At 44.9% G+C, this 70,051-nt stretch overlaps 3 protein-coding genes across 6 annotated transcripts in view; 2 read left to right on the top strand and 1 right to left on the bottom strand.

Moving 5' to 3' along the window:
• Positions 1-13,901: 13,901 nt before the first annotated feature.
• On the top strand, positions 13,902-40,740 carry COG2 (component of oligomeric golgi complex 2). The gene is given in 28 exon segments (XM_030446975.1): positions 13,902-14,036; positions 15,802-15,963; positions 17,563-17,628; positions 18,600-18,680; positions 19,316-19,419; position 20,093; positions 20,525-20,620; positions 20,622-20,633; positions 22,261-22,354; positions 22,357-22,413; positions 22,416-22,438; positions 23,628-23,752; positions 25,020-25,146; positions 26,311-26,454; positions 29,627-29,659; positions 29,661-29,683; positions 31,839-32,000; positions 33,843-33,903; positions 33,905-34,036; positions 34,839-34,912; positions 35,299-35,375; positions 35,378-35,439; positions 37,536-37,675; positions 38,606-38,624; positions 38,626-38,685; positions 38,687-38,740; positions 38,742-38,798; positions 40,403-40,740. Coding segments are annotated over 28 exon segments (2,217 nt in total). The 5' UTR covers positions 13,902-13,964; the 3' UTR covers positions 40,502-40,740.
• A 2,675-nt stretch (positions 40,741-43,415) lies between these two features.
• On the bottom strand, positions 43,416-54,737 carry AGT (angiotensinogen). Of its 4 annotated transcripts, none has more exons than XM_030446974.1 (5): positions 54,574-54,737; positions 51,021-51,837; positions 47,852-48,116; positions 46,799-46,943; positions 43,416-44,604 (listed from the first exon to the last, which is right to left on the bottom strand). In XM_030446974.1, exons 2-5 carry the CDS (start codon positions 51,808-51,810, stop codon positions 44,419-44,421), a joined length of 1,386 nt encoding a protein of 461 aa, XP_030302834.1. In that variant the 5' UTR covers positions 51,811-51,837; positions 54,574-54,737; the 3' UTR covers positions 43,416-44,418. The 4 variants fall into 4 exon arrangements, with proteins under 4 accessions (XP_030302834.1, XP_030302833.1, XP_008500610.1 ...); XM_030446973.1 differs by having other exon boundaries at positions 54,578-54,735; XM_008502388.2 differs by having other exon boundaries at positions 51,021-51,834; positions 54,578-54,637.
• A 14,189-nt stretch (positions 54,738-68,926) lies between these two features.
• Positions 68,927-70,051, top strand: part of CAPN9 (calpain 9) — a 24,154-nt gene continuing 23,029 nt past the window's right edge. The window contains exon 1 of the mRNA XM_008502397.2: positions 68,927-69,124. Within this exon, the coding sequence (XP_008500619.2) occupies positions 68,927-69,124 (198 nt within the window). The remainder of the gene's footprint in view (positions 69,125-70,051) is intronic.

Raw genomic sequence — 70,051 nt, 5'->3', positions numbered from 1 at the left:
CTGAGCGTGACACTTGGAACCTGTGATCTGAGGGATTGTTAGAGAAGAGAAGCAGGTGTGATGATAGCTTTAGTCTATTTATATCTACTCCAAATGTACCTCAACCTTGAAAATTCTCCCAGGCTTTTCCCTCTCTTTTCCAAACAACCTCGTTGAGGCTGGCAACGTGCTCAGCTGGGAATCACTTTCTGGAGCCATGTGAAATCCAGCTCAGGGAACTTCAGGTGGCTACAAAACCCAGCAGGCAACAGAGAGAGATCTAGAGGTACCTGGACAAGTGGAATCAAGCTGTGAAGAATAAGGGAAACAGTCCTGGCAGGTGACTCAGCACTGCCAGAATTTTGAAGGCAACAACTTGGAGCTGGGATTCAGAGTATTGGAGCCTCCTTGCTTTCCCGTCCCATGATTCAGGCAGAAGCTTTGCCTTCCCTTCAGTTCGATCCATCTTCTTCAGCAGGCTCAGAGATCCTGTCACTCTTCCAGGTTCATTTTCCTTGGTTCCTTTCCTTCAAATGCTTCACACAGCTCTCTGGGGCACATTTGCAGCACCTTTGTCACCTTCTTTATCTTTCTTTCTCTGCAAACTCAAATAACCTTTTAAAGAGAAGAACCCAGAGAGCTCTCTCAAAACCACCTGTAAGGGAGGTGTGAAACACTGATCTCAGGCTGAAAAGTGCTCCTGACTTCTCTTAATTTCCCATCAAATGTCTATACTTGGTTCCCTGGGTGCATCTCCAAGGGTTCATCCAACTCCTGGAAAACAGCTCTCATCTATTCTGCCCTTTCACTGTGCTGAAGTGAAACAGGAACTCAAGGAAACAAAAATACAATTTCCCAGCTAGCAGCAGGCATGGGAGCCCCATCAGCAGCTGCCAGAAATGCCTCCCTCACTCTGGGGAGATATTTGTTGCTTTTCAGAAACTGGGTCAGGATGGGCATTGTCCTCTTGGAACAAGTATTTATACATATATATATATATAAAACAAACACTGACTACTTCATCAAGTCCTTTTAATCTCTATAAAGAAATCATATCTTGCCTTCTGTCTTGTCCATGAGAAATTTAAGCTTCTTTGAGCTATTTGTGTTCTTTATTGCACACTGCTCATCCTGCTGTGAGGGGATGGACTTAATGACCAACCAGGTAATTTCTATTGCTTATTTCTTTGCTTCTATCTCAGGAGGGTGCATGCTAAAAATTCATTTTAATAAAAGGAGCTTTCTTAACTTAGTGAATATAATTACACCACTGGTAAAGCACAGATGCATTCTGCTTTTTTAATAAATGACTCATGATTTTGCCTGCCTTGCTTTTCAGATGCTAAATGTGATCCATCATGCAGGGATCTGATTCATAAGAAGCCTGAAGCATAGCTGAGGTCCCTTTGAAGTGTTATAAACTGTCTAAAGGAAAAGCACCAGGAAACTGGTTTACTGAAAATTTCATCTGCAATTACAGATCTTTCTATACCATAGCTGAGGGCAGAGGATCTTTTTTAACAAAGGCACTTGGCTGCACAAGTGTCCTGACAAGAGTAATTAATTAAGTCTACACAGCAGAGGACAAGCAGAAAATGGTGGAATAAAAAAAAAAAATGAGCTTGTGTGTGATCATTTATTGCCATGTGTAAATTAATTGGTGGCTAAGTGAGAATCTGACATAGCTGGCCAAAGGACAGACTAAGGATTGCAAATCAAAGCCTTGGGTTTTTTCCTAGCTCTAACTGTACAGCATTAGACAACAGCAGTGACTCACAGCCTGTACCTTGGGTGTTGTTCAGGTTACCATATGGCTCAGATGTGGTCTCTACACATTTAAAAATTCTTTCAGGGCAGAATAAAAGGATCTCTCCCATTTCCCTGTGATTTCTGGGCAGCTGGCATTATTTCTCACTAGTTCCAACAAGGCTATTGGATGGCTGGGAAGCTGGGATATTTCCTCAGAACATCCACAGATCAGATGTACAGAGCATGACCAGCAGGACCAACACAGAATCCCAGAATTTTCAGGTTGGAAGAGGCCTCCAAGCTCATCCAGTCCAACCTGTGACCAACACCATCATCTAACTCCTAACCCATGTCCCTCAGGACCAGGTGCAGGCCTTTTAGATGTCTCCAGGGATGGTGACTCCAGCAGTGTCCTGGTGTCCTGTATCCACATGTAGCCCTGTGGATAAATCCTTATTTTCTCAGGAGCATCAGCTGACTCCCACATGTGCACACACTCAGTAGAGAAGCACTGAATACCCTAAATGGCTCATGGCAATTATAGAATCATAGAATCATAGAATCCTAGGGGTTAGAAGGGACCTCGAAAGATCATCTAGTCCAACCCCCCCTGCCAGAGCAGGGCCACCTAGAGTACATCACATAGGAACGTGTCCAGGCGGGTTTTGAATGTCTCCAGTGAAGGAGACTCCACGACCCCCCTGGGCAGCCTGTTCCAGGGCTCTGTCACCCTTACAGGAAAAAAATTTTTTCGAATATTCAACTTGAACCTCCTGTGCTCCAATTTACACCCATTACCCCTTGTCCTATCACTGGTCACCACTGAGAAAAGCCTAACTCCATCTCCCTGACACTCACCCCTTACATATTTGAAAACATTGATGAGGTCACCCCTCAGTCTCCTTTTCTCCAAACTAAAGAGACCCAGCTCCCTCAGCCTTTCCTCATAAGGGAGATGTTCCACTCCCTTAATCATCTTAGTAGCTCTGCGCTGGACTCTTTCAAGCACTTCCCTGTCCTTCTTGAACTGAGGGGCCCAGAACTGGACACAATACTCCAGGTGTGGCCTCACCAATGCAGAATAGAGGGGGAGGAGAACCTCTCTTGACCTACTAACCACACCCTTTCTAATGCACCCCAGGATGCCATTGGCCTTCTTGGCCACAAGGGCACATTGCTGGCTCATGGTCATCCTCTTGTCTACCAGGACCCCCAGGTCTCTTTCACCTACACTGCTCTCCAGCAGGTCAGCCCCCAACCTATACTGGGACATTGTGTTGTTCTTCCCCAAATGCAAAAAAATTAGTTGACTCTCATATCTTATTTTTTTTTTCATTTAATTATTCCAATACAGAGCTAGTAAGATTTTCTGAGCAGATGATAAAGGTTGGTTCCTGGTGACTAATCATGCCAAAGCTCAGATACCAGTGAGTTCACTGGAAACCATAGCATGACAAATCTGGGAAAGGAATGACACACACAGTATTTCTGTCAGGAGCTCTTGAAGCTGTCAAGATGTGCAAAGTTTTTTTTTTTCCTAAATATTTGTATGAAGAGTAGAGAGAATTTTCCCCTGGCAGGGAGACAAATTCAAGTCCTCTATCTACAAGTGTATTTTTGGTGATTTCAGGGCAAAGATAACATTTTCTTATAGAGCTGCATCAGAAAGAGGCTTTAAATGACTTCTGAGGACTGAATTTTTATCTTCTGAGAGCACCTATGTGTGATCTGCACAGCACTTGAATTATGGGCTGCCTGAACCTGGGCACGACCTCATGGACATCCCCAACAGAGAGTGCTGAGCAGGCACCACCTAAATTAATGGAAAAACCCAGAGCATTCTCTTTTGAAATCACCTTGCTGCAGCACAGGAGAGGGAGCTTTGTCTGGAGAGATGCCTTGCCAAGGTAATGACAAACAGCAGCTCAGACACCAGCTGGCCTAAAAAACTTGGCCTGCTGAAATCCTTGAGCAGCCCTGGGGTGAAGCAGGGGAGGAGAAGGCTGTTGCCTGGCTGGGAAAGTCACCACTACCCATGGGGCAGTTGTGGTCCAGAGGACAGGTCCTGCTGGGGGTGGGCAGACTGAGAGCCTCACTGTCCCTCTTCTCTGTCAGCTCTGCCAGCAGAGGACAGCTTGACATCACCCCTCAGCTGCTACATGGTCCTCCTTTCCTGATCCTATTTATCTTTGGGGCTGGCTCCCAGCACCTAGCAGCTGGGAGAGGTTGCCAGCATTTCAGGATGCTGCTTCCCACTCCCCTGGGAAGAGCTGAGAGGCAGAGGAAGGGAGGCTGGGAAGCAGAGCTCAGGCTCTTTGACATACAAAAGAGAACTGCAGGGTTGGCAGGGAGGGATCTCAGCAGGAGAAAAGCTTTTTAACTTCTCATTCCCACTTTGTTTCTGATCACTTGGTCTGTTACTGGTCCAAGTGTCAGGGAGGACTTCAGCACAGGAAAGAGGAGGCTGAGATGGAGCCTGATCTCCCTGGTTGCTAAGAGAGGAACCCAATCTGCAGCAGATGGTGTTTATTGTTACTTCCCATCTGTATCAGGATTCAGAACTCTTCTCAGAAGAAAACAATGCAGGCTGACTGTGTCCTGGTAGGAAGGGGCAGAATTAATTCCAGTCAGATAGAGCTTTTCTCAGAGAAGACAGTTTTTCTCTACCTTTGGGTAAGTTTAAACTAAATAGAGTTTAGGATTTTTTACACTGTGATATCACTCTAAGTTTCAAGCCATGAAGAGCCATTTTTTTAAAAACTGGAGGAATGGAGCCAAGCAAAGGTTCCCACATTGCTTCTGCTCAAGAAGGAACTTAAGTGTCAGAGCTGAGATGAAAGTTTCAGCTCTCCAAGGTCCTAGACCAGGACGCAGTCCCCCAAAGGCCAGGACAGTCCCTTAAGCCCACAGATGTCTCTTGTACATTCAGCTCCCACTGACCAGGGTTGCATTTCTTTTTGTTCATAGCAAGAAATTAAATTGTTTTATTGGCACAGCCCATCCAAAGTCCTTAGAGTTTTTCCAAGGTGATCAGTACATTGAACCTCATACAGTCTGCCTGTTTTCTTGGGGTTTTTTTTGTATCCCAATCCATAAAACTCACACCTTCCATGTACCACTATCACTCTCACTTGTGCCTGGGCTTTAGCCAGCACACAAAGATTAAGGTGTCTGCAAATTAGAGAGGAAAAGAGAAATGGAAGGACCTAACAGTGGACAATGCAAAAAATAACAGGATTCAAAACAGAGCCATCAAAATAATAAAGACTGAAAGGATAAATTGATTGATTAGGTGTTAATTTCTAAGAACAAGTTGCTTTTACATATGGTCCAGTCCCCAGACTGCAGTGGTTTATACTCTATTTAGTGTCCCTTTACCTCTTGGACCAGATGATGCTTGAGGTCCCTTCCAACCTGACATTCTATGCTTCTGCTTGGAGGTTCATTTCCTGACTGGCATGCCCTCATTTCCTTCCTGCAGTTTATGTCCTAGAAGAAGAAAAAAACAGAGCCTGGCTATTTTTTTGCCATTTCTGGAAAGCAGGCAGCCCCTGGCAGATGGCTGCCAGTGCACAAGCAGACTGACTGGGTGTGTCAGGAAACTTGTGGCATTCCAGGCAATGGGAATGCATCTGAAGCTGGTGGACCTGACCAAAACCCCTGCCTGGACTGCAGCAGACAGACATCCCTTGCAGGATGGCCGCACAGTTGGTCTGTTCATCCACAGCAAATCTGAAGCAGCTGGGGAATGTCTGGTACCTGGTATATGAGCTGCATAAACAGAAATACCTGTCCAGGATTTCCTGAGCAGAATTCTGGAAGTCCTGCAGACATCTGCAGCAGGTGTTGTAGTCATTGCTCATTTAATGCAGCACTAAATCATTTGGTATGTTGTCTTCTGGAGATTTGGCATGCAAAAGGCACAGCAGCAGTGGCACCTATGTGGGGATGTTGGCCAGAAGATGCTTTGCCATCCTAAAGTACATTTATTGAAACCACAGAATCACAGAAAGTTAGGGATTGGAAGGGACATCAGGAGATCTTCCAGTCCAACCCCCCTGCCAGGGCAGGGTCACCTCATGCAGGTCACCCAGGACACATCCAGGTGGGTGTTGGATGTCTCCAGAGAAGGAGACTCCACAACCTCCCTGGGCAGCCAGGGCCAGGGCTCTGTCACCCTCACAGTGAAAAAGTTTTTCCTTATATTTATGTGGAACCTCCTATGCTCCAGCTTGTACCCATTGCCCCTTGTCCTGTCATTGGATGTAATTGGGAAGATCCTGGCTCCATCCTCCTGACATTCACCCTTTACATATTTATAAACATCCCTGAGCTCCCCCCTCATTCTCCTCCAAGCTGCAGAGCCCCTCAGCTCCCTCAGCCTTTCCTCACCAGGACATGTTCCACTCCCTTCAGCATTCTGGAGGCTCTGTGCTGGACTCTCTCCAGCAGTTCCCTGTCCTTCTGGAACTGAGGGGCCCAGAACTGGACACAATATTCCAGATGTGGCCTCAGCAGGGCAGAGAAGAGGAAGAAGAACCTCTCTTGACTTACTAACCACCCCCCTTCTAATACATCCCAGGATGCCATTGGCCTTCTTCCTTAGATGTGTTTTTTTCCCCTCTTAAATGGTTTATGCACCAATGGCACATCTAAACCTTCTCATTATTTCCTCTGTTGTGCTGTTACCAGGTGCTCTGTGTCTGCAAGTTTTCACTTCTATGCAATAGCCACTGAGACCACAACTCACACATCTTCCCAGGCAGAGTTTCTCTTCCAGCTTGGCTGTGAAAAAAAACCCAAAACCTTTGTGGACTTTGTTCCCCAGAGCCTTGCAACCAAGAATCTGTTTTGCTACCTAAAAAGTCATCAATTTCAACACAACTTGAGACATCCCAACCAGCTCTTACTGCACACTGAGAGAATTTGCTCCCACTTCACATGTTTCTCCTCCAAACCTTGTGTGCTCTTTAAGTCGTTTGTTTTTTACCTCCTGGAAAAAGTGCCCGGGTTTCTGGGTTTCCCTGAACCATGAGTGACATCCAGTGGCTACCAATGCAAGTGCTGGAGGTGCACAAGGGACACCCAAACGTCTTGCACCTCTGACAGAAAGCTATGAGGAAAAGGAGAAAGGTGACAAATCTCTGTTTCCTGCTACATCCTTACTGTGGATTTGATGAAACCTCTCTGGACTTGCAATATACACCTGGAAATAGCTGTGAGATGCTATTGTGCTCCCTGAAGAAACCAAGTGGCTGAAACCATGTCACCTCCCAACAAAACACAGATTGAGGGCACAATGCAAAACAAGGAAACAAACAAACACATAAAACCACGGAAGAATATAAATTAAATACACATAAGAGTTTCACTAGATAGTCTCCCATGGACGTATGTGTTTGATAAGCTAAAAAAAAAGCCTATAGAGAATGAAAGAAAAGCAGCAGCAGTTATCTTCTGGGCAGTCAGAGAACTACAGAACTAAAGAATGGTTTGGGTCAAAAGGAACCTTTGAAGATCATCTGAAGTCTTACACTGTTGCCACAAGCAGGGACATCTTTTACTTAATAAGGCTGCTCAAAGCTCCATCCAACCTGGACTTGGACACTTCCAGTGCTGGACCATTCCCAGCTGCTCTGGGCAATCCATTCTTACATCTCACCACCCTCACTGTAAAAATTTTCTTCCTTATATTCAATCTAAATCTCGCTCTCTCCAACTCCCTGAAAGGAGGTTGGAGCCAGGGGGCGGTTGGGCTCTTTTTCCAGGCAACTCTCAGCAAGACAAGAGGGCACAAAAGGTCTCAAGTTGTGCCAGGGGAGGTTTAGGTTGGAGATGAGAAAGAATTTCTTTCTGGAGAGGGTGATCAGGCATTGGAATGGGCTGCCCAGGGAAGTAGTGGATTCTCCGTGTCTGGAGATATTTCCAAAGAGCCTGGATGTGGCACTGAGTGCCATGGGCTGGGAACCACGGGGGGAGTGGATCAAGGGTTGGACTTGATGAGCTCTGAGGTCCCTTCCAACCCAGCCAATTCTATGATTCTATGATTCTAAATAAACTTTCTTTCAGTTTAAAACCACTGCCCCTTGTCCTGTCACTGCAGAAGCCTCCCTTCATCTGCCTTATAATCCCTCTTCACATTCTGAAAGGCCAAAAGTTTTCCCCAGAGCCTTCTCTTCTTGAGACAGAACAACCCAACCTCTCAGCCTTCATCAGAGAGATGTTCCAACCCTCTGATCATTTTCCTGGCCCTCCTCAGGAACACAGTAATCCTGATGAGAAGCTTAAAAGGCACTTTTGGATCTCCAAGCTTAAAAGGCACTTTTGGATCTCCAAGCAAATATGCTGGGCTGCTGTTCTGATTTTCTTGTCTTAAAGAAAGTAAAAAATTGGAGTTTGTTGTAATAAGGACATCTTCAAAGAAGTAAATAAGTAAATAACTCTACCCTCTGTGTCCTCTCCTGATGGAAGCAAGTCCCTGAATTTTGGGTAAGAGTCTGCTGAAATAGACTCAGTTTTGCTACTTTAGTGCTATCACTGAAGTCAGCTGAAAAGTCAACAATCCAGAAGAGATTTTCAGATGGACTCAAACAATGAGTTCCATTTTGAGAGCTTTCCTTACTTTCATATCCATATATAACCCATCTATGGATCAGAGATATATTCTCTATAGAATGTGTAATGATTATATAGAATTATAGAATCTTAGGGTTGTGTATCTTGGAAGAGATCTCCAAAGATCATCTGGTCCCACCTTTCATGGGACAGGGAGCCCAGATGGGATTATCTGGCACCTTTTCCAATCAAATCCTGAACATCTGCAGCAATGAGGACTCCACAGGTCCCAGGAGTGATTGCTCCAACTGTACAAAATTAAATTCTTATGTCAGGAGATAAATTTACTTATATTGAAGATACAGAATCATTTTTAATATAGTCAGAAAACAATGGCTTTACTGTAGAGTTGGCTTCCAAAAGCCACCATCTGAGGAATCTGCAAATTTCTTTACTTTGTTCATTTAGGGCTTTTCAAGGCTTTTTAAGCTGTAGTTGGATTATTTACACCTTTGGTGCTGTGGTGCCTGAGAGGTCTCAGAGAAATCAGCAGCACTCACCCAGTGACTTCCATCCTCAGGCTGCAACCAGGGACAGAAACTCTTCCACCTTTGTTCATGTGAGCAATTCCATTCCCCAAATAAACCAAACAAAGGCACTCAGTAAGATGGCAATGAGAGGAAATTACTCTTTCCTGAACTATTTTTTTTGCATCTATTGAAAGCAACTAACCAGAACTTTTCTTCCACAAATCTGTCAGACAGACCAGTGATGGAGATAATAATTTTAGGGAGGTAAGATGCTAAAAACAGCACTGGGATATTAGCTTATCTACTACTACCTACATTTCCTGAAGGTTCCTGGTCACTGGAAGCTCTACCACAAATTATATTGTGGTACAGCTGTCCCTGCACATTGCACACTCTCAGACTTTCCCCTTTTAGCATAATTGTGCACAATTCCTTCAGCTTTTTAAACTAACAAAACCAAAGAGGAATCTCATCAATGTGGTGGGAAGTGCCTCCCAATTTGACAGAGAGATCCAGGAAAGGAAGTATTTCCAAAGGAGTGGATTAGTCATTGGCAAACTGCAGGAAAATGATGATAAAATTATGCTAAACATCATCTGTCCCATCATTACACATCCCTTGAAATGTTCTTTATTTGACAATAAGAAGGGATGATGGAATCTTTACATTTCAGCCCCCACTTAAGACCTAAAAGTAGATCTTCTACTCTTTGGCACCTCCATCATCCCTGTTCAGAAAACAGCAATAACACTGTGGAAGACTTTGGGATGCTCTCTCTTCATTCATTTCATGGGTCTATTACTGCTGGAGCATCCAAAAACTGCAGATAAAATAGTGATTAAAGTTTTCCCAAGAATTTATTAACTATCATGACTTTGGGGTGGGGAAAGGATGAGAGGAAAAAGAGTTTAAACTGTGGGGTTTTTTAAGCAAGGGAATCTTGGAATGACAGTGACAAGTTAGGAAAGCAAAGGGGTGGAGAGGCTTGTAATAGAAATGCACAAAAATAGTGGAAGTAAAAAGAGCTTCATTTGACTCTATAAAGTGGGTCATTCCCTCACTGCTCTGCTGGGCTCTTCCACTTGGAAAAATTTCCTTTCCTTTGGGTACCACTGCCCCATGTGATGATGACTGCTCAGGGACAACAATCCAGTAGTCATTCAGGTTGTGAAAACCTTCTGGGGGGGAGTGTGGATCAACTGGAAGGCAGGAGGGCTCTGCAGAGGGACCTGGACAGACTGGAGAGTTGGGATGATCCCAACGGGATGAGGTTCAACACGGCCAAGTGCCGGGTCCTGCACTTTGGCCACAACAACCCCATGGGGAGCTCCAGGCTGGGCACAGAGTGGTTGGAGAGCAGCCAGACAGAGAGGGACCTGGGAGTCTGGATTGACAGGAAGGTGACCATGAGCCAGCAGTGTGCCCAGGTGGCCAAGAAGGCCAATGGCATCCTGGGCTGGCTCAGGAAGAGCGTGGCCAGCAGGTCCAGGGAAGGGATTCTGCCCCTGTGCTCAGCTCTGGGGAGGCCACAGCTTGAGTCCTGTGTCCAGTTCTGGGCCCCTCAGGAAGTTCAGGAAGGAGATTGAGGTGCTGGAGCAGGTCCAGAGAAGAGCAAGGAGGCTGTGAAGGGATCCAGCACAAGTCCTGTGAGGAAGGGCTGAGGGAGCTGGGGGTGTTGAGGCTGGAGAAGAGGAGGCTCAGGGGAGACCTCATCACTCTCTCCAACTCCCTGAAAGGAGGTTGGAGCCAGGGGGGGGTTGGGCTCTTTTCCCAGGCAACTCTCAGCAAGACAAGAGGGCACAAAAGGTCTCAAGTTGTGCCAGGGGAGGTTTAGGTTGGAGATGAGAAAGAATTTCTTTCTGGAGAGGGTGCTCAGGCATTGGAATGGGCTGCCCAGGGAAGTAGTGGATTCTCCGTGTCTGGAGATATTTCCAAAGAGCCTGGATGTGGCACTGAGTGCCATGGGCTGGGAACTGCAGCGGGAGTGGATCAAGGGTTGGACTTGATGATCTCTGAGGTCCCTTCCAACCCAGCCAGTTCTAGGATTCTATGAACAACCCAGGAGTCCTCATTCTGGTTTTAAGTTTCTGAAACTGCCATCCTGCAGTCTCCACTGCCAAATCCTTCAATCCTATGAACTTCATATTTCATTTCCCATGACATCAATAAATACAAAGAGTGGAAAGAGCTCATCAATAAACAAACTCAAGTGGAAGCCTACTTTTTATTTCCTCAAGGAACTTTGCAACTAGAGCTGTTCAAAGAAAACCATAAATGGCAAAAGAAGGTCTTTTTAAAGCAAGATTGGTCTTAGCTAATACACCTAACCTTTTACAAGGAGGTGTAACTCATTTGTTAAGGAGTTAACATTTCTGGTTAGAATTTCTAATTTTTCTATTTCTAAATTGCTGGTTAGAATTTCTATTTCAAACACCCAGCTGATTAAATCAAAAAGACAGCTGAACAGCAGTGTGACTTGGTTCCTATGCCAGAATGTAGACATCTAAATATAAGAACATAAGAAAACCTGTTTGATCTGATCCCAACAGTCATTACTATCACCAAAAAAAAGGAGAAGGAAGGAAGGAGAGGGGAGGAAGGAGAGGGGAGGAAGGAGAGGGGAGGAAGGAGAGGGAGGAAGGAGAGGGGAGGAAGGAGAGGGGAGGAAGGAGAGGGGAGGAAGGAGAGGGGGAGGAAGGAGAGGGGAGAAAGGAGAGGGGAGAAAGGAGAGGGGAGAAAGGAGAGGGGAGAAAGGAGGGAGAAGGAGGGAGGAGGAGGGAGGAGGAGGGAGGAGGAGGGAGAAGGAGGGAGGAGGAGGGAGGAGAAGGGAGGAGGAGGGAGGAGGAGGGAGGAGGAGGGAGAAGAAGAAAAAGCTACAAACCACACCTGCCAACATTAGAGATGTGTCACCTGCATGTGCCCCCCATGCTCAGCACTGAGCTGCTCCTCTCTTCATACTTTCAGAACTCGGGGAATTTCTGACCCACTCCCCCATCAGCTGTGCAGGGATGTCACTGGTGTTACTGGTGTAAGTCACTGGGGGCTGCCAGAGTCTGGTGTGGATGTGCACTTTGGTCCTGCCAAAACCCCAGGTGCCCAGGAGGTCTGAGGGTCTCCAGCCCAGCCCCCCATACCTCACTCAACTCACCTCTCCTCAGGCTCAGGGAATTTTCTCTGCCCTTGTCCATGGAGCAAGCAGCAGATCCAGGGCAGATGTGTCCCTCCAGGTGTTTGGGAAGGGGCTGAGCTCACTCCTGCTCTGAGCTCCCTGAGGGAAAGTGAAATCCATAAATGTGCAGGCAAGAAACTGGATTGTTTGCCACCTGGCAAGGTGGTGAACAGAAATGGAAGTGAGAGCAGGGGAGGTTTTAGAGCTAAATTTACCTTCAGGAAAAAGCTTTAAGTGACCTTGAACCAGAGGGAGGAAGGAAAGGAAGAAGGAAGAAGAAAGAAGGACAAAGGAATGAGGGAAAAGGAAAAAGGAATGAGGGAAAAGGAAAAAGGAATGAGGGAAAAGGAAAAAGGAATGAGGGAAAAGGAAAAAGGAATGAGGGAAAAGGAATGATGAAATGAAAAAGGAAAGGAATGATGAAAGGAATGATGAAAGGAATGATGAAAGGAATGATGAAAGGAATGATGAAAGGAATGATGAAAGGAATGATGAAAGGAAAAAGGAAAGGAAAAAGGAAAGGAAAAAGGAAAGGAAAAAGGAAAGGAAAAAGGAAAGGAAAAAAGGAAAGGAAAAGGAAAGGAAAAAGGAAGAAGGAATAGAAGGAAGAAGGAATAGGAGGAAGAAGGAATAGGAGGAAAAGGAAATAGGAGGAAGAAGGAATAGGAGGAAGAAGGAAAAAGGAAAGGAAGAAAGGAAAAAGGAAAGGAAGAAGGAAAAAGGAAAGGAGAAGGAAAAAGGAAAGGAAGAAGGAAAAAGGAAAGGAAGAAGGAAAGGAAAGGAAAAAGGAAAGGAAGAAGGAAAAGGAAAGGAAGAGGAAAAAGGAAAGGAAGAAGGAAAAAGGAAAAGGAAAGGAAAAAGGAAAGGAAGAAGGAAAAAGGAAAGAAGGAAAAAGGAAAAGAAGGAAAAGGAAAAGAAGGAAAAAGGAAAAGAAGGAAAAGGAAAAGAAGGAAAAAGGAAAAGAAGGAAAAGGAAGAAGGAAAAGGAAGAAGGAAAAGGAAGAAGGAAAGGAAGAAGGAAAAGGAAGAAGGAAAAGGAAGAAGGAAAAATAAGGAAGAAGGAAAAATAAGGAAGAAGGAAAAATAAGGAAGAAGGAAAAATAAGGAAGAAGGAAAAATAAGGAAGAAGGAAAAATAAGGAAGAAGGAAAAATAAGGAAGAAAGGAAGACAGGAAACACCGTAACAGAAGACAGAGCCCGCTGAAAAACAGAATGGAGGAGGGAAATTACATTCTGCCTCAATTCCTGACACTCAGCACCACATGGGCACAAACTGCAATAAATATAAACACAAGGAAAAGCTTTTTTGGCTGTTCAGAGCAGTCATGCCTCGGCACAGCTTGCCCAGAGGAGCCGTGAGGCCTCCAGACCTGGCAGCAGCCATGCCCTGAGGGGAGAGGGCCCGGGGGTGCTGGCTTTGGGTGACCCTCTGAGGGTCCCCTGGAGCCCCCTTCTCTCTAACCCTGGCTCTCCCTCCCCTGGGCCCCTTCCCCTCTCCCCAGCCCTGGTTCTCCCTCCCCTGGTCCCCTTCCCCTCTCCCCAGCCCTGGGCTCTCCATATCCTGGGCCCTGAGCCCTGACAGACGAACCCCCCCACAGCTTCACGGGGGTCACTTTGTACCTGCCAGATGCCCTCTGTGAGGCACCAAGCACCCACCCACCAGCACCACAGCACTCCCGTGACTTCGCACGGCGCCTAGAAACAGAAACCTTCCTCCGAAGAGGCTGAGGAAGACAATTTTAAAGACCGTTTCTGTACACCCCCTCCCCTCCTGTCACGGCCACTCCGGCCGCCATTTTAAAAGCCCCGCGGGGCCGCTTGGAGCCCGCTAGGGGGCGCTGTCGCCAGGCCCGGCGGCCGCTGCGCCTCTCTGGCCTGCTCGCTGGTGCCGCGCTGGCGGCTGGGGGTGAGGGGGGGGGGAAGCGTTGGTGCCGTGGGTTCTGCCGGAACTTTGGGCCGAACCGAACCGAGGCGGGGCTGGTCATGGAGGCGAAAAAGATGAGCCTGCCGCGGGGCCCTGAGAACCTGTGCTTTGATAAGGATGAGTTCATGAAGGTGGGGGTGGAGCTGAGGGTGGGCAGTGTGGGCGCCGGGGGCTGTGAGGAGGGGGGGGGGGGGGAGGAATCCCGAACCTCTCGGGTCGGGATCTTTCGGGTTTTCTGCTGAGTTGAAGCCCCTGGAGGAATGCGGGACGTGTCCCTGAAAGGGGGATCGAGGTGGGCTCGGGACAAGGCCCGGGAGTGACTCCAGGAAGGGAGAGGCTGAGGGGCAGGAGCTGCCGAGGATGGAGGTTGGGAAGTGTTGGAGCAGGTTACAGAATCCTAGAATTGGCTGGGTTGGAAGGGACCTCAGAGATCATCAAGTCCAACCCTTGATCCACTCCCGCTGCAGTTCCCAGCCCATGGCACTCAGTGCCACATCCAGGCTCTTTGGAAAGATCTCCAGACACGGAGAATCCACTACTTCCCTGGGCAGCCCATTCCAATGCCTGATCACCCTCTCCAGAAAGAAATTCCTTCTCATCTCCAACCTAAACCTCCCCTGGCACAACTTGAGACCTTTTGTGCCCTCTTGTCTTGCTGAGAGTTGCCTGGGAAAAGAGCCCAACCCCCCCCTGGCTCCAACCTCCTTTCAGGGAGTTGGAGAGAGTGATGAGGTCTCCCCTGAGCCTCCTCCAGCATCAACACCCCCAGCTCCCTCAGCCCTTCCTCACAGGACTTGTGCTGGATCCCTTCCCAGCCTCCTTGCTCTTCTCTGGACCTGCTCCAGCACCTCAATCTCCTTCCTGAACTTCCTGAGGGGCCCAGAACTGGACACAGGACTCAAGCTGTGGCCTCCCCAGAGCTGAGCACAGGGGCAGGATCCCTTCCCTGCTGGCCACAAATGTCCAGAGAAGAGCAAGGAGGCTGTGAAGGGATCCAGCACAAGTCCTGTGAGGAACGGCTGAGGGAGCTGGGGGTGTTGAGGCTGGAGAAGAGGAGGCTCAGGGGAGACCTCATCACTCTCTCCAACTCCCTGAAAGGAGGTTGGAGCCAGGGGGGGGTTGGGCTCTTTTCCCAGGCAGATATCAGTAGGACCAGAGATGGGCTTAAGCTCTGCCAGGGCAGGGTTAGGTTGGATATTAAGAAGAAATTCTTTCCAGAGAGGGTGATCAGGCATTGGTGCTGTCCAGGGAGGGGGTGGATTCTCCATCCCTGGAGGTTTTTAAGAAGAGACTGGATGTGGCACTGAGTGCCATGGGCTGGGAACCACGGGGGGAGTTGATCACGGGTTGGATCTGATGATCCCAGTCGTCCTTTCCAACACAAATAATTCTGGGATTCTGTGAAGTGGGTGATCTGAGTGTCTCTGTGTGGAGCTGGAGGCTGCAGCTCACCCTCTGGGATCAGCCCCCAGCCCTGCTTCCTCCAAGTCATCCCCCCTGCCTGCTTTAAAGCCAAGCTGCAGATGGATTGATAGGCAGCATTCAGGCCTCAGTGATTAGAGAGCTTGAAGAAGGTCACACTTCATACTGTAGCTTCATTCTGTATTTCAACTTCTGTTTGGGTTTTTAAAGTGTGTGCAGAGAATCTACAACCTTGTGTTTGGGAGAGCTGCTCTTTCAGTGCTCTGACCCACCACATGATGCTTTTCTGAGATTAAAAACCAAGATTTGGGAACACTGAAAACCACTCTCTTAAGCAGCCTTTTTAATTCCCTGGTATTTCTGTTAGTCAGCTCAGTAACAAATGGAATTCTTCACTCTGGAGGTGGCAGGGGGTGTTGTTTTGCTTTGAACTTTCTAGCTACACCCTTACCTCTTTCCTGTTTTGCTTTTCAGCCCGATTTTGATGTTGATCACTTTGTATCAGACTGCAGGAAACGTGTGCAGTTGGAAGAGCTCAGGGAAGATCTGGAGCTCTATTACAAACTCCTGAAAACTGCCATGGTAGAACTCATAAACAAGGACTATGCAGATTTTGTGAATCTCTCAACAAACCTAGTAAGTCTTATTAACCTGGACTGTGTAGTTGAGGCTTCACATCCTTCTGTGGGATCCTTATTTTGGTTTGTTTCTGGTTTGTCTTTTGGCATTATTATATTTAAGACATCTTAAACTGTGACCTGAAACTGAAAGGCTGTTCTTGTAGGATATACCTACTGTGCAGGATTGCTGTTGGTCAGTAGTAAATGTTTTGAGTGTCAGGGTTTAACACTGGCCTGGCAGTTAAACTTAAACAGACACTCTCTGTTAATCTCTCTCTCCTCCTTGATGAAGAAAGGAGAGAGAATAAGGGAGAGAGACTGATGGGTTGGGAACTAAACTACACAGCTTTAATGAAACAGGAATGATAAATAGGAAAAATGACTAAATCTATACAAATATACAGGAAAATGGATCCCCCGCTCCTCCCCCCTTTTCCCCCAGTAACTCTCACGTCACCCCCGAGGCTGCAGGGCAGCCCTGGGAAAGTCCAGGCTGGAATCCTGGGGTCAGCAGCAGTTGGAGCTGGAGGCAGGAACACACAGATATGGGCTGGGATGGATCAGGAGCACAGGCAGAGGAAGGGATGGAATCCTTCCAGGATGCTGGGTGAAGGAAGAGAAGCAGGAAGAGAGGCAGCTAGAGAGGCAGCTAAAGAGGCAGGAAGAGAAGCAAAATCCGGAAAATCCCTCAAATTTATCCTGAGTATGAGGTGTATGGGATGGAATCCTCTGTTTGGTCAATTCTGGCATCTATCTTGTCTGTTCCTCCCCAAAGGAGGCTGCAGGTGGGACCTCTTTATCCTCTTGGATGGTAAAATGTTTTCCTCAGAGCTGAGCAGTGTCCTTGGCTCTGCACACCAGGCTCCAGCAGTAACTATAAACATGGAGTGTTATCAGTCCTAGAAGCACACACTGTCTGAGAAACTTGCTGTTCATTTCAGCAACTACTTAAAGAGACTCAGCTGATAGCAAAAATACAAGACAGAGAATCACCTTTATCCTGGCCCAAACCAGGACATTTGAGTATAAGCTTTTTGTCTTTAAAAAATCAGTTCATTAGGAAGTTTGACTCAAAAAACCATTTAAAAAAAAAAAAAAGCCTGTTAGTAGTTGTGAAATTGAAGGAAACAAAACATTAAAATTGAAAAGCCAGCCTACAAATGAGAACATTTTGAGAGATTCCATTAGGAACCTTGAATCTTTTATGTAGTCACTGTATCTTAAGTCACTATATCTTAAAAAAGCCCCACTACTTGACAGAGAATTTTACTCACTTTCCTGTTAAAATGCCTTGATCCCTGTGTATCCAGTCCTTTTACTCCAGGTTCCAGTTTTTAGGTTCAAAGTGTGAGATTTCACATTTTTATTGGAAGAAAAACTCCCACAGGTCAAAGTTTTCCATCATTCTTGAGCCTGTGTGTGACAAGGAGTCTGAGATCTTTATTCCTCTGTTTCAGGCAACAGATTTGTGCTTTGCTCTTAAACCTGGAGACCATAAGGGAGATAAATAATTTCTCTTTTAAACATCTGTAAAATGATAGGACTTGTCAGTAATTCACATGTGAACTTATAAAAAAAAAAAAAATCATAACTGTTTTTATGGTAATTTCTTTAGGTTGGCATGGACAAGGCCCTGAATCAGCTTTCAGTACCCTTGGGACAATTAAGGGAAGAAGTTATGGTATGCTCAAAGGAAATGTTATACACAGCTTGGTAAAATTCAGCTAAGTTAGGATGTAGAGAATTGTTTTTATTAATGTTAAGAGTTACCATAATAAACTTCTCTTTGAAAACTGGCTTTTTGGAGCAGGAGGAGAGGCATTGTGTTTTCAAGCAGTTCTGCTGGCAGTAAATTGACATTTTCTCTGGTGCATTTAACAAAGAGCTAAAGGATTTCTTCAATTACTTAAAGATTTCTTAAAGGATTTCTTAAATTCCTTAATTTCTTAAATCTTTAAAATTTCTTGCATGGACTAGACAAGCATGAGGTGAAATATTGAGCTGGTTTATTATTTGAATAACTTAAAGATGGCACTAAATAAATCAGATGCGACACTAAGGGGTTTTTTACTCAGCCCTGTGCTGCAACTATGGATCACCCTGCTGGAAGTTGGATGTATTCTGACTTTTTATTCTGCATTCTGACTTTTCCATGGTGATTTTGGTATTTAGTGAAGGGCATTTTTTACTCATCTTGGCAGGTGGTTCAGAGGGAGAGGTTTCCTGCAGAAATCTGCCTTCAAACTATCTTAACCTTGGTACTAAACCAGAAAATAAGATCACAGCATAGAAAAATGTAGATAATGGGAAAATGCTACTTGTAAATCAGATTTCACTTCCATTTCAAGACAAAAAATCATATTTTATTGCTGCTTTCTGAGTGAAAGGTGCTTTGTTCTTGTTAGGGACTAAAAAACCAGTTTGAAATAATACCTGTGGTAGCAGTACTTTCAGAGCAGGTTATGCTTTCTGTTACTTAGTCTTATTTCTTTTTTTTTCTTTTTTTTCTCCTCAGTTAGATGATGTATTTTAACTTTTACTTGTGCTCTATTCTTGTGAATCTGTCTCCTGGTTTTAGATTTTGGAATTCAAGTTTTTTTAAAAGCTTTAGGTGAGAAGCCAGCTTCTCATCCTGCTTCTTCTCTCTCCCAGAGTCTGAAGTCATGCATCAGTGAAGGGATTCAGGCTGTAGATGACAGAATGACCAAACAGGAAGATATCAGAAGGAAAAAGGTACAACAAACAAATTATTGCTTTGCACTGATCCTCAATTATGAAACTTTTGGTTTTGCCTTTAGCTTGAGAATATAAAATTTTGAAAGTTTTAGGCTGCCTGGATGCACACTGCAGGATTTTGTGCAGAATGTTGACTGAAGCTTTGTCAGACTTTGTTTACAGTCTGAAGTTTGTCAAAAATTATTATTTTCTTTTATTTCATCTCCCAGAACCATCTCTGTAGGGTTTGGCTGGCTTTTTTTTAGCTAGTTACTCCTGTTTCTGCTTCTAGTAGTACATAAACTTGCTTATTATTAATATAATTGAAATACAGCTGATAAATTTCTATATGAAGGGCAGGAAATAAAATTTGTCTTTGTGCTTAATTTGATGGAAAAACCAAAAACAACTCTTCTAGATCTGTGACAAACATTGGGACAGTTTATGGACTTACATGAGCAATACTTCAGCTGAGACATGACTTGAGTATTAAGATGGGGAGAGACAAATAAAGCCCAGAAAAAAAAACCAAAAACCAAAACCTAGCCTAAAAACCAAACCAAAACAATACTCAAAACCATCCAAAATGTCTTCAGGGTTGTTATGTAAATTGAGAGTGGGATCAAACATGAAAAATCTTTCTTTAATTACAGATGTGTGTCCTGAGACTTATTCATGTTATTCAGTCTGTTGAGAAGATTGAGAAGATTCTGCATTCCCAGGGCACTAAAGAATTGTCCTCATTAGAGGGAAACAGGTAAAAATATGTAAATGTTCAGGTTTGTTTGTAATTGATGGGACTAAATAAATCTGTCAGGGCCTGGCAATTAAACTGAGTGAGAGATGCTCTCTATTAATCTTCTCTCTCCTCCTTGATAAAGAAAGGAGAGAGAATAAGGGAGAGAGACTGATGGGTTGGAAACTAAACTACACAGCTTTAATGAAACAGGAATGATAAATAGGAAAAATGACTAAATCTATACAAATATACAGGAAAATGGAAACCACATTCCTCCCCCTTTCCCCCAATAACTCTCACGTCAGCACCGAGGCTGCAGGGCAGCCCTGGGAAAGTCCAGGCTGGAATCCTGGGGTCAGCAGCAGTTGGAGCTGGAGGCAGGAACACACAGATATGGGCTGGGATGGATCAGGAGCACAGGCAGAGGAAGGGATGGAATCCTCCCAGGATGCCGGGTGAAGGAAGGGAAGCAGGAAAGGCAGGAAGGGCAGGAGCTGGAAGCTGGAAGCAGGAAATCTGGCTTGGCCCTCGTAATCCCTCAGATTTATCGCTGAGTATGAGGTGTATGGGATGGAATCCTCTGTTTGGGTCCAATTCTGGCATCTCTCTTGTCTGTTCCTCCCCAAAGGAGGCTGCAGGTGGGACCTCTTTATTCCTTCTGGAGGGGTAAATGTTCCTCAGAGCTGAGCAGTGTCCTTGGCTCTGCACACCAGGGCTCCAGCAGTAACTATAAACATCAAGTGTTATCAGTCCTAGAAAGCACACACTGTCTGAGAACTTGCTGTTAATTTCAGCAAGTGCAACTACTCAAAAGAGACTCAGCTAAAAGCAAAAGTACAAGACAGAAAATCCCCTTTATCCTTGCCCAAACCAGGACAATGTCAGGGTATTGGTCGTAGATGAATTTACAAACATTAGTATGTCCCTTCAGAACTGTAAGTCTGGTGGAACATGTGGCTTTATTTAGTATTTTCTCAGTTTTCTGCAAAGTGTTCATTCACAGAATTTGTTTAGATTAAACTGCAAAAAATAAGGGGGAGGGCATTATCTGTCTGCTGCAGGTGAAAGTGAGGTGATTTGAAAGGATCTCACTGTTATTGCCGTTGTATCATCTCTCTTCCAGCCCACTTTAACTGGACAGGTTTTAGAGAGAATTGCCACAGAATTTAATCAACTCCAGTTTCATGCAGTACAAAGCAAAGGAATGCCCCTTTTGGAACAAAGTGAGACCAGTAAGTATAGCTAAAACCCTCTAGCATCAAGCAAAAACCAATGTAATGTTAGAAAAATGCCTGTTTCTGCAGAATTTAATTGAATTAATTTATGGGGGAAATGTCAAGAGGTCATTTTTATGAGGTGACAAGAAGCATTGCTTCTCCTGGGGGTTTATGGGTTTTTTGCTAACATTTTAGGGTAAATTCTTTAGAGTAAGAGCAGGCAATACAACAGATATTTTTGTCTTGGCCTTGTTCTAGAGATTTATGTTGGTTTTGTCAGCTGGAGTGTACAGTAAATATAAATGAAATGTGCTTCAGAGTGGCTGCCTTGAATATTTTTTTGTCTTTTGATGGGATTTGCTGCCTGGGTTGGTAGTTTGATCTCCCTGATATCCTCTTTGTGATAACTCTGCTGTCAAAGATGAATTGACTTTTTTTTTCCTTTTATCCATTCACTGTAAGAGAGAGCAGGTGAAGAGTGGTGCTTAATAATGTGAAGATGGAAATGGGGCAGGGCTGACATTTTTGATGGCTTTTTGGCATCATTTGTCATTTTTTGATGGCTTTTGAGCTGGGGTGTCAGTTCTTAGTTCCTGTTTTTTACCACCTTTGTCTGTGGGCAGTGCAAAATATGTTTCAGCTCAAGACTTCCTTAGCACCCTCTTGATCTCTGGGCACTTTACAAGACTTCTGACTGCTGATTTATCAAACACAGCAACAAAGCTACAAGCAACAGGGTAATATTTATAATTGGGAGGATCTTTACTTCATTTTGTGGCTTCCCTAATGATGTTTGCCAAGTCTTCTGGCCTCTACCTGTTGTTGCTAAGGGTCACCAGATCTCAGCTTTCATGACTGTGGCTGTTTTAAGAATCATTTGGGGATGAATGGGCACAATATGGCATGAAAAAGGCCAAAGGGAAAAAAAAAATCACTTTTAATCACAGCTACCAATTTAATTAATGCATGCTGCTGAACTTGCTTTAAATACAGTTTTAAGGGACCATCTTGGGCCACAAGTATGTCTGGAGGTAGCATAGCAATTAGGTGGATCAGAGTGGAAGAGATGTTGCAAGAGCTGAGGAAAAATGATCTGGAAATGGGAGAATCTGTTCGCTGAAGCAGCTGTTGGCAGAAGCCAGAAGGAATATCATGATTTTTTATTATTTTTTTTTTTCCCAGTTAAACTCAGTGTCTTTGGTTTGCAGTAACGAGACAAAAGTGCTAGGAACACACTTCCATTTTATTTTTGATACGAAGGGGTAAATGTCACAGTTGTTATCCCTGGTAACTTCTGAAGCATTTTTGTGTTATCACAACACACTGGTTCAGGTGAACAAGGAACAATGACTGACCTATTTCTTCAGCTTAGAGGGAGAGACCTCAGGTAAGTTACCATGGAATTACAACATACAGAGGAAGCTAATTGCCTTTTAGCCATATCACAATAAATACTTGATGTAAACACACCACTTAAGCTCGTGTTCCTGCTCACTGAGTGCAGACATTTAGGAATTTATCAAAAATTTGCCCCTTTCAGATGGAATCAGAAAGCCGGATTAGGCATCTCTGGAAGATCTTCAGCAATGACAATCCAGGCTTTGCTTGTGGTTTTAATACTGTGTTTGCTTTCCCTTCCCAGAGGATAGCTGGGATAACATCCATGTTGCAGCAGTCTCTGGAAGGGCTGCTCTTGGAAGGCCTCCAATCTTCCAACGTCGATATCATCCGGCACTGCTCCGCACTTACGCTACAATCGACAAAACACGAGATGCAGAGGCCCTTAGTGGGCAAGTGCTGTGAAACCTTATATAGATGAGGTGAGAGAAATCAAGAATCCCTAAGAAATGAATTTTCTTTCTGCTGGTTCTCTTGGCTGTGCAACTCTTGCTGCTGCCCATCAAATGGTTCCTCAGCTTTTTGTTTTATGTCGCGCTGCTTGTTCGTGTTATTCTTCTGGCCTGAACAGCTTACACCAGGATTTTGTGTCTTTTTGTTGGAGTTAATGATAATGGAATCCCCCCCCAAAAAAAAAGGTTTAGATAGTAACCTCCCACAATACTATAACAGCAAGTCAGTCAGCTGTGCTCAGTTTTTCTCTATGTCAGCATAGCTGCAGTTGCCAGCGGTGGCCAGGCAAGGTCCAAGGAAGTGATCTGCCCCTGTACCAGCAAACTGGTGAGGCCACAGCTTGAGTCCTGTGTCCAGTTCTGGGCCCCCTCATTTAGGAGGAGATTGAGGTGCTGGAGCAGGTCCAAAGGAGGGCAACTGGGCTGGTGAAGGGACTGGAGCACATATCCTATGAGGAGAGGCTGAGGGAGCTGGGGGTTGAGGCTGGAGAAGAGGAGGCTCAGGAGACCTCATCACTCTCTCCAACTCCCTGAAAGGAGGTTGGAGCCAGGGGGGGTTGGGCTCTTTTCCCAGGCAACTCTCAGCAAGACAAGAGGGCACAAAAGGTCTCAAGTTGTGCCAGGGGAGGTTTAGGTTGGAGATGAGAAAGAATTTCTTTCTGGAGAGGGTGATCAGGCATTGGAATGGGCTGCCCAGGGAAGTAGTGGATTCTCCGTGTCTGGAGATATTTCCAAAGAGCCTGGATGTGGCACTGAGTGCCATGGGCTGGGAACTGCAGCGGGAGTGGATCAAGGGTTGGACTTGATGATCTCTGAGGTCCCTTCCAACCCAGCCAATTCTATGATTAGCTTTTGCCACTCACCCATTTTAACTCCACAGACTTTTTCAGGGACAGTGATGCATGCAGTGTGGGGAGCAGACATGGGGGGTAATATTCAAAAGCAAGAAACTCATTTCCATTCTTGTGGCCATTCAGTCTTGCCAGCTAGAGTGCTGCATTAAAGGAAGTAATAATTCCAGCTGGCAAGTTTATACTTGGAAACTATAACCTAAAAAAAGTGACTTAGGCAGTACCTGGGTATAGTTAGGAGTTTTGAGGGAGCATCATGGTATTTCATACTCACTTTTCTAACACCTAACAATGGCTCTGCCTGGCAGGTGATTGTGGAACAGTATGTTCAGTCTCATCCTAATGGCCTTCAGGCTATGTACAACAGGCTGTTGGAGTTTGTTCCTCATCACTGCCGTCTCTTGAGAGAAGTAACAGGAGGAGCTATCTCAAGGTAAGGATCTTGGGGGTTTCTTTCAGTCACAGCAAGGATCATACACTTCTGAAATGCTTTGCAGAATCAGCTTCCATGCACAAACAACTTCTCTGGTCTTCCCTGAAGATTTCTAGTCAAGTTTGATTTCTTCCTCACATCTGTGTTTTTCAAAACAAAGCAGTGAACAAACTTTCTTGGTGCTGCAGCCCAGACCTTCAGAGGAATCCTGTATTTCAGTGGTAGAATTGAGTACTCTTCATAGTACTGTGTGTCAGATACCTTGTATTTTTTTAAATCCACTTCACCCAAAGAAAAGGGCATGGCAAAGCTGCTTAAAAAATGTAATTTCAAAAGTTATTGGATTGTTAAGTGTACATCAGCAAGGTGGGGGTGATCCCCAGAGGTTTTACTGATTTATTGCATGTACTGGAACTACAGGTTTAATTGATTTCCATAGTGCTTCCACTGTCTTCTCTGAAAGTGCTGAATTCCTTTTGCAATTAAATTGCCTGTTTTGAAGCTTAAATAATTCAGGTCTACTGAATTGTATCCATTTATTCATCTGTTTGCAGTCTGGTTAATATAGTAGAGTGCTGCAATTAGCATAACTGCAGATGTAGCCCTTGAGGACTGCAGAATTACTTTTCTAATTAGTCATCCACTGCTGAGCTTTTTATTACTCCTAAGTTTTACTAACATTTCAATTCTTTTAATCTCTCAGCAAATTTTAATCTTTTTTCTTAATAATGGAACATTTTAACTCCGTGCTGTGGTGCACTGAACTAGAATTAAATGCTTGTGTCTCTCCTGCTCTCAATTTATAAGATTTCATAATCAAGGTATCTTGATTTCATAATCTTTTGCTTCAAAGCCCAATATTGTGTGGAAACATAGATTGGAACAATTGTGAAAAAAATCTGCTTCTTTCCATAACTGTTACTTGGAACCTCTTCAAATCTGGTGCTGCTAGAACTGGAAGCACACAAGTAGAGCACAGGAGTTCTCCACTGAAATGTTCTCATTTTCCAGAACACACTTGCAAAATAGATAACTGATAAAATTTTAAAAGACTGAGAGTTATAAAAAAATAACTTCCATTTTTTGAGACCTGGGGGATTTGATGTGAAACCTGGAAAGAGGATTGGTTTAAGGGAATCAGCAGAAGTGTAAAAACACATCATGGCTTTTGTCTGCATTGCAGTGTGTGTCTCTTTAGTTATCCCTTCCCCCTTACACAAGCCTGGTGGGGAGCTATAACAATGCAATAATTGCAATTTTTTTTCAGTGAAAAGGCAGACATTGTGCCTGGCTATGATTTCCTGGTGAACTCAGTCTGGCCAGAAATTGTACGTGGTTTAGAAGAGAAATTGCCATCACTGTTCAACCCTGGGAACCCAGATGTATTTCATGAGGTAATTAATTTAGGTTTTTTCTATTTGGAATTCCTTTGATACACATAAGAACTGAATGAGTTATGTTCAACTGTTTTCCCTGCTGCTTTTGTGTGCACTGATGTTGTTGCATGGCTTAGAAGAGGAGGTTACCTCAATTTACTTGGCTTAATTTTCATTGGAATTAATTCTTCCCTCAAGTTTGTCAGGAAAGCTCATGCAGAAGTTACTGGAAGCCACTTGGTCATGTGAATTAAGGCTCAATACTTGTTTTTAAAGTAGATTTTCTCTCTTAGTTGTGTAATTGTAGCATAAATGAAGGCAGGAGTGGACAACTCCAGTGTTCACCCAAGACTGGGACTTCTGTTAGGTGGGGCTGTCATGGTAACTAAATACCTGGGTTACAACTTGCCATATACTGTGAGAAGGTTAAAAAAAATCCTTGTTTTAGCATTTACTCTCTTACAGTAATGTAGGCTATGCTGTGATTAGAAACACAAATTAGCAAAGAAATAAAAATACTTGGGAGAAGCATGGTAGTGTTTGAAACATGAAAGTATTTTCTCTTTATAAAATAAAGTACTTGTCTCTCATGTGTTTTCAACACTGCCAGTGCTGCTTGTAAGCCAAACTTTTTTTCATTGCAGAGAGGTGGGTTTTGACTGTAGCTGCTTTTTAATTTTAAATTGATTTGAAATTGGTTTGTGTAAACTTTGTGTTCTGTTAGCAGGGTCTATTTTGTGTGAAATAACATTTTTATGCACTGGTTTGCCCCTGGTTTTCACTTTAGTGTTTGGCTTTCTACTTTGTGTATGTTTTAATTTATTATTTTGTTATTTTCAGGGTTTCATAGGGTACCATTGAGAGTAAGCCCACAGTGCATTTCAGGATTAATGTAGCTTCTCCTTGCTTGCAACTGACTTAATACTACTTGTAAACATCTTATTAGAAATACACACTGGATCAAGTTAGTTTATCTGAAATTGTTTGAAGTTCTGCAAATCTTTGATATCTGCAAAACCATTCTGTAGGGAAACAGTTCTAGAACTTCTGATGATACAAAAAAAATACTGTACTTTCATTCTCATGTGTGTTTGGTTATTTGTACTTCTGGGTTTTGTTTCTGCTTCTTTGTTGTATCCCTTTGTCTTCTGAGACTGCTCTGAGTGCTCCCTTTTCCTGCAGAAGTACACCACAAGTATGGATTTTGTGGGGAAATTTGAAAGACAGTGTGGCTCCCAGGCCAGTGTCAAACGTTTAAGATCTCATCCCTCCTACCACAGCTTTAACAACAAATGGAATTTGCCTGTGTATTTTCAAATCAGGTTGGTAATAATGGTTTTTGTGCACTCTTTCAAAACAGAGTTCAGTGACAGCAAGGTAGTCAATGCTCAGTGTGTCACTTGATGAATAATAGTGGAAGTCAAACCAAGAATTTAATTATTAAATTGAGAAAGTGTTTTATTTCCTTCAGCAATGTAGCAAAATTAAGGAAGTGATTCTGCCCCTGTGCTCAGCTCTGGGGAGGCCACAGCTTGAGTCCTGTGTCCAGTTCTGGGCCCTCAGGAAGTTCAGGAAGGAGATTGAGGTGCTGGAGCAGGTCCAGAGAAGAGCAAGGAGGCTGTGAAGGGATCCAGCACAAGTGCTGTGAGGAAGGGCTGAGGGAGCTGGGGGTGTTGAGGCTGGAGAAGAGGAGGCTCAGGGAGACCTCATCACTCTCTCCAACTCCTGAAAGGAGGTTGGAGCCAGGGGGGGTTGGGCTCTTTTCCCAGGCAACTCTCAGCAAGACAAGAGGGCACAAAAGGTCTCAAGTTGTGCCAGGGGAGGTTTAGGTTGGAGATGAGAAAGAATTTCTTTCTGGAGAGGGTGATCAGGCATTGGAATGGGCTGCCCAGGGAAGTAGTGGATTCTCCGTGTCTGGAGATCTTTCCAAAGAGCCTGGATGTGGCACTGAGTGCCATGGGCTGGGAACTGCAGCGGGAGTGGATCAAGGGTTGGACTTGATGATCTCTGAGGTCCCTTCCAACCCAGCCAATTCTAGGATTCTATGAAACTCACAGCCAGCTACTCCTGACCATGCACTGTGGTGTTGTTACACTGAATTGGATCTGCTACTCATCAAACTTTGAAGAGCAGATGACACTTGGAATCTTGTTTCAAATTCTTTTTCTCCAGCATCTCTGGAGCTCAGCTGTATGTTGAAGGATGCTATTTCTGCAGATCCAGAGGAATACTATGAGGGAAGAAATCTTTCATCTTAGAAATAGAGTTCTAAGGTACAACTTGCAGCTTTTCCAGATGTAGCCATATTTCTGACATCATTTTGTCTGATAAGCTGGATCTTGTAGCAGTAATTTCCCAAAGATGGCTCAACTCTTCCTCTTTCCTGAGGAGTTAAATAGGAAATTTTAGCTTACTTTTCCAGCAGGTCTGCTGTAGCTGGAGTATTATTACCTCTTGCAGATCCTGCAGCTAGAAGAGAGCAGAGAGACCCAAGAAAGCCCTATTTTAGATCTAGTAATGCTGGAATTTTAATGAAAGGAAGAAAACAGAAGCTTTAGCTTTAAAAATCCTTGGTTAGAAATGGCTGCAGTAGCAATGCTGACTTCACAGCCTAAGTGTTGGTGGAAATGTAGCCATTAGAAACCTTTTAGCAGATGTGGCTCATTAATGGGTCTGTGAGTCTGCCCCTTTTATTTCAAAGTGCAACTTTTCTCCTAAAGGACCACTTGATAAAACTTTGATACTTGTGCTCATAAAATGGAAAAGAAGCTTCAGCTTTTTCTTTCTGCTCAAAAACTTTCCTTCCCATTTGGTATTTTGAGCTGACTTTAAAAAAAGCTTTAAAAAAATAATTTTCCTTTAATCCAAGATTACAGTAAATGCCATAGTGCACTGTTTTGATAAATGGTTGGCTAACTGCAGCTTCACCATATTATTCCTATATATTGGAACAACTTTTGGAAGTGCCCATGGATTCCTTAGTGTGCAACTGTGACAATAATGCAGCATTTTCCTTCTGATTGGGGAATCTCTGTATGTTAATATCCTGAAGTCATACAGGATTTTTATTGAAGCATTAGCTCACACTGAGACATTTGTTGTTAAGTTTGCTGGGTTTTATCTCTTCCAATCACACAAATTGCCCAGAACAATCAGGCCTCACTAAAACCTTTACAAATGATCCTTTGAGGAACAGATGGATGTGCAGGCATTTCTTCTGTACCAGTGCTGGCACAAACAGCCCCAGTAACTCTTTCCTGTGACATTGGAACTGTAGTTGAACCCCACACTGGGAAAATTCTTTTCCTATTTAAGAAACATTCAGCAAAAATTACATCCCTATTAAAAACCTGATTCCATTCTTCAATCCTTTTCACCCTAAGACTTAAAAGATGTTGCTGTGGTGCAGTCCTGGGGCCTTGAGCAACCTGATCTAATGGGAGGTATTCTTGCCCCATGGCAGAGGGTTGGAACTGGATGATCGTAAGGTCCCTTCCACCCCAAACCCATTCCCATGATTCTCTGGCAGGAATAGAGTTTGAAGCTATTGTCACCAATATTTCTAACGTTTGTTTAGTTGACTGGAGTCCCTTAGGAGTCCTGACAAGAAAAAGCTAAGTGGGCCCCTGTTCTGATCTTGAATGACAAGGAAGGAAGGCCTTTAGGAGTCCTACAGTGTCATAATTAGGAAGTCCTGATTGAGGTCTCACATTACTGAGATCACACCCACAGTAGAAAGGGAAAACCAGTGAACAGAAGCCTTCTGTAGGGGCTTCAAATGATAGCTTGTTTCATCATTGGGAGGGAAAACACAGTTAAGAAGATTTTCTGGGAATTATGACAGTTTTTAGGTGAGGGAAATGCTATGTTGTGTATCTAATATGAATTAAACTGTGGAAAAATAGGAGAGGCTAAATATTATTTTTGCTGTTATAATATTTTCTTTTTTAACTTTTTTTTCAAGGGTGAATTTTTTTAAAGGGGGTCAAGGAATTCTCTGAGGAACTATTGATTTTTATTAGGTACAGGTTGTTTTGCAGGACCTTATATGGCACTGTTCATTAGCAAAACATGTAGAAAGCTGCAGCCTCCAGTGTCAGGTGAAATATCTGAAGGTCAGCTAAAGCAAATATATGAGGATGTGTTCACTTTTAGTTGAAAAAACAGTAACAAACCAAAAAACTTCACTCCTTAAAAGAGCTAAGGGGTTGACACCCTATGAGCTATCATTTTGATAATGTTTGCAAACCAGGACTTAAATAATTTCCCAAGTATAAGATACAGGCAGGTAGGTATATATCTGCATGTAAAATGGCAAAAGTTCTCTTTCCAGTGTTTGAATGTGTGGTCTGCTTTATATTCTGATTTATTTGGGCAAGAATAACCCATGTTTAAAATCTATACCACTGGAAACAAACACTGAAAAAAATGTTTAGGCATCATTTAAGCAGGTTCTTGAGCTTGTAATAACCAGAACTTTTCTCTCTCTCAGATTCAGAGGAAAATAGCAGGGGCCTTAGAGGAAGCACTTTTCAGATACACTAGAGGAAGCACCAGGGTGAGTTTTTATTGCAAAAAAATCATTTCTCTATTGTTAAGTGTGCAACATAGCAGTGGGGTTACTGTGCTGTCTAGTGAGTATTTAGGAACATGCACCCCTGGGGTTCACTTGGGCCTTTACTGCTTTCTGATGGACTGATTAAACCAATAGAACATTTTTATAGAGAAAATAAAATCAGAACTGTTCAGGTCAGCACTTTACTTGCTAAAATATTCCCTTTGGCAGCAACTCTTGATATATTTGTGGAACTATCTCATCAGAGCAACTAAACTGGCATCTTGCATCCTCTGAGTGACAGCTGAGAGGCTATGCTGGGTTATCAGGGCATCTTTTTCTGAATTTTTTTAGGATGATGTAAAGGCAAAACCCAGCTGTCTGCTGGCAGCATTTAGACTTGCTGTGGTATTGGTGTCTGCTCCAAAAACATACATTGATTTCTGAGCAAATGAGGAGGTGTGCACAGGAAGGATTGGAGTGGAAGGGAAAACCTGGTATATTTGTAACCAAAAAAAAAAAAAAATCAACCCTTCAGTTTGCATAAGTAAATTGTCAGGGTTTAACACTGGCCTGGCAAGTAAACCGAGTACCAGACACTCTATTAATCTCTCTCTCCTCCTTGATAAAGAGAGGAGAGATAATAAGGGAGAGAGACTGATGGGTTGGAAACTAAACTACACAGCTTTAATGAAACAGGAATGAAAAAAGGAAAGTTTCCTAAATCTATACAAATATACAGGAAAATGGATCCCACGTTCCTCCCCCCCGCTTTTCCCCCAACTAACTCTCCAGTCACCACCGAGCCTGCAGGCAGCCCTGGGAAAGTCCAGGCTGGAAATCCTGGGGTCAGCAGCAGTTGGAGCTGGAGCAAGGAACACACAGATATGGGCTGGGATGGATCAGGAGCACAGGCAGAGGAAGGGATGGAATCCTCCCAGGATGCCGGGTGAAGGAAGGGAAGCAGGAAAGGCAGCGAAGGGCAGGGAGCTGGAAGCTGGAAGTAGGAAATCAGGAATCTGGCTTGGCCCTCGTGATGCCTCAGATTTATCCCCTGAGTATAGTGTATGGGATGGAATCCTTCTGTTTGGGTCAATTCTGGCATCTACTCTTGTCTGTTCCTCCCCAAAGGAGGGCTGCATGTGGGATTCTTTTACTCCTCCTGGAGGGTAGAAATGTTCCTCAGAGCTGAGCAGTGTCCTGGCTCTGCACACCAGGCTCTAGCAGTAACTAGAAACATGGAGTGTTATCAATCCTAGAAGCACACACCCTGTCTGAGAAACTTGCTGTTAATTTCAGCAAATGCAGCTACTTAAAGAGACTCAGCTAAAAGCAAAGTACAAGACAGAAAATCACCTTTATCCTGGCCCAAACCAGGACAGTAAATACTTAAGAAGAAGGCAGCTAAGAGCAACATAAGTATCTGTGTCTCTGTGTGTATATGTACACATATGATTCAGAAGATGACAAGGAGAAAAAATCCCAATGGAGACAAAATACATAAATCCTCCCACTTCAAGGTATCTTGCAGAAGAAAGTTTTTGAGCTCTCAAAATGGATGCCACAAAATGTTAGTGCATGAGCTGCTTTAAAATCCATTTAGATATGGATTTTTTCCACTGTTTCAAAAACCACTTCTGGCAGATCCCTCCTGCAGTCTGACTGGGAGAGGAGCAGTAGCTTAGTGCTAAGGAGGGAATATTACAGTTATGGATGGCAAACATGGCTAAAATAACTTCTTCACTGGACAACCAAAAGTTGTACTGCAAATATTATCTCCTGAAGTGGACTCTTTGGCCAAGCTGTGCCTTTGTTGCAGGTGAATTCTCATTTGTTGCTTTTGTCTGCACAGCTCTGGCAAAACTGAGTGGAATTTGAAATATAAAGCAGTGAAGAGGAAAGGCTGATGTGGCACTGAGTGCCATGTGGTAGTGTTAGGTCATAGGCTGGACTTGATCATCTCAGAGGTCTTTTCCAGCTCAATAATTCTGTGAAGAGCTAATATTTTAAAGGTTTATTTCAGACAATGCTTAATAAATCCTCTCTTGCATCTTTTTCAAAGACTTAGGGTATTTTTTTCTTTTTTTTTTAATCTCAGTTAATGTACTTACAGTGATGTTACATCTTTTAAAAATGCCTCTGTCTCCTTATTTTTAGCTGGCAGCTCATACTGTCTTTTGGCCACTCACATGGTCTGGATGAGTCTTCTGAAGTGTTGGTCAGATCAGATGTTTTTACCTTTATTAGCTCACCGTTTGTGGAAACTCAGCCTGCAGATCTTGGCACGTTACTCTGTGTTCATCAGGGAGGTAAGAGAGCAGCAGGCTTCTGGCTTTGGTGATTGGCTATGGCCATCACTTAGAGACCTTTTGAAGCTTTGTGTGTGACCTCTTTTTAAGTGCTTTTTCCCCTGAATTTATCAGGAATGCTTTCAACCTCTCAATGAATTTGCTTCCTAAAAAGTGTCACTGCAAAATATTGTTAACCACAAACACCAGTACTGCTGTGGTGTTCCTGTCTGATGGGTGCCAGGGCTCTGTTTCCACCTATGTTTAAGGCAGCGCTACAGGCTGGGGACAGAGTGGTTGGAGAGCAGCCAGACAGAGAGGGACCTGGGAGTCTGCATTGACAGGAAGGTGACCATGAGCCAGCAGTGTGCCCAGGTGGCCAAGAAGGCCAATGGCATCCTGGGCTGGCTCAGGAACAGCGTGGCCAGCAGGTCCAGGGAAGGGATTCTGCCCCTGTGCTCAGCTCTGGGGAGGCCACAGCTTGAGTCCTGTGTCCAGTTCGGGCCCCTCAGGAAGTTCAGGAAGGGAGATTGAGGTGCTGGAGCAGGTCCAGAGAAGAGCAAGGAGGCTGTGAAGGGATCCAGCACAAGTTGCTGTGAGGAAGGGCTGAGGGAGCTGGGGGTGTTGAGGCTGGAGAACGAGGAGGCTCAGGGAGAACCTCATCACTCTCTCCAACTCCCTGAAAGGAGGTTGGAGCCAGGGGGGGGTTGGGCTCTTTTCCCAGGCAACTTTCAACAAGACAAGAGGGCACAAAAGGTCTCAAGTTGTGCCAGGGAGGTTTAGGTTGGAGATGAGAAAGAATTTCTTTCTGGAGAGGGTGATCAGGCATTGGAATGGCTGCCCAGGGAAGTAGTGGATTCTCCGTGTCTGGAGATATTTCCAAAGAGCCGGAGTGGCACTGAGTGCCATGGCTGGGAACTGCAGCGGAGTGGGATCAAGGGTTGGACTTGATGATCTCTGAGTCCCTTCCCAACCCAGCCAGTTCTAGGATCTTGAAGTTGTCACAATTCTTCTGCTTTGTTCTTTTGAATGTTTACTTATTGATACAGTGAATGTGGTTGGGAACTGAGCCAGGTAAAATAACCCTGAAAAAATCCAAACAGAAACAAAAAAACAAATAAAACCCCATAAGCAAACAAAAAAAAGGAGGTGTGAGTTAATCAGATCAGTTGCTCAGCATCAGGGCTGTTAAAACTGGAGTTTATGTGGGCAGCTGACTCAGCATCAGTGATTTCCTGCTTCTGAGCATGAGAGGTTGTGCTTTGCTCCTCTGCTCCCTGCTCCTAAGGTCATACAAGTTTCCCCCTCGTTCTTACATGACAGAATAATTAGGATTTAAAGGGGCTTCTGGAGGTCATCTGGTCCAATGCCTGCTGAGAACAGAGCCAGCTTTGAAAAGGTTGTGCAGAGCCTTTTCAAGTTGAATTTTTAATTCTTCAAAGGATTTCATGCTTCTCTGGGAACCCTTGGTCCAACAAATGACCACTTTTCCTCCTATAACTGGCCAGAATTTCCCCTGGAGCAGTCAGGTCCCATTGCCTCTTACTCTATCACTGTACCTCAAGGAGAAAGCTGATTGTATTTTCTGTGTAGGGTGCTCCCCCTTAGGTAGTTTGAGGACAGAAGTAAGGTCGTCACTTTTAACCTTTTCCTCAGGACTCTCAGCTAACTGGTCATGAAAAAGTCCTGCTAAAAACCAGAGTGAAAACAGGGCAGTTGATGAAGTAGCAGGAGGGCTTGAAAGGTGTTTAAATTTCATTTAGGAATGCTAATACCTAATGCTGAGAACTCAGAAAATCCTTTACACCCTCTGTTTCTCCACCTGTTGCTAGGGTTCACATCTCAATTTGATGTTTCAGGTTTCTGTAAAGGCACCATATTCCCAGTGAGAATATGAAGGAAAGCAAAAAATCTGTGCCTGGTAGTAAAAAGCGAATCTTCTGGAAGCCTCAACCCTGGTGAGGAGCAAGGGAATGGGTCCTCTCCAGAAAGTCAGCCCCACTGCCTTCTGTACCAGCACCCAGCTGGGTATGTTGCTGCAGATCTGGACAAACTCCAGGATCAGGTTTGTGCTGTGGGACTTAAGGATCTCATTGGATCTGTGGCACAATATTGTTGGCCATCTTGTTAAGGACATTCAGTTGTTTAAAATAAAATTACCATAAAGCTTTTTTTTTTTTTCTTAAATGGAGTAGTCTGGTACAGGAAAATGTCACCTGAAGTAAAATAGTCTGCTCTGTGCTGAGTTCGGAATGGCAGATTACAGCAGAAACCTCTTCAGGTTTAAACTATTTTTATCAGTAGTACCTGATTAACCTCTAAAATAACATGTTCTCCTCATTTTTTGGAGCAAAGCATCACTTGCCAGAGTTTACCTTTGCTAGCAAAATCTGGTGCAGCTTGAGCGTGGTGCAATATTCGCTTTAATACTACTGTTCCTTTTAAATGTTTATTGCTTTTAGTCTTTGAGGTTGAAAAAATACTTGCACTAATGATCCAGATTCTTGAAAAGAAGATGGATTGACCTGTATTTCTTCCAGTATGGATGACTTCCTGTGTATTTTTGGTCAATAAGATTGGAAATTTCTCCCATTTATGAAGTTTTAAGTTGCATCTGGGCTGATAATATTTTGTTAAACTGAAATTATCTCCTCTAAGGGCAATATTAAGGTAGGGATTAGTACAAAGGCTTTTTCATTCCTGTGAATATTGTATTCTTTTAGTGCTGTTTTCTTCATAAATGCAGGAAAAGAATACAGAAAAAGCTGAAGGTGTCTTCTGATGCACAGGAAACTTGCAGAATGTTAGAAAAAGTAATGAATAATTTGTAACATTGGCAATATCTCTTTTGGGTTTTTTTCCTACAGATTCCTGAAATCTTAGAGATGTTAAACCAAAACTTGAAACTGATTGGCTTCAAGAATATAGCTTGCGTTGCAGGGTAAAACTGAGAGGCAGAATTCAGTCCCTTCCCCCTTCTGCCAACCAAACAAAATCAGCTTTTACAGACAGTTTCATTACTTAAAATGAAAAATCTGATTCAAGCCCCCTTTCTGGACTGGTAATACTGAAAAAAAAAGTGAACCTGGACAATGTTGCTTTTTCCTTTTGTTCTTTCCTTCCTCTACCTGTCCTTTCTGCTTGAGTCTGGGTGATGCTACAGGAGATGTTTTTAACTGGTTGGTGTGGATTTATTCAGCAAGCACCCTGTGCTTGACACCTGGGAGGAGGAAGTGAGGCTTTGGGATGATGAGGAGCATGCACATAATTTAGGTTGTGATTTGGGCAGGTAGCTCAGTTTAAATCCAGCTTTTTAACTTCAATAGGAGCTTTGGAAGACCAAAGATTCTTTATTCAGCCTGCATGCCTACCTTTGAATAACAGGATTATCCAGGAGCTCAGTGAGTCTCCTTCACTTACCTGAAGAGTGCTCTGGAAGTTCCAAGATTATACAGGAGAACCAATAAGGTCAGTGCTGTTGCTGGTGAAAATATAATTTTTGCTAGGAAGTTGACAGGCAGTGGTACATCATGAGTTCTTCAGGCCATAAACCCTAAGATGGAGTGCAGCTGAGGGGGGCCTCTCTGGGGGGAATGACCACTTTCTTGCTGTGCCAAGGAGCTTCCTCTTGGTGAGCTAGCTGCTTGGATTTATGTAAAGAGTTATTTTGTTTAGAAGGGAACAATATGAGAGTGGCTGAAGAGAGTAATTTGTCAAGAAACTAATTAAAGTAATGATGAAACATGGTACCAAGAGATTGATTGGCTGGGTCTTGGCTTCTTCTTCTCCTGTGGTTTGCCTTTAGCAGTCTGCAGAGTTTGTGTTGGCAGCATTCAGGCTACAGAAATTAATTTGAGTAAGACGCTGCATCCTTGCCTAATTTGAACACAGCTGGCAGACTGGAGTGGGCAAACCCCATTGTTTGTGGGGTGGTTTGGGTTGGGGAAGGGAGGGGGAGGGCTGGACATGACACAGTTGCCTTGGCTTATCAAAATCAAAGCCACGTCCCTGGCTATCACAGGAGAACCTTGCTACCCCCAGCAGTGCTGGAAGGAAGAATGTAGAGCTGTTCTGTCTGGTTTTTTTAAAGGTATTAATTTGGGTTTGGGGTGAGCTGGAGAGGGAAATTCTTTCCTAAGGGAGTAAGTCTGTTACTTCAGTTATATAGGGTTTCTCACAATCTTAGTTTTAAGGACCTGCTTAATCAGAAACTGTATTTTAAATGGAGAAACAACCTCAGGGCTAATTAATTCATCTATTTAATAACAAGATTATTCTGTCTTAAGACAGTGCTTTTACTTAAGAGAAGAGTAGAGCAAAGTGGCTAAGTCCAAGGAGGGTGAAAACCCCAAAGACTTAACTGCTTGGTTCAGTTGTCTGAAAGCAAAAGGGAGTAATCTGTTACTTCAGTTATTATCAGGGTTTCTCACAATCTTAGTTTTAAGGACCTGCTCAATCAGAAATTGTATTTTAAAAGGAGAAACAAATAAAAGGAGAAACAAACAAAATCAGGGGCTAATAAATTATCTATTTAGTAACAAGATTACTCTGTCTTTAACACAGAATTGCTTTTACTTAAAGTAGAACAAAGTGGCTAAGTCCAAGGAGGGTGAAACCCCAACCAAACCCAGACTGCTTAATTCAGTTGTCTGAAAGCAGAATCTGGATATTTAAGGAGGTGCCAAAACAAAGCTATGGGACCTGCCCACCCTTTTGTTTAGTTGGGTTGCTAGATTAAGCTCTCTGCTCCATGAGTGAAGCTGCATTTCTGTCTTGGACATCAGTCTGACTGGTTTTATGTGGTGTGAAGCCTGAGCTGATAGAGAGAGTGAGACAGCTTGGTAGAGAAGGTGCAGTATTACAATCATGATTCTTAGTGTTTTTTATACATTTGGTTTTTCAGCAGAATGCAGAATTAGGCATGAAGACAGGAACTGGATGTGCCAGAGACACTTTTTGCTTGCCAGTTTCTAAGATTTGGAACTCTTAAAAGGTTAATGAAGTATTTCAGGTGTCAGGGGATTCTGTGTACCTGAGGAAGTATTTATTGCTTTCCAATACACAGAATTCACCCAAGCTGTGTGTGGATTGTCCATGGAGAGATGAAGCATTCTGCAATCACAGAGAGGATAGTGAGGGGGGATGCTGGTTATCCCAAGAGCATTCTTCTGAAAAATATACTGATGGAGCAAAGCCTTCAGTTTATGAAATATGGGTAGAAAAACAGGAGGTATTTTAACAGAGATTTAATAGGCTGTTGTGGACACTGATTCTGCTTAGGTGTCTCTGAAAGCAGAGTGAGCAGAAAGTGTGTTCAGATCCTGTCCTGATAGTAGAAATGGCATCTCTCCAAAAAGCTTGGTCATTTTGAGCTTGTTCTATATTAAATCACACTGTATAACACTGCTGAATGATTCTGTATTTTTGTTGTCACCTCTGCATTGATATATCATGAATGGAATATAATCTTTTGCTCAGTACAGCCTTAGCATTTTATAAGTGCTAGAATTGAGTGTTTTAATTACTGCTTCTTTTCCCCCACCTTGTTTCTCTGTCTCTACCAGGAGGTGCCAACTAAAGCTTCCCCTTATGTTGAGAGTGCTCTGAAACCCTTCTACAGACTGCAGAATGAGTACAAAGATAGATTGAAGCAGCCCATGATTCAGGAGTGGTTGGAAGGTGCCCTCTCTGAAAGCACACAGAAGTAAGAGAACCACACAGAACATTCTTTGGTTAAAAATCCCAGTGTCCATTTTAAAAACCAAAACATTATGAATTAACACAACACAAGAAGAATATATTCCTCTTTTGGCAGGGTTTACTTCTTCAGATTTACTCTGATGTTGTGTATTCTACAGATAAAAAGCAGGGCAGGGAATCCAGAGGCCTTCCTTCTGCTCCAGTCTGTGCAAACCATGGCATCTGAGAATTTATTTAGTTCTAGTAATGCAACAGTCAATTAAAAACTTGCATTTTGTCTTAGAATTGGTGTGAGATCTCCTGTTATTTTCACCCTGAACAGTGGATCCAGTTTTTAAAAAAAAAACTTGTGTTTCTATTTCTTTGGACTCTTTAAATGTAATGTTATCCGAACTTTTGGGTGGTTTAAAAAAACAAACCACTTTGGGTTGTTTTAGCTCTTAGCTATTCTCAACAATTTGCTGTCCTGCCATGTGTAACTATTTATATTGATATTATAACCTTCCCATTTAGGTTGGGATTGTCAATCCATGAGGCTTTTTGAAATTTTATTGATAAGTTGATTAATTTAACTTGTTTGATTCTGTCCTTTCCTCAGTCTGGATCCTGGTATGTGCAAGTTGCTGCTTATTCCACCTAAATTATTTCTGACTGTGCAATTTTTTTCAGTGTCTGAGGCTGTTTGTAAAAGGAATTCACTTAGAGCTCTGCTGGTTGCAAACAGAGGCTGATTCAAACACTAGAATTAATGATGGAAATACTGATTAATTGATATTAATGGAAACATAAGTAGCTTCCTACCATGAAAACCACTCCTCCCAGCCACCCTCCAGAATTGTCCTTAGGGCCAGTGATCTCCTGCTGTGTACAAAGTGGGCTTTTCAGTAAAAGTGTCATTTTTTTTTTCTTTTCTCACTAATCTTCTTTAATTCAGGTATTATGAAACTGTATCCTGATGTGCTAAGTTCTGTCAAGAAAATGGAAGAGAGCCTAAAAAGATTGAAGCAAGCCAGAAAAAACTGCAGCTTCCAACCCTGTTGGTACAAATGGGGGCATGAGTGATGATAACAAAAATCCGACTGCAGTTGGCCTTGGATGTGGAATATTTGGAGACAAGTAAGTTATGAGTAACAAGTTTGTTTACTACTCCTGATGGTTTTGAAAGGGGTGAGATAGAGGAGGAAGGAGAAGCTTGACTTAGTTTTGTGGTCTGGAAGGCTTTGTTGGTGTGGTTTTGGTTGGTTGTTTTGTTGGTTTGGGGTTTTGGGGGAGTTTTTGGCTTTGTTTTTTTCACATCTTGATAGTGGAGGGGACTTGATCTTGGTGGTTGGAGATACCACTTGAGGATTGATGCTTTCCTCTCCTTTCTTAGACAAATTCCAAAGCTTGTAGTTCCTATTATTCAGAAATCAAGTACTGCTTTGTGCTTCAGAGCACAAATAAGGGAACACTGAGTGGACAGATCAGAGGGCAGGACCTTCCTTAGCTCTCAAGGAAACATCTTTAATAGTCCTGCTTTTTGTTTTTTCTTCTCTCTGGATATTTCTAGCCCTTGACTTAGTGCCTAGGTGAGGCCTGGTGAAGATGTGAACCTTGTTTATTGTGCTGCCTTACTCACCTTACTGATTCATCTTCCCAGTGCCAAATATGAAACCTTAAATAAGAAAATTCAATAAAAAGAAGAAGATTTTATATGAAATGTGTAATGTAGCTACACCCAGTTGTAATAAAGCAAACTGGTTTGTACTCATTTCATTCTGAAAATTACATATATAGAAATAAACAAACCTGCAAGTTCAGGTCTGTCTCACGAGTTGCCAGGCAGTTGTCATTCTGGTTTGTAAGCAGGTGCTGAAAGAGGCAGATAAAAGTCTGCCTGGATGTCAGCAGTGCTTTTCTCATGTTGGAAGGAAGAAAATTGGGTGAAAATATGGAAATCTTACTTAAGAGAACACTACTTGCAGGTTTGGGCTGGGGCTGGGCTTTGTTCTTGAATTCCAATTTCCTGCACCAACCATCACCACCATGTGAACTGGAGCTGAACAGGTAGAGATTACTCAGGATCATTTAGGAGCTTTTGTGGTACCTGCAAAACATCAGAGAGAGTCCCCAGCAGCAAACACCTTTTCAGAATAATTTCATTGTGGGTTTTATTTAGATCCAGATTATTTCTTTTTTCAGTGCACTCTTCATGATGATATTTTCCTAACTGTCAGGGGATTTCCTGGGTAAGCAACAACTCAATAGCAACCTCTCTATTTGCAGAGTTGTTTTCATGCCTCAGGAAATCCAAGCCTGGAAGCTTTGGCTCTTCCAGCCTATTGAAATGCTTTTACCATCATGCTCTTGGCTGTTCTTGGATGTTCTCATGTTTATCTTTAAAGTTTTGCCCAGAAACCTCATTTGGGGTTTGAAACAAGTTTCAATTGAAATCGATGCATTTAAAAACAAAGTTAACAGCCAAGTTTCTCTTCTTTTTTGGACTCTTTCACTGGGAAACTTCCAACTGGCTTTGGTTACAAGTTGCCTAGAAGATGGTGAAATATTTCCTGCAAGAAACTGCTTTGACTGGAAAAACTTCAGCAAAGTTGGATACAAATCATTTTTTTTATAGTGTGCACTAGATGCAGTTTTGGGGTTTTGCCACACCTGGATGCAGGACCAAGTGTGTGCTTTGCTGAATGCTTCAAGTGGAATAATCAATGAGCTTCTGATTAATGTTTCTTTCTAGATACAAAAGATGGGACTGGAAACAAGCCAGCATAAAAAAGCTTTTCAGCCCTTTCAGAAGCTGGTTCTGTCTGCCAAGGATCAGGCAGAGCAATCCTAGAGATTTTTGGAAGCATGTGATTGAAGATAATGGCCCTGAAAGAAAGAGAACTGGACTCTTCTTTACCAAGTAAGTAGCAATGAAGTGATTCCTGATGTCTCTTCAGCAACAAACCAGTGCAAGGTCTGTCCAGACAGGATTGTTTCACAAAAAAACTTGAGAATTCACCACAGTTTTCCATTATATGGAAAGCAATCAATTTTTAAACTTTCTACTTGAGAATAAAAGTGGAAGGAAAATTTGTTTTATTTTTGTTGTACATCTTAAAATGTAGAAGAATGAAGTTATATGATGAACTGAATATGTAATAAATTGTCTTCCTAAATTTGGTGTCTCGTGGTTTTGAATCAAATGCATTTTTGATGGCTGTCAAGAGCTTTCTAAGAGACTTTATTCCCTTTCTAAGAGACTTTATTCCACCTCTTCTGGACTTGTATAACTTCATGAGTGAAGGGGAGTGTGGGGAAAGTGCACTACTTTTAGTTCTGTCTCTTTTTCTCTCCTTTCTCTTTTTTTTCTTTTTTTTTCTCTTTCTTTTCTCTTCTCTTTTCTCTCCTTTTTCTCCTTTTCTCTTTTATCTCTTCTCTTTTCTCTAGTTTCTCTTCTCTCTTTTCTCTCTTGTTTCTCTTTTCTCTCCTCTCCTCTCCTCTCTTTTTTTCTCTTTTCTCTCTTTTCTCTTCTTTTTTTTCTTCTCTCTTTTTTCTCTTTTCTCTCCTCTCTTGTTTCTCTTTTCTCCTCTTTTTTCTCCTCTCCTCTCTTTTTCTTTTTTCTCTTTTCTCTCTTTTTTCTCTTTTCTCTCTTTTCTCTTCTTTTTTCTCTTTTCTCTTCTCTCTTTTTCTCTTTTCTCTCCTTTTTTTTCTTTTTTCTCTTTTTTCTCTTTTTTCTCTTTTTTCTCTTTTTTCTCTTTCTCTTTTCTCTCTTTTTCTCTTTTTTCTCTCTTTTTCTCTCTTTTCTCTCTTTTCTCTCTTTTCCTCTCTTTTCTCTCTTTTTCTCTCTTTTCTCTCTTTTCTCTCTTTTCTCTCCTCTCTTTTCTCTTTTTCTTTTCTCTCTTTACTCTCTTTTTTCGCTTTTCTCCTCTCTTTTTCTATTTTTCTCTTTTTCTGTTTTCTATGTTGTCTCGTTTCTCTTTTTTCTCTTTTCTCTTTCTTTTATCTCTTCTTTTTCTCCTTCTTTTCTCCTTTTCTGTCTTCTCTTCTTCTTTTCCTCTCTTCTTTCCCTTTCCCCTTCCTCTCTTCAGGGATGTCAGTGGGATTGGTGCTGTTCTCCACCCCCAAACTTTCTTTTCTTGAAAAAGTGTTGGTTTTCCATGGATGGTGAGCTTTGTTTTTTTATTGTTTTTCCCTTTGTAACCACTAAACAAGGGCCTGGAGTCCTCCAAGAGTGTGCAACCCCCCCCAACCTGTAAATAATGTCCAGGGGCTCCCATTCCTTGCCCTCCATCTTCATTAGAAACATTTCACATTTGGGGGCCTGAAATTTTCTTTGTGGCTTCTGACTTCAATGAGTAAATGGGTTAACTTTGAAATGAGTCTCAACACCTGGAAGCTGCCTCTTTTTTAATGTTTGCAGCTCTAGCATTGCCTGTGATCCATGATGTCCTGGTTTGGGCCAGGATAAAGGGGATTTTCTGTCTTGTACTTTTACTTTTAGCTGAATCTCTTGTAAGCAGTTGCATTTGCTGAAATTAACAACGAGTTTCTCAGAACAGTGTGTGCTTCTAGGACTGATAACACTTGATGTTTATAGTTACTGCTAGAGCCTGGTGTGCAGAGCCAAGGACACTGCTCAGCTCTGAGGAACATTTTACCCTCCAGAAGGAATAAAGAGGTCCCACCTGCAGCCTCCTTTGGGGAGGAAGGGACAAGAGAGATGCCAGAATTGACCAAACAGAGGATTCCATCCCATACACCTCATACTCAGGATAAATTTGAGGCATCACGAGGGCCAAGCCAGATTTCCTGATATCCAGCTTCCAGCTCCTGCCCTTCCTGCCTTTCCTGCTTCCCTTCCTTCACCCGGCATCCTGGGAGGATTCCATCCCTTCCTCTGCCTGTGCTCCTGATCCATCCCAGCCCATATCTGTGTGTTCCTGCCTCCAGCTCCAACTGCTGCTGACCCCAGGATTCCAGCCTGGACTTTCCCAGGGCTGCCCTGCAGCCTCGGGGGTGACGTGAGAGTTATTGGGGGAAAAGGTGGAAGGAATGTGGTTTCCATTTTCCTTTATATTTGTATAGATTTAGTAATTTTTCCTATTTATCATTCCTGTTTCATTAAAGTTGTGTAGTTTAGTTTCCAACCCATCAATCTCTCTCCCTTATTCTCTCTCCTTTCTTTATCAAGGAGGAGAGGGAGATTAACAGAGAGCATCTGGTACTCGGTTTAATTACCAGGCCAGTGTTAAACCCTGACACATGATAATTTGTAACTTTCTTAAAAAACATAAATCTGACTTGAAGTGAATTTCAGAACAAGGGAATGTAGCTATGGGCAGGAACCAAACTGAACTGGGGCAAAGCAACTTGGATGTGGCTTTATTTCCATCTTTCCCTCTCTGTTCTTATGGTGATTTTGGGTTAATTCCTTCTGTATATAACACAAGTGCAATATTTAGGTGTTGGAGCAGCTGGAATACCTGCAGTATAACTGGATGAATACATGGATCCTATATGAAATCCACCTCAAGAGAGAGGGTTGTGTTATTTATTACCCTTTTCCACGAGGCTAGAAGGACTCTGTCACATCTCTGCATCACCCAGAGCAAGGCACTGCCCCTGCTGGGCAGACATTTGGGGTGACAATGAGCTGCCATGCACTGCAGGACACATCTGGCATCATACACCAAAGAGGTTTGCAGTTATTTTCTGATCATCAGTTCTTCCAGTTTCATCTTTCAACCCTTTAGGACTGTTAAGAGTTGGATTGGACCACTTAAGCCTTTTTATTCAGGTGTAGCAGCACATCCACTGCTTTTATTAGTCTAGAATATTGCCATTAGTACTGGTTTTTTTTTTTTAAGAACATATGGCTTGGATATATTAAAAGGTTTAAGGGTCTGGGTTCTAACCACTAATGCTCTTTTTCACTAGGAGGCTGTAATAAATGCCTCAGGTTAGACAGTAATCCAAAGAATGGAATTGTATTGGAATAGCAGGCTTTTGTTTTCCCTAAAAAAAAAAAAACAACCAACAGAAAACAACTCAGAATTCTGGCAGGCTGTAAGAATTTATCCATCACAGCTCATTAGTGACACCAAATCCTATTTTTAGCTTTTCCACAGAGTTAAGAAATGAACATATCCATCTGGGGTGCAGCAAGAAGAAACTTCTAAATGGGTTTTTGCTTCCAAAGCCAAAAAAAAATCCTGTCTCAGTGGGCCAAGCAAAGGCTGCTCCTGCTGTTGACAGCATCAGAAAGGAAAACGTTGAAGCTAGAAAGCTCTGTGGGTGTCAGTGAAGCTTTCACTGTAATGTTAAAGGGGGTTTGCTGCAAAAATGACCAAACTAAAAATTAAAAAGTGACCTTTTTAGAAAAAGGATCTCTTCATTCCTTTACTTTTCTGTAGTAAAGGCTTCTTGTGCCTCTAAAAATAGGGGGTTTAAGTCAATGCCCTGCTGGCTACTATCCCAACTGCCTGGAAAAAGGAGCTGGGGGCAGAAGGTAACAAATAAGGAAATAGGGAATAAGGAAATAAGGTGGGAATAAGGAAAGAATAAGGAATAAGGAGCTGGAGGAAGAGTTTGAGTCACCTGATGTGGAACAGATGAGCAAGGATGAAATGGTTGTGATGTCTGAGCTTTCCCAAAGCTGTGTTTCAAACACCACCTTCCTCAGCACAACAAGATCCTAAAACTGGCTGATGAATAAGGTGCTGGGAAATGCAGATCATTCCCCTCCCTCCTCACCCCCTCTGTCTGCATTTAAGCCCCCTGCAGCAGGGGGTTTGTGACTCTGCCAAGGAAAAGCATTGCCCTGGATTTCTCTTCCAACACAGCTAAAAGGAATGGTTTGTTCAGGGTGATTTCCAAATCTTCCTTCTGTGCTGTGGGATCTTCAGGCTGCTCTGTCCCATCACTGCTCAGTTTGAAAAGGGCTTTATTTATTACCTGTAAGGCAAAAAGTCTGAGTAAATCCAGAGTCACCAAAACTTGACAGGGAAGAGACAAAGGAGGGTTTAAGTGCTTTCCAGCACATGAAGGAATCAGTGACCTGGGTCAGATGGAAGCAGCACAGGGTAGAGCCAGAGATGTTTAAAAAAGGACTTTGGAATATGTATTCCATAATATGAAAAAGCTCTACAAGTGCTTTATCCATGGGCTGCATGAAATCCTGGTACCCTTTGAAGCCCCTGATGGGACTTCCAAGGTAAGATGCTTTTGTAAAATAAAATTAATTAAAAGCAAAGGCACTCTATGCTTCTGAGAAATAATTTCCCTTCTTTTTATGAAAGTCAGCCCTCAGCTGGAAAGTCTCCTACAAGCACGTGGCCCCCATGGCTCTTACTGGTTCATTCTAGGGAATTTTATAGAGTTAAAGAGGCTGAGCTGAGCAGGAGGCATATTTTTTAGATGCCAGGGATGTGTAGACTCCAGAGATGTTTAAAAAAGACCTTAGAATATGTGTTCCATAATATGAAAAAACTCTACAACTGCTTTATCCATGGGCTGCATGAAATCCTGGTACCTTTTGGATCCCCTGATGGAACTTCCAAGGTAAGATGCTTTTGAAAAATAAAATTAATTAAAAGCAAAGGCACTCTATGCTTCTGAGAAATAATTTCCCTTCTTTTTATGGAAGTCAGCCCTCTCCCTGTTGGGGAAACAGTTCAGAAATATACAGGTTGTGAGCAATCCTGACTTACTTCAACTTAGGCTACATTGGGTTAATGGCTATTGAGGCCTAGTTAGAGGCTTTCTGAGAATGAGCTACTGGGAAAGAGATAACTTAATTGGCAACAGAGGAGGAAAATAATTATGTGGGAAGAAGGTTCCGTGAGAATGGTATGTGTGGTTGGAGTACAAGGCCACCTGCATGATAAGATGATGTAAACAAGGCTTCTCTATATAAAGTGAGTGCAAGTTGCTAATAAACGATTTTCCTGCAATCATATTGATGCGTACATGGAATCCTTAAGCCTCCGCAGATTGTTTTCCCACATCTCCCTTCTTTCCCTTGGGACTGGAATGCTGGAGCCTGGCTTCAGGTAAAGTTGTGTGTTGCACACACCCCTGTGTTTGTGATTTCTGGGATCCAAAGGGATTATCCTCAACAGTCCCTGCTACACCCTCCAGCTGTGGTGCCTGGAGGTGGCACCAAATGCAGTGATCAGTCCCCAGACCTTAAATGTTACCTCTGCTGCAGTACTGAGATTTAAAGAGCTTCAAGCAAACCTCTCCCTGCTGAGGGGTTAATGTAAAAAGTATTTATATTCAGTCAGCTGGAAAGTCTCCTACAAGCACGTGGCCCCCATGGCTCTTACTGGTTCATTCTAGGGAATTTTAAAGAGTTAAAGAGGCTGAGCTGAGCAGGAGGCATGGTTTTTTAGATGCCAGGGATGTGTACTCCAGAGATGTGTAGACTCCAGAGATGTTTAAAAAAGACCTTGGAATATGTGTTCCATAATATGAAAAAGCTCTACAAGTGCTTTATCCATGGGCTGTAAGAAATCCTGGTACCCTTTGGATCCCCTTATGGAACTTCCAAGGTAAGATGCTTTTGAAAAATAAAATTAATTAAAAGCAAAGGCACTTTTATTATGCTTCTGAGAAATAATTTCCCTTCTTTTTATGAAAGTCAGCCCTCAGCTGGAAAGTCTCCTACAAGCACGTGGCCCCCATGGCTCTTACTGGTTCATTCTAGGGAATTTTATAGAGTTAAAGAGGCTGAGCTGAGCAGGAGGCATATTTTTTAGATGCCAGGGATGTGTACTCCAGAGATGTGTAGACTCCAGAGATGTTTAAAAAAGACCTTGGAATATGTGTTCCATAATATGAAAAAACTCTACAACTGCTTTATCCATGGGCTGTAAGAAATCCTGGTACCCTTTGGAGCCCCTGATGGAACTTCCAAGGTAAGATGCTTGTGAAAAATTAAATTAATTAAAAGCAAAGGCACTTTTATTATGCTTCTTAGAAATAATTTCCCTTCTTTTTATGAAAGTCAGCCCTCAGCTGGAAAGTCTCCTACGAGCACGTGGCCCCCATGGCTCTTACTGGTTCATTCTAGGGAATTTTATAGAGTTAAAGAGGCTGAGCTGAGCAGGAAGCATGGTTTTTTAGATGCCAGGGATGTGTACTGTACCTTTCCAACTGTTAGACTGGAGTCACTTATTTTGCTGAGATCTGCCTCCTTCCCCAGCAGTGCAGGCAGTTCCATGTCTGCAAGAAGCTCCTGGAGATCAGAGTTGCCTTCTACTGTCAGCTCTGGCAGTGTTAATTTAATTTCTCTGCAGAAAAAAAGAGAGAGAGAGAGAGAGACCAGTGAGCACATGTTCTGCTCTCTGTGTCTGGTGTTTGGGCAGCCCTGGGGAATGGGCATGGGAAACCAGCAGGAAGCTGGGAGTTGTGGTGCTGTTTTTCAAGTGGGAAGTCACCAAATCTGCCCCAGGTGTGCTGGTGAACCCCAGCTCATCCCACTGCCTGCAGCCAGCTCTGGAATCATAGAATCATGGAATGCTTTGGGTTGGAAGGGACCCTACAGATCATCCAACCCCTCTGCAGGGACAGGGCCACCTCCCACCAGCCCAGGTTGCTCCAAGCCCCATCCAACCTGGACTTCAACACTTCCAGGGATCCACAACTCCTCTGGGCAACCTGAGCCAGGGCCTCACCACCCTCATAGTGAATTTCTTCCTAATGTCTGACATAAATCTCCTCTCTTCCAGTTTAAACCCATTCCCCCTTGTCTATCACTCCGTGCCCTTGTATAAAGTCCCTCCCCAGATTTCCTGGATCCCCTCAGGTCCTGGCAGGGGCTGTGAGGTCTCCCTGAAGCCTTCTCCAGGCTGAACAACCCCAACTCTCAGCCTGTTCTCTCCAGTATTATCTTCATGCCCCACTTCTGGACTTACTCCAACACCTCCATGCTCATTTCTTTCAAATATTACTTGAGAAAGAGCCAACTCCACTGAAGATGAGCTCTCTTGCAGATGTTTCTCCTTGTGCTTTGTGTCAAGCCCTCCCTGGCAAGATCTCCTCTCCTTCATCCCTCCAGGAGGGTTCTCCAGGGAGGGAGGGTTCTCCTTCATCTCCTTCCCCCCCCCCAGGAGGGTTCTCCTGGAGGGTTCTCCAGGGAGGGAGGGTTCTCCTTCATCTCCTTAACCCCCCCAGGAGGGTTCTTGTGTCCCAGCCTTACCTTGGGGACAGCTGCTGAAGCCAAGCTGAGGACTGCAAGGGCAGCTGAGACTCCACTTGCTCTAGGTCCCTGCCCTCCTTGGGCTGCAGCAGGATCAGCAGCACCGAGCTGCTGAGGGGCAGCTCCACCACAGAGAATGTCCCACTGGCATCACTTCTGTGCTTGAATGTCCCCCTGACTGACAGCATGGGCACCAAAACCTTTGTGTCTGAGTCCACCCAGAACTCCTGAGGCTCCTTCAGCTGGGAGGCTTGCTTGACCTTCACTGAAAAACAGAGGGAGAAAAGAGAAGTTGAACATTTCCTTTCCTTTCCTTTCCTTTCCTTTCCTTTCCTTTCCTTTCCTTTCCTTTCCTTTCCTTTCCTTTCCTTATCCTTTATTTCCTTTCCTTATCCTTTCCTTTCCCTTTCCTTTCCTGTTCCTTTCCTTTCCTTTCCCCTGCCCCTGAGTTGCTGCATATATGTGTATAAAAGCAACACACTGGGCAGTAGGCAGGGGCTGTGTGTCTAAAATAATTTCTTTAAGTGCTGTAAATGTACAGGTGCTGCCTTTCAGACACCTCTGGTGGCACCAGGCTGGTAGATGCTCAGAGCACAAGGGTCCCAACCCTGCTGGTGCCCAAGCTGCTGTGGTTCTGCTGGCTTGGTGGCCTTTCCTGGGCACTTTATTTCTGCTTGCTGGGTTGTCTGCTTCCTCCCTGCCTGCCCTGGGGCTCCTGCTTGGCTTGCAGGCTTGAAGGAAGGTTCTGCTTGGATTTCCTCTCCATCCTCTTCATGCCACATTTGGGAAGGGTCCCAGAGGGGCTTGGGTGAGGGAAAGCAGTAAAAAAGCAGGCTGAGGGCTCCCCCTTGAATCCTAGAATCGACTGGGTTGGAAGGGACCTCAGAGATCATCAAGTCCAACCCTTGATCCACTCCCGCTGCAGTTCCCAGCCCATGGCACTCAGTGCCACATCCAGGCTCTTTGGAAATATCTCCAGACACGGAGAATCCACTACTTCCCTGGGCAGCCCATTCCAATGCCTGATCACCCTCTCCAGAAAGAAAATTCTTTCTCATCTCCAACCTAAACCTCCCCCTGGCACAACTTGAGACCTTTTGTGCCCTCTTGTCTTGCTGAGAATTGCCTGGGAAAAGAGCCCAACCCCCCCCTGGCTCCAACCTCCTTTCAGGGAGTTGTAGAGAGTGATGAGGTCTCCCCTGAGCCTCCTCTTCTCCAGCCTCAACACCCCCAGCTCCCTCAGCCCTTCCTCACAGCACTTGTGCTGGATCCCTTCACAGCCTCCTTGCTCTTTCTCTGGACCTGCTCCAGCACCTCAATCTCCTTCCTGAACTTCCTGAGGGGCCCAGAACTGGACACAGGACTCAAGCTGTGGCCTCACCAGAGCTGAGCACAGGGGCAGATCCCTTCCTGGACCTGCTGGCCACGCTGTTCCTGAGCCAGCCCAGGATGCCATTGGCCTTCTTGGCCACCTGGGCACACTGCTGGCTCATGTTCAGCTTCCTGTCAATCCAGACTCCCAGGTCCCTCTCCTGTCTGGGTGCTCTCCAACCACTCTGTGCCCAGCCTGGAGCTCCCCATGGGTTGTTGTGTGCCAAAGTGCAGGACCCGGCACTTGGAATGTTGAACCTCATCCCCTTGGGATCATCCCAACTCTCCAGTCTGTCCAGGTCCCTCTGCAGAGCCCTCCTGCCTTCCAGCTGATCCACACTCCCCCCAGCTTAGTGTCATCTGTGAATTTGCTGATGATGGACTCAATCCCCTCATCTAAATCATCAATGAAGATATCGAACAGAACTGGGCCCAACACTGATCCCTGGGGGACACCACTGGTGACCAGCCACCAACTGGATGCAGCATCTTGCCCATCTTCTGAACCAAAGCAATGGGGAAGGAAATAAGGGCAAGGCTAAAGTGTTGATTGAGCCAAAGAGGTTAAAAAAAAACAAAAAAACCCATACCTGAACCCTTGCTAAACCTGAATTCCTTACCCAGGTGAGAAGTTTGGGAAGCCCTGCTCTCACCTCCTGCTCTCTGCAGCTTTGCTTTGCAAAATATTTATCTGCTCACTGCCCCAGATGCCCAGTTAGGCAGATGGGGCTGTTGGCATGAAAGAAATTATTGCCATCAGTAAGAAAGGCAAAGATCAGAAATCTCAAAATTGCTGTTTTGGCAGAATTTGGGAATTAGGAACACAGGTGTGTGCTCTGGTACACAAAGGACCTCCTTGCATTGAAGTAGTTCATATTAGAATTAGAGAGTGCTTTGGGGTGAAAGAGACCTTAAAGCTCATCCAGGTCCAACCCTGCATGGGCAGGGACACCTCCCACCAGCCCAGGATGCTCCAAGCCCCATCCAGCCTGGCCCTGGAGTCAGTATTAGTGTAAAAGAGGAGCAGTACAATTCACCAATAAATCCAGATAAATGATGGACCCCACCATATTTAGTTAGTAGTGAGTGGCCTTGCATAGGAACAGTTGCCTTTTCAATGACCTTGCACAAAAGTAGCAGTTAGTTAGACACTTTCACCTTTCCACACCTTCCCTAATCCCTGGCTTCCAGAAAAAAGACAATTTCTTGGAGATATCACCCTCCCACCTCCCCTTGTTAGCTCCTGGCAGAGTCCAGGCAGGATCCCCAGTGGATCAGTGGCCGTGGAGCTGTGATTCAGCCTTTCACCTGAGACCTTCAGTGTCATTGCCAGCCAAGTGTGACAGACTTTGCTTTCCCTTTTCCTTTCCTTTTTCCTTTTTTCCTTTCCTTTCCTCTTTCCTTTTTTCCTTTCCTCTTTCCTTTTTCCTTTCCTCTCCTCTTTCCTTTTTTCCTTTCTTTTTTCCTTTCCTCTCCTCTTTCCTTTCTTCTTTCCTTTTTTCCTTTCCTTTTTCCTTTCCTCTCCTCTTTCCTTTTTTTCTTTCCTTTTTCCTTTCCTCTTTCCTTTTTCCATTCCTTTTTCTTTTGCTTTTTCCTTTCCTCTTTCCCTTTTCCCTTTCCTTTTTCTTTTTTTTTTTTCCTTTCCTCTTTCCTTTTTCTTTTTCTTTCCTTTTCTTTTTCTTGCCCTTTTTTCCTTTCCTCTTTCCTTTCCTTCCCATCCCTCCCTCCTTCCCAGAATCAGGCTCTCTCCTGTCCCTCACCCATCCTTCCCCCCAGGATGAGCAGTTCCACCTCCTACCTGCCAGCTGGACATCCACAGCAAAGAGCAGGTTTGCAGAAGGCTCTGTGTCTGTCACCAGACTCTTGCTCTGTCCCTCACTTTTGGCCTCCACAAAGGAGTTGATTTGCTTGGAGGCTTCCCCTGGGTTTGTAAAATCAACGGCTCGGGCATAGAGGACATCAGTGGAAGGGAGCAAATCCTGCAGGAAGAGCTGGTGTAGGGGCAGCCCAGGAGCAGAGAATAGGAAAAGCATCTTGGAAAAGAGCAGCTCCTCATCCCTGCTCCTCAGGAGGCTTTCGATTGTCCTCAGGCTGGCAAGGACTTTGTGCCCATCCACCTTGGAGCTGCAATCAGGGTCTCCAGAAGGAGGAACGAAGCCCAGCAAACCCTGCAGATCTGCTGCTGTCTGGTTTGAGGCCCCCAGGTAGAAAGACACCAAGGAGCCATACAGAGTGGTTGGGGACAGGAGCACATTTTGGCCCCGCCGGGCTTCCCGGAGTTTGCTGTAAAACCTCAGGCCCAGGACATACACAAAATCCTTCAGGTAACTCAGTTTCTGCCTCCCACGACCACTCAGGATGGGGGTTTCCACCTTCTCCTTCTTGAGCTCCTCTTCATAGCCAGGAGTGGGCTGAGACTCGATGGAAACAGGGACAAAAGTTTTCCTTCCTCCCTGGGCCAGGTTTTCCAGCTCCTCACAGGTGCTCTTGTTGAAAGCAAATAAATTGAAAGGGTGGACATAGACCCTGTCACAGATCCCTGGGGTGATGCACACCAACAAACAGAGAAGATTTGCTGCCAGCTTCATGTTGGAAAGATCCTTTCCTTGTGTCTCCTGAAAGAAAGAGTGGAGAGGAGAGGGGATGAGTCTGTTGTCAGGACAGCTTCTCACTGATGGGGTTGGATCCTAAGCAGGAGTTTCAGGATTTAGGTCTGGTTGTTCTGCCTCATGTAAAGCCCACCAGCTCCATGGCAGGAAATTGGGAAATTCTAAGCAGAGATTTGGACTCTGGTACCCACTGCAGGATGACTGAGTTAATCCAGCTGGTTAGGATGCAAAACTGGAGTGTGCTAATTCTGACCAAACCTCCTCACATCCAAGTTTGCTTCTGGACCTGCTCAGAGCTGGCTCTGCAAACTCCTCCACCTGTATTTCTGCTGACACACAGAGGGGGTGGAGGATTTGCCAGCTGTTCCCAGGGAAAAAGGGTTGGGAAACCAGATCTCTTAAGGTCCAGCTACTTAAGTTGGTCTCTCAAGAGCCATCCCACTTGGTATGTTCAGTCAGCACAGAGGCGTGGGCACTAGCGAGCTTTTGTGTTTCAGAGCTTTTTGTGTTTTCATTCCAGTTTTGGGCAAAACAGGCTCAAGGCTCCCTCATATAAATGAGCAAGCACTGAAACCACCATTTCCATAGCTCTTCTTTATCTGAATCTAGAGTTAGAAGGGGTAAACTGAGTTTTCACCCTACTGTAAAGCCTTCTGCTATAAAAGACTGTCTGCTGCTCTTGGAGTTTGGTTTTTTCCTGAGGAGAAGTAGGGAATTTTACTGGATGTCACTGGTGCTTTGGCACAAAGAAACTGGGGCATATCCAGAGAATCAGAGAATGGTTTGGGTTGGAAGAGACCTTAGAATCATCTACTCCAACTCTCATCTAGCCCAGGTTGCTCCAAACCCCATCCAACCTGGCCTTGAACACTTCCAGGGAGGGGGCATTCACAGCTTTTCTGGGCAAATGAGAATCCTGGGAATGAGAAAGTCCTGGGCACAGACACATACAGACAGACACACAACCATATGTGCAAGGCACAGCAACAAAGTTGTGCATTTTTATAAACTCTCACTTTCCCTAGATCCCATTTATAACAACTCTGCCACTTCTTCTGAACTCTCCTGGGATTCTAGTCTAGGACCACTTGGATTGGTGTATTAGAAATCCAAATACATTGGAAATTATGCATCCAAACCACTCCTCATTGGACAAATGATGTTATTCAGAGCTGCATTTTTATTCTACTCATTATTTCTTCTTTATTGTAGCTCTTTTCAGCCTCTTGTGCCTTTTCCAAGCAGGGCAGAGCTTACTGACTGGGCAGAACACCAACAGCCTTGCCCACTAACCAAGCTCTGCTCTCTGTTTTCCTTCTCCAAGATTTTTTGAAGTCACTCCAGCCTGCCAGAAATTATCATTCTGGTACCTTCAGCCTTTTGAGAGGATTCAGTCCAGCATCTGTCTCACCAAACACTTGAATTTACACAGGTTGGAGGCAGCTGGGTTTAAATACAGCCTGACTTACCACAGAGGAACATATTCACCTCCTTGGGGGAATCCTTGAGTGCTTCATGCCTGATAACCCTCTGGTTTGGAGTATCACCCTTATCTTGTTAAATACAAAAAATGAGATGCCCAGCTGCTTGGGAATTAGGCAGACTTTGTTAAGGACACATCCCTGCTTGCCATGCACATCTGGCATTCCCCAGTCTGTGGGCTCCTATCTAACAGCTTGGATCCCAAAATGGTTTTCCATTTCTGTGCATTTCTGCGTCTCTTGAACTTTACCAGGCTGAGACACTCAGGAAAACAAGACTAAAAAGCCCAAAAATTAGAGGTACAGCCTTCCTACTCTGTTGCTTCACCATATCAATTCTTTTGAGGGCTATTTCTGACTACCTTCCTGTATGCAGTGGGGAGGAGGACTCGGTGCCACTGGTGCCTGGAGGTTATTTCTCTGTGGCTTCCAGAGCTCTTTTTCACCAGCAAAAATGAGATCATAGAAATCCTAGAATAATTTGGGTTAGAAGGGACCATTAAAGGTCATTCAGTCCAACCCTGCAGTAAGAACCCCTTCTCCATACCAAAGAGCAGAATTCACATTTCACCTTGGATTTGGCTTTTCAGCAGAACAGAAAACTGGGTTCAGTGGTAACTGTGAACACCAGGGTTAACATTTCATAGAATCCTAGAATAATTGGGGTGGGAAGGGATCATTAAAGGTCATTCAGTCCAACCCCCTGCAGTAAGAACACCCTCCCCATACCAAAGAGCAGAATTCACATCTTCACCTTGGATTTAACTTTCCAACAGAACAGAAAACTGGGTTCAGAGGTAACTGTGAACCCCAGAGTTAACATTTCATAGAACCATTGAATAATTTGGGTTGGAAGGGACCACTCAAGCTCACCCAGTCCAACCCCCCTGCAGTAAGAATACTGTCCCCATACCGAAGAGCAGAATTCACATCTTCACCTTGGATTGGACTTTTCAGCAGAACAGAAATCTGGGTTCAGTGGAAACCCCAGGGTTAACATTTCATAGAACCACAGAATAATTTGGGTGGGAAGGGACCTCTCAGGCTCACCCAGTCCAACCCCCTGCAGTCAGAACACCTCACCAGATCAGGTTGCTCAGCATCAAACCTCACCTTGAACATCTCCAGGGATGAGACCTCAACCACCTCCCTGGGCAGCCTCTTCCATGTTCCCACTGCCCACAGTTACACTAAACCCCAAAGGGTGACAACTTTTTTTACAAACATTGGCATTCAAAGTAAATCCAGGGAGTGCTCTTACTCGCCTCTGTCCTGCTGTGTGTCCCTCCAGGACTGTCCCCTGCTCCTCAGGACACCTCTTCCCCCTGGAGTGGTATGAGTGCTGGTGGACTCCTGCCCTTTCTACACTGTCTGCAGTGGCATTGCGTAAAGCTGCTTTACATCACAGCTTGGGGGGGGGGCAGGAAAAACTAAAAAAAAAATGATAAAAGTTAGCCCAGGCCAGACAGGACCTGATGAAACCTGAGCAGGACTCAACACTGGCTGCTTAGAAAGTTCTAGGGGTGGCTACACAACCTTTACCCATGCCCAGCACGTCTGTGTAGCCTGGAGTTACACATTTACAAACACAGAGACAGGTTTTTCACTCTGCAGAGATGAAAATAACTCTGCTGGTTTTGTGCCAGAGTCAAAGAAATGCAGATTTTTTTTGTACCTCTATATATTTGTTGTAGAGTCAGACCAAGATTTTTTTTTTCTTCTGAAATAAATTGCCTTTAATCTCTACCTTGCAGCTTGAGCACCCATCAGTGAGCTGGACATGTATGCCACAGCAGAGAAAAATGATTAAGCTCTCAATTTTTAGCCTTTCTTTCCTTCTCAACCTATGCAGAAGATCAAAAGTGTGTTCTTTTTCTGCTTATTATTTAAAAAAAAAAAAAAAAAGTGTTGAAAGAGAGAAGATGAAAGCTGGATGGATTAGGCTACCAGAGCCACATCACTGAAAACTCTTCCCTCTCTGTCTCAGGTTCCCAAGTCCTCTTGGATAAATTTTTTTCTGAAATCTTTCTGCTGCTTTTGAAATGGTCCCCAGTTTGGCAAGTCCCTTCTTCCCTTTTAATCAGCTCAAGAGTGAATCAACCTGGGGATGATGTAGTGGAGTTGGTCTGGATCTCCTTCAGTGTCCTTCTTCTAATTACTAATTGGAACCCCTGGCTTTAATGGAAGCAGAGATGACTTAACACCCCTGCCTTGATTTTAGAGTGCAGGTCAGGTGTGGTTTGTGCTCTGGATTGACAGGAAGGTGACCATGAGCCAGCAGTGTGCCCAGGTGGCCAAGAAGGCCAATGGCATCCTGGGCTGGCTCAGGAACAGCGTGGCCAGCAGGTCCAGGGAAGGGATTCTGCCCCTGTGCTCAGCTCTGGGGAGGCCACAGCTTGAGTCCTGTGTCCAGTTCTGGGCCCCTCAGGAAGTTCAGGAAGGAGCTTGAGGTGCTGGAGCAGGTCCAGAGAAGAGCAAGGAGGCTGTGAAGGGATCCAGCACAAGTGCTGTGAGGAAGGGCTGAGGGAGCTGGGGGTGTTGAGGCTGGAGAAGAGGAGGCTCAGGGGAGACCTCATCACTCTCTCCAACTCCCTGAAAGGAGGTTGGAGCCAGGGGGGGGTTGGGCTCTTTTCCCAGGCAACTCTCAGCAAGACAAGAGGGCACAAAAGGTCTCAAGTTGTGCCAGGGGAGGTTTAGGTTGGAGATGAGAAAGAATTTCTTTCTGGAGAGGGTGATCAGGCATTGGAATGGGCTGCCCAGGGAAGTAGTGGATTCTCCGTGTCTGGAGATATTTCCAAAGAGCCTGGATGTGGCACTGAGTGCCATGGGCTGGGAGCTGCAGCGGGAGTGGATCAAGGGTTGGACTTGATGATCTCTGAGGTCCCTTCCAACCCAGCCAATTCTAGGATTCTATGATGTCCCCCCAGTTACATGTTGGAGAGAGCTGAGAGGGATGTGATGTCTGCAGTGCATCTGGGTGGTCAGAAGTGATGGAGATGGAGCCAGGGCCAGCTGAGTCCTGGGAGCTTTGCACCAGGTGCCTGACACCAAAAGGATGGGAAATTTCTTTCTCTGCAGCTTTTCATTCCCTCAGTCTGATTACTTAAGTTCTAATGAAGTCTGAAAGCAGCTCAGAGCTCAGGCCCAGCTGACACCATCAGCCACATAAAGCTTCAGAGAGCAGCTTGAAATATTTCAGGTGTTTTATCCTCTTGCTGCACCAGCATCTCACTCAAGGAAGCACCTGGAAGCAGAGCAGCCCCTGAGCATCTCTGCTGCCTCCAGACATCTGTAAGATACACACAGCCCAGCCACAGAGCCAGGCAACAGGAGAAGCAGTTCCTCTATGAAAAATGCATTATTTCCCTCTAAATGCTAAGAGCCTGAGCTTCCTTTTGGGTTGCAACCCCCTGCTTTCAAGTGTCAGGGGCAGCAGGCAGCAGCATTGGGCATGAGGAGTCAGGTCAGGCTGCTACCTGCTCCTAGGTAAGGCTTGAACATGGGGAAAAAGCAAACTCAGCCTAATCCTTGCACTCTTCAGGCCACAGAAACTAAGGCTGACTCAGGCCAGGGCATCTTGGGCTCTCTAAAACTCTAAAAAGTCTCTTTGTTTACAAAAACTGTTGGCTTTGGCTGTTGAGCACCAAGTGATGCTGATACCACATGCAACAACTTCATGTGTTTGCTGAGGAGACTGAAATCACATAACCTGCAGCCACTGTATTTTTTTTTTTTTCCTCAGATCCTTACACCTCTGTGCATGGCCCAGAGATGCTGCTCTAGCATGCAGAGGGGATTATTGTCTGAGGATCTCCACTTCCCCTCTGGTCCATGATCTGGTGATCTCCTTGTGCTAAGGGCACCACCCCAAGGCAGGGATTCCTGGCTCCAGGAGATGCTGTCCCACAGAAGAGAGGGAGAAAAGGATGAGTTTGATGTGGTCAATGTCATTCTGGTGGCTCTGTCACAGAAAGCAATTTTAAATTTTAATTGAAAGCTCTCAGTGTTTTCAGCCAAATTGACCTTTGGGGTTCTTTTGGTGTTTGTACACTGAGTTCTATTGCTTTCTGTTGACAAAATGGTGTTGGTACCTTTGGGGATCACAAAAGTTGTGTTTTGCTTTGTTTCCTTTTTCCCTCCTCAATACATTCAGTGAAGAAAAGGAAATAAAACACCCAGCTTTCTCCAGAAAAAAGGTTTCACCAGAAAATCTTCAATGACCTCCTTTCACCTCAGTGCTGTTCCTGCTGCAGACCACAGGGAACCTGGCTGATCTCAGTCCTGGGGAAGAACCTTGATTTCAGTTTACATCCATGTCCTACCACAAAGCCCAGACACAACCCCCCCTAATTTGCTGGGCACTTACACTTGATTTCTATTCCCTGATTAAGATGCATCAGGCACCAGGATACTTCTTAGGTCTTTGTCTATTTATCTTCTCACAGTTTCTACTAAACAAGAAGCTTTCAGTCTATGAAGAACTTCCACTGCCACACCTGGAATGTATTTTATCCTCTTAGGAACTGTATTTTTTCCTTATTTTTTTCCTTATTTACATTTTTAAGCATATTCCAATTAGGATATGTGAAGACTTTTGTTAAGTTGTGGGTTTTTTTTGGTGGTTTCCATAGTTTTAGGAACAAGTATGTGCTGAAAGATAAAACTTCAGCTTTGGAAAAGAAGAGAATCCTGTCCTTTGGCTCTGCTGTCCCAGGATTTGGCTTCCCCAAAAGAGCTGTTTCACCCAAACTTGGGTGAAAAGCATTCCAGCAACTAGGACCTGAAGAAGGTGAAAGCAAGGCTGTTCCTAGAGGCAAAGCAAACCAGGGTCTATGTACCTTTCCTAACAAATTTCCCCCTCCAGCACCCCCAGTAAAGGTACAGAAAACACTGACCTTTCCAACTTGCTCTTCAGCAGAGATTCACTCTCTCCTTTTGCCCCCTTCCTCCTGTTTGCAAGGGGCTGCCCTCCCCTCCTGCTTTTATACCCCTTCTTGCATAAGCAGGACCTTCCCTCCTCCTCCCCACTGCCCTCCTTTCTCTTCCAAACCTGCCTCTGTTTTTCCTGCTTGTTATTCATGGGCACTGCTGAGACAGAGCAAAGAAGGGGGGGGGAAAGCTCTGATGCTGCAGCTATAGGTTTCTTCACAGCCCCACTCCTTTTCTCCTTTGCTCTGTTGAGAAGTGTTGAGAAGGGGAAAAAAAAACCTCCTCTGCCCCATGGAAGATGTCCCAGGGGTGGTGCTGCCAGTGCTGCTGGGTGTAAATGCCACCAAAGAAGCTCTGGAAAATATTAAACCCAGGCAGAGGAATGTGAATCCAACAGCCAGCAGGGAGTTCTTTGGTCCTGCACAAGAAAATGAAACAAGAATTTTGCTTGCTAGGTCAGGAGGTTATTATTTCAGATGCAGAACATCACATCTCCATGCTGCTGAAAAGTGTTCTCATTGATCCAGATCATTCTGGGAAAAGCTCTGTAAAATTCAGCACTCTGTGTGGAGACAACAGTAAATTATTTATTCTGCTTTGTTCAGTTTGTTTTCCAACCTTCCCAAATTCTGCTCAGAGGTCCCAATCCAAAGGGACCAGACATACTCCTTTGCTGGTGTTCTTGTCCCTGAGAGGTCATGGTGGGAGTTATGAAGGAGGGATAATGAATTACTCTGTTTACTCTTGGACCACAAAGCTTCCCAAAGTTTTTTCCTAGGTGAGTTGGCTTGTCTGACATCCACAGGCTATGGCTAAGCAGGACATCATGTCCAAGGTCCTGCATAATTTATTAGTAAATTTGAAAGTTTCTTTTTTTTAAGACTAGAAGAACCTTGAGTCAGAAGTGTGCCACAGTCTGTTCCTTTTTCATAGAATCATAGAATCATAGAACTGGCTGGGTTGGAAGGGACCTCAGAGATCATCAAGTCCAACCCTTGATCAACTACCGCCACAGTCACTAGACCATGGCACTGAGTGCCATATCGAGTCGCTTTTTAAATGTCTCCAGGGACGAAGAGTCCACCACCTCCCCAGGCAGCCCGTTCCAATGTCTGATCACCCTTTCCGTGAAAAAATTCTTTCTAATATCCAATCTGAACTTCCCCTGGCACAATTTAAGACCATGCCCTCTTGTCTTACTGAGAGTTGCCTGGGAAAAGAGACCAACCCCCGCCTGGCTCCATCCTCCTTTCAGGTAGTTGTAGAGAGCACCCAGTGGGTTGGTAATCAGAAATCTCTACACCCCATCAACACCCTTGGTGTTCCCTCTCTCTTCTGCTTCAGTAAGGGAAGACAGCATGGGAGCTGGACAAGCCCCCCCAAAAAAGGGGGACAAACAGGCACTGGAAGGAAAGGACAAAGAATACCTGGGAGGGAGGATCCACCAAAAGGATCCTCAGGAAAATGATAGCCAGGAAAATGGCTACAAAAATTTTGGGCAACCAGCTGCCTACAGAGAGCAAGAGGCTTCAGTTTGGGAGAGCCACCACAGGTATGGGGACTATAAAAATAAAATGATGAAGGTGAACTGAAGGTGCTGAGTTGTTATGGTGTCAACATGCCAGAAGCAGGGGGTTCCCAGTAAAACCATCAGGAAGCAAATATAAATGAAAGGGAGGGTTATTTCACACACAGGAGGCACTGCCCAAGGATGCTGGAGAAAGCAAATGTTAGGTGGTACAGGAGATGCCATCAACGCCCAGAGGGGAGGCTATGGAGCTGCAGAACTTGATAGGCCTAAAGGGTCACCACTAATATGGGGAACCCCTGGACAGCCAGCTCTTTGAATTATAGTTTGATCCAGGTCCCAGCTCTCTGACTCCTCTCTAAAGGCTTGTCTTCAACTTGTGATTGTAGTGGAACAAAGCAATCAGACGCCTGTGATTACCGAGAAGTGGGTGTGAGCCGGTATCAAATCCACCTGTGCCCAATTAGGGCAGGCCCCCTGTTGAGCCTGTGCAAGACCAGGGGGCCAATAAAAGGTGAGGCTCACACCCACCGAGTAGCTCACTCCTGAGCTAGTCAAGAGGGTGTGCTGGTAGCTCATTGAGTGGCAGACCAATCTTGCTAGTTCCACTTTGTGGGCAATAGACTTAGAGCATGGCTCAAGAGTCTATATCAAGACACCAAATTAGACCTTGAGGCAACGATCCCTGAAGAAAGATTCATCTTGCTACACGTCTTGCTACATCTGGCTTTTATTGGCCCCCTGGTCTTGCACATGCTCAATAGGGAGCCTGCCCTAATTGGGCACAGGTGGATTTGATACCGGCTCACACCCACTTCTCGGTAATCAGAGGCGTCTGATTGTTTTGTTCCACTACATGTGATAGAAACAGAGATGTCTGAGCTGAGGTCAGCTCCTGCTGGCTCATCTGGCAGCACAGGTTGGAAAGAATTTTTCAGTAGAACATTAGACCCAGCCCTTGCATTGCTGGACTGGGCTCCTGTGCACAGCCAATGTAGAAACTCAACTGCTATCTTTCCAAAATCAACATAAACCCTGGAAAAGTTGAAACATTTTCAAAAACTATGGATAGGCTCTTAATATTAATTTACCACTTTTCATGTTTGGGAAGGTTGGACACAAAAGGAAAATGTTTCCCCATGAGGACAGTCAGCCATTGGAATGGTCTCCCAGGAAAAGTGGTGGATTTCCCCATTTTGGCAAATTTTAAGTCTCAACAGGGTGCTGAGACATCTCACCCAAACAAGAATATGAGAAGGGTTGGAGCAGAGGATCCTTGAGGTCCCTTCCAACCTGACATTCTGTGATGTATGAACAAGTCAGTGGCAGAATTGCTGCCTCAGAGTCTGAAATGTTTCTCTGTCTCCTGCCAGACCTTTGGCTCTGTTCTCACTTCAGCTCCACACAAAGTGCCTTTGTTTTTCCAGAATGAAGAGTTAGGGAATAAAGGGTACAGCTCTGGCACAGAATCAGGTAGATTTCTATACTTCAGGACACCAATTTCCACCCCCATCCTGTGAGAACTGTGGCAAGCTGCCACGGGCTTGAGTTTATTTGTTTATTTTGACTATCTCTGGTGGGGGAACGCCGTACAAAGTTGTTAAGGTTTTGGTTCTGGTTTTGTTTTTTTGTTTTTTAACTGGTGTAATAAAACTTTGATAAGGAACAGGTTTGCAGGTGCCTTTTCCCATACTTTCTCTGAACATACACCTGACCCCTGTCCTTGTTGGCTGGCACCATTTTTCTGTGAAAGCAGCTGGTGAGCATGGGGGATGTACTCAGCTTGCCCAATTTTTTGTGTAAAGAGGATTGCAAAAATGCTTTTCAGTAATAGCATTCAAAGTACAGATGATGAAAGGCAGAGATTATCCTACCTCTGCTGGGGGTTCTCACAGCAAAAGGCGACGGAAAAAATTGATCATGTGGCTGCTGCAAACCCCAAGGACCATGTGTGGGGTGTCCATGGTGTTCCAGCCTGGACAAGAGTGACAAAATGGACGATTTAATACCCAAATGAGCTTATATTAACACCTGCATGTATTTTTCCTTTTAATCACACCTGTTTTTTCATGGCTTCTGAGCCTAGAGATTGCCTTGAATTTTTGTAACCTGTTTTTTTTATCTTCTCCCAGTGGAAGATGCCATTTTGATAGAGTTTTGAGAATGGTCCAGGCACAGCTTGGACTCACACACAAGCACAACCATGTGCACACCCTGTGTGTGGGCAAAGGAAACCTCCTTCCCAGAGGATCCCAAAATATTTTCCAAATTCTAATAGAATTTGGATGCTTCTCAGCAACAAACAATCTTGGAGCCAAGCAGCCAGGACAAAATGAGGAGTTCAAAGAGGGGAAGTGGACCCAGAGAGGTGAGGTGATTGATTTTCAGTCATGCAGAAGGTAATACCTCAAGGACAAGCACCCAGGTTTCTTTTCTCCTCCTCATCTCCACACCTCCTCCCACTTCTCTCCCTACAGCTTCTTGTTCTGGGTGGACAAACACCTGGAAGCATCAGGACTCCACTGTTTTAGCTGCTGTTTCATCTCATTCTGAGAAGAATATCTGTGGTGTTCTCCTGCCTCACTTAAGGAACAGTTTTAATCATGTCTGGCTGATGCAGTTCATTAGTGAGAAACAGACTGGCTCCTTCCCACTGTGGAGGTTACAGGATTCTTCCATTACCTGGAGAAGAGGCTCCAGAGGGACCTTATAGTGTCCTTCCAGTATCTGCAGGGGCTCCAGAAAAGCTGGGGAGGGACTTTATACAAAGGTGTGGAGTGACAGGACAAGGGGAAATGGGTTTAGGTGAAAAGAGGGGAAATTTAGGTTGGATATGAGGAAGAAATTTTTAATTATGAGGGTGGTGAGACACTGGCACAGGCTGCCCAGGTAGGATGTGGATGCCTCATCCCTGGAAGTGCTCAGGGACAGGTTGGATGGGGCTTGGAGTACCCTGGGCTGTGGGAGGTGTCCCTGCCCATAGGGTTGGAACTAGATGAGCTTTAAGGTCCCTTTCAACCCAACCCATGCAATGGTTCTGAGTCTGAGTCACTTCAAGGCAGCTCCCAAGCAGCCAACCAGCTACAGGGGCAAAACTGCAAAACTCTCCTGTGCCAGCAGAAGGAATAATCTGCAGTCTGAAATGGGACAGATGCCTTTTGCAACCTGAATTAGTGTGGCTTTCAGATTTTTCACTTTTCAGATTCACTTGAAAGGTGCACAACTGATGGTGGGGGGGGAAAAGCACAACAGAACACAACAAAAAACTGAAAAGCAAACAGCAACAACAAAAACTCCTGCTTTCAAGTCCTGGTGGAAAGATGTAAAGGCAGAAAGCAGAGAGGCAGGCTGAGGCAGGCAGCATTCTGTGAAGTTAGAGCCTCTCAGTGTCTCTCCCAGGGCATCACCTTCTTCAGGAGCAGCTGTAGCCTCTCCACACAGAAATGGGAGCTCACCTTCTGTGCCAATATCCTTGGGGAACCTGTTTGCAGGTCTGAAGCTTGCACTCATCCTGCAGGACCACAGGGATTGCTGGGGATCCCTCTCTCCTTAGCCAAAGCTGCCTCCGTGCGGAGCTCTCCTGCAGCAGCGGGGTTGGGACTGAGCCATCGCCTGCAGTGCCAGGGACTTTGGGGAATATTTTGCCCTTACTGCACTTGGTTAAACCAATAATTCTGAAAATAAGAGGAGGAAAAGGTTAAATTTATACCCAGTAGTGGATTTTTTTTATAGGGGAAAAAAAACCCCAACCTAAAAAAGCTTCTCATTGGAATTTCTGGGGCTTTACTAATCCCTCTCTTTGCAGAGCAGAATTTCCTGCTTTTTGTTTTTCCTGGATGATTTTGAAGCAAGGGTTTAAACTTTTGCTGCAGTTTATTCCACTCCATGCATTTAGTTTTCTACTTTGCCTCACTTTTCCCCCTTTTTTCCCTGTTAATTGTAAAAACATGAAATAACATTTTAGCTTTATTGCTTAGGGAAGTGCATTAAGAAGCTGGAGAATATAAAATTCAGCCCAGGATGTGAGAAAAGTATTATGGTTACTCCCCTGGCCAGGATACTGAAATATACACTGGTGAAATCCTCTGAAAACCATAAGGTCCCCAAAAATAATATCAGTGGGTGCTCTTACTGCTGTTCTCCCTGGAAAATCTCAGCTCCTGTAGGGATTGCCTCTGTCTCAGGGGGCTGGATAGATGCTCCAGCTTGGCTCCTCTCCCACACTGCCACTGGGGGTTTCACAGTCTAATAAAAAAAAAAAATTAAATCATTCTGAAAGCCTTTTTTTGTCTGTAAAACGACCCCTCCTCCAAAATAATGAATTCATGCAGTGATGTATGCTTAGCTCTGATAAAACCCTGGAAAAACAGCTCGGAAAGCTGAGCCTGTTTGTTTGAGTCAAGCACTTAGATGTCTGTCTAATGATAATAACTCAGCTGCCAGCACAGCTCATGCTGTCATTACTTACAAAACCACACAAGAGGACATGGTTCCTGTTCCTTTCTGGGGGTTCAGAAGGGAGGGTAACCCACTGGGGGATGCTGGGCAGAAAGGGGACAGAGCAGAGCTGCTTGGAGTCACAGGGCAAGGTGGAGGTTTGCCTAAAGGTGACAGCTCAGCACCCACCTCCCCTTGGCCCTGCAAAGCTGCAGGTGGTGTGAGCCCAGATTGGTCCTAAAACCACCTTTGGGGTGGGCATTTTTCTAGGAGAGGGACCTTTTGGTATTCTACAGCAGCCAGGCTGTAGCCTCTGGCTGCTCACCACGATGAAAAATGGTAATGAGCATGCACTATAATTTTAGGATCCTCCTTTGAATGAGATTTTGATATCCTGAAACTCCTCTGAGGTTGGTTTAGTTTTGTTTTTTTTTTTTTCTTTCATCATCTCAGGGCAGATTTTTCAAAGGGCACTTCTTCAAGCCATTACCCTTGATTTTCAGTACCCTTTTTCTCATTGCTCTCCAGCATTTTTCACTGGGCTGTCCATGACATTTTGTAGGGCACTTCAGTCCCCAGGCTTGGCTTGCAGTCCCTGCATGACCTTTCTTACCTCTCCTCCCTTCTACCCCTGGAAATGAGAGAGAGAGAGATGCCCTAAACCCTCTGAAGTGAATCTTAGCCACACCAGAGAAAACATATTTACCTTTTTGCTGGAAGCTGAAGAAGTCTTTTTTTTAAAAAAAAAAAAAAAGCCCCAAGCTGGGTTCAATTTCATCTGTTCTCATCTGTTGCTGGAGCAATATATCATGTCCTCAGTTAGCAGATGTGTGCAGAAGCATGTGCAAACCCTGCCAGGCTGCAAGCCACCAGGCAAAAGTCCATGCTCTGCATTGAGCCAAAGGAATGGAAACTAGAAGAAAAAACACAGTTCTCTGTGACCATGACTGTAGCATTTGGATTCCAATCAAGGCAAGGTTCAGAGAGTGCCAAGCAGTGTGAAATGAGACTAATCTCAGAGAGAGAACAAAGATGTTTTATATAACTTCATTCAGAGGAGGAAGGGAGGACAAAGAGCTGCTGGGTTTCATGGAGAGTACACCCAACAACATCTACCCTTAAATCTTTGCAAATATATAGGACTTGTTAAGGAACCAAGACCAAACCAGTCACATGCCTCAGGCCTCTGGAGAAAGAGCACAAAATGAATTAATCTAGCCTAAAAAAGTCCCTTAGAGAAGGTCAGATGACACTGAAGGGGTTTAGCACTGGAGAACGTGAGATCAGCCAGCTCAAAAGCCACAGATAATTCCCCCACTGTTAAACTGATTTATTGACATTGTTATTAAACTGGTTTCATGACAGCAGGGTTATGAAAGACTTAATCAGGTTGCTGTCATTTGAATATCCAGCTTTAAATCCTGAATGACCAGTGGTGAATGACATCCAGAATGTCCACTGGATGTTGATGGGGAGGAAATTACATAAGTGGGACTCAGAAAAGCACACGCCAGATGCTGAGTGGTGGGGGCTGAAAGCCAGAGCTGTGGCATGAGGCTCAAGAGAAGCAGAGATCATAGTTTCCTACATCACACCTTCTACTCCATAAATTATACCTGGAGTGAGAGAATAAGAGACAAAAAGCAGTTAAAACCACAGAAAACCAAAACAGACTTTCTACCTTCTTGGTGAACAAGAGCATCCAAAGAAGTCTGAGCTGGTAGTGTTGACAGTAAAAAAAAAAATGACAGAAATTACTCTTCTGTTCCTATCAGCAGTCAGTGTGCCTGAGGCTCTGCCCTTGGTAGAGGATGCCAGAGCAATTCAATTCTTCAGTGCAATGTCCCTCTGGTCCCCTCTGTGGGTGTCATGGGCTGAGCAGGGTTTGGCAGGAGGGCAATTTTACTGCTGTTCTGGTGCTTCAGAGCTGTGGCTGACTGGCTACAGCAGACAAAACTCTTGGTGTTTCAGGTAGAGGCATTTCATGATGCCCTATAATGGTACCTGGAAGAAAAAGAGTGTTCAGGTGTAACACGTTGCCAGCCTGAGCATCACTTGTGCTGCTAAGCTTTCACCTTGAAATCGTGCCTGGTTGTGCAGAGAGATTGGAGAGAGAGAGCTGCAGACTGCAGAAGCCTGGTGGTTTCCAGAGGTGGCCTCTTGGGAATTCTTTGCATGTGATGGGACATCAATCTCCCAGCCAGCAGCAGCTTCACACTCTGGCAGGATCCATGGTTACCCTCCTTGGGCTGTAGCAGCTGTGGAGGATGTCTGGGATGCTGAAAATCTCCTCATCCAGTCAGCACATCAGCCTGGTGTAGGAGGGCTTTAGCCCACACAGAGGTGGTGTGGATAAAGCAAGTTCCTGATTTTGCCACAGCTGAACATGGGATGTTGGATACATCACATCCCTGGGCTTGTGTTGTCACCTAAATCCCTTTTGCCTGCCTTAGCCCCTGGCCTGGGTTCCCTCTCAGTTCACTGTATGCACTTAATATCTGGGCATCTCCTCTGAGCCAGTCCATAAGGGCCCATCCGTAGGCAACTGAAAGACACATTCCCCTCCAGAAGGATCTTATGCATGAGTACACAGTGAATCACTTTCTGGAGACACCGACCTTCTGCACTGACTGTAGAGAAAGCTGAGGTGAGAAGCTTGGTCTCTGTTCTGCAGACCTAAAATTCAGGCAGATGACAGCCACGTTTGGAACACTGAGCCTGCCTCTTCTCCCAGGTTTGGACAGCATCCATGCATTTGGACAACGGGAACTTGGCCTCAGCAGGGAGCCTGCAGACATCAACAATGGATGCAATTGTGGGGAATAAACATGGGAATATACACTCTGGAAAAGAAAGCTTTCCTAACAGCACTGCTGTGAGAAATAGAAGAGAAAGGACCAGTTCTGTTTCACCTAATTGCCCTCCATAAATCATCTCTTGGTGGCAAGCTCGACCCAACCACCAGAGAGCTGATTAAAACAAAAGGAGGCTGTGTTGTTTAGGGCTGTGTTTTGTGTTACAGGAACTCTAATTCGTTCCAAGAGGGTGGCATCCCTTCCCTTTCCAAGCAGAGAGGGATATCCATGCCTATCAGAGCATCCATGGTACACGGGCTGCCATCCTCTCCAGCACATTGTTTTACTGTCCAACCTGAGCTGTGATGCTGCAGGTAGGAGCCAGATCATGGAAGAACAGCAACAGATGAACAAGATCATGAAGCCTGCAAATACAGCCCATGAAAATCCCTCCTCAGGGTAACATTTTCTGACACTTTCCCTGGGTTTGCTCTGCTGCCTGGGACCCATCCCACTCAGAGCCCTCCCCACTACCTACCACTTCACCATCAGCCCTGGCCCTGTCACCAGACCCTCCTGGCAGAGTGGGTTTCTGCCTGTGTTGTGTCACCCGATGAGGACAACACCTTCTTGATAGGATGTGCCCACCACCAGCCATGATGGGCCAGCCTCCTTCTCTTCTTTCCAGAGAGGGTGCTCAGGCATTGGAATGGGCTGCCCAGGGAGGGGGTGGATTCTCCATCCCTGGAGGTTTTTAAGAAGAGACTGAATGTGGCACTGAGTGCCATGGGCTGGGAACCATGGGGGGAGTGGATCAAGGGTTGGAGTTGATGATCTCAGAGGTCCTTTCCGACCCAAATGATTCTGAGATTCTGATAGGACATAAGGGAATGTATTCCAACTGGAGGAGGGGAGATTGAGGTTGGATGTGAGGAAGAAGTTCTTCCCCATGAGGGTGGTGAGACCCTGGCACAGGTTGCCCAGAGAGGTGGTGGAAGCCCCATCCATCCCTGGAAGTTTTTAAGGTCAGGCTGGATGGGATTTGGAGCAACCTGGGCTGTGGGAGGTGTCCCTGCCCATGCAGGGGGTTGGAACTGAATGAGCTTTAAGGTCCCTTCCAACCCAAGAGGGCATGGACTTAAGCTCTGCCAGGGGAGGGTTAGGTTGGATATTAGGAAAAAATTCTTCACATAGAGGGTGATCAGGCATTGGAATGGGTGCCCAGGGAGGGGGTGGATTCTCCATCCCTGGAGGTTTTTAAGAAGAGACTGAATGTGGCACTGAGTGCCATGGGCTGGGAACCACGGGGGGAGTGGATCAAGGGTTGGAGCTGATGATCCCAGAGATCCTTTCCAACCTGGATGATTCTGGGATTCCCACCTGGCAGAAACAGCCCTGAACCTCACGTTTCCCTCCCAGCTCTCACCCCACCGTCTGGAGGGCTCTTGCTGGGTGCTGAGCTCCACAGAGCCATCCCTGTCCCAGCAGTAACCCCCTGCCCATCCAGGGAATGGCATCCTCTGCCCATCCAGGGACTGTGATCCCCTGCCCATCCAGGGATTGTTGTCCCCTGCCCATCCAGGGGTTGTTGTCCCCTGCCCATTCAGGGATTGTTGTCCCCTGCCCATTCAGGGAATGTCCCTGGGCCCTCACACCCTTCCCTCCGGGCTCTCCCTCCCTGTTTGCTTTCAGGGTGTTCATCTCCGTCACCCTTCCCTGCCCTCAAGGAGGTGTGACAGACAGGAGGACTTTCCCCCTCATTTTTTCCTCCTTTTCCTCCTCCTTCTTTCCTCCTCCTCAAGGAGGAGGTAATTTTTGAAGTATATTTGAGGTATTTTCACTCCTTCTCCCTACCTCCTCTTCCCCCCCTTCCTTCTGCGCCTCAGCCCCTCAGGATCTCTCCCTCCCTCAGGTGGGAGGCAGCCATGCCCTGGAAGCCAAGGCCATCGGTGCTGCCCAGGGCCACCCGGGTCACCCACAGCTCAGGGAAGGTCTACGAGGAGCTGAAAGAGGAATGTCTGAGCAAGGGGATCCTTTTCCAGGACATTGATTTCCCCCCTTGCAACTCCTCTCTCTTCTTCAGTGAAAAGCCGCCCGTTCCCTTCGTCTGGAAGAGGCCCATGGTGAGTGTGATGGTTCTGCCGTGCTGGGTCAGCCTTCCCATCTCCTGTCTTCCTCCCAAAACTTGGGCATTGCTGTGCTTTGGGATCGTGCCAAGCAGCTGGCAGGTTCAGGGGGATGAACTCTGGTGGGAGGGTGGGAAACTCTGAAGTGGGAAACCTCAGGGAAGGGATGGCAACCCCAGAGAGCTCAGGCTGTGGGACAAGAGGGTTGGAAGGCTTCACCACGGTTTTTTTTAGATGGAGAATCATGGAATTTTCAGGGTTGGAAGGGACCTTAAAGCTCATCCAGGTCCAACCTCTGCATGGGCAGGGACACCTCCCACAGCCCAGATTGCTCCAAGCCCCATCCAACCTGGCCTTAAAAACTTCCAGGGATGGATGGGGCTTCCACCACCTCTCTGGGCAACCTGTGCCAGGGTCTCACCACCCTCATGGGGAAGAACTTCTTCCTCACATCCAACCTCAATCTCCCCTCCTCCAGCTGGAATCCATTGCCCCATCTCCTATCCCTACCTGACAGCCTCAAAAGTCCCTCCCCAGCTTTCCTGTAGCCCCTTCAGCCCCTGGAAGGCCACAATGAGGTCTCCTGGGAGCCTTCTCCTCTCCAGACTGAATAACCCCAACTCTCTCAGTCTCTCCTCATAGCAGAGGTGCTCCAGCCCTCTGATCATCCTCCTGCCCCTTCTCTGGACACTCTCCAGCACCTCCACCTCTTTCTTGGCACAGGGAATCCAGAACTGGATGCAGAACTCCAGAGGGGGTCTCAGAGGGGGAGAATCCCTTCCCTCAACCTGCTGCCCGTGCAGGTATCTGTAGATCACTGTGTAGCCACACTTTATGCATCTATATTTATGTACATGCATAATGAACCTTTAATCATCCTTCTCTCTTTTATAATTACCCAACATAAGCAACGTAAAGATGAAA

This window comes from Calypte anna, chromosome 3, assembly GCF_003957555.1.
Source record: "Calypte anna isolate BGI_N300 chromosome 3, bCalAnn1_v1.p, whole genome shotgun sequence".
Lineage (NCBI taxonomy): Eukaryota > Metazoa > Chordata > Aves > Apodiformes > Trochilidae > Calypte > Calypte anna.
The sequence above is the reverse complement of the archived record's forward strand: the minus strand, read 5'-3'. Positions and strand labels throughout refer to the sequence as shown.

Coding starts and splice junctions, on each gene's coding strand:
- AGT (XM_030446972.1), bottom strand. Junction 46,944..47,851: donor CTTCAGCAGCTGTCCCCAAG/GTAAGGCTGGGA, acceptor TTTTTTCTGCAG/AGAAATTAAATTAACACTGC. Junction 44,605..46,798: donor CCAGTCTAACAGTTGGAAAG/GTACAGTACACA, acceptor TTTGCCTTACAG/GTAATAAATAAAGCCCTTTT.